The 72,089-nt window shown below is 41.1% G+C and overlaps 3 protein-coding genes and 1 long non-coding RNA gene across 6 annotated transcripts; 3 read left to right on the top strand and 1 right to left on the bottom strand.

Moving 5' to 3' along the window:
- Nucleotides 1-16,005: 16,005 nt before the first annotated feature.
- On the top strand, nt 16,006-57,956 carry LOC311020086 (ras GTPase-activating protein 2-like). 3 transcript variants are annotated; one of them, XR_014597867.1, is made up of 4 exons: nt 16,006-16,550; nt 56,745-56,777; nt 56,942-57,048; nt 57,869-57,956. XR_014597867.1 is itself a non-coding variant. In XM_084019903.1 (4 exons), the coding sequence occupies exons 1-4, from the start codon at nt 16,496-16,498 to the stop codon at nt 57,931-57,933; spliced, it is 234 nt and encodes a 77-aa protein (XP_083876029.1). In that variant the 5' UTR covers nt 16,006-16,495; the 3' UTR covers nt 57,934-57,956. The 3 variants fall into 3 exon arrangements, 1 of the variants encoding a protein (XP_083876029.1); XM_084019903.1 differs by having other exon boundaries at nt 16,006-16,524; XR_014597868.1 differs by lacking the exon at nt 16,006-16,550 and adding an exon at nt 51,941-52,012.
- LOC311020087 lies at nt 20,794-39,708 on the top strand. Its single transcript, XR_014597869.1, has 2 exons — nt 20,794-21,268; nt 39,402-39,708. It is a non-coding gene; the product is annotated as an uncharacterized lncRNA (long non-coding RNA).
- Nucleotides 25,927-31,540, bottom strand: LOC311019568 (piggyBac transposable element-derived protein 4-like). The gene is made up of 3 exons (XM_084019100.1): nt 31,501-31,540; nt 28,287-29,564; nt 25,927-28,127 (listed from the first exon to the last, which is right to left on the bottom strand). The coding sequence occupies exons 2-3, from the start codon at nt 28,998-29,000 to the stop codon at nt 27,909-27,911; spliced, it is 933 nt and encodes a 310-aa protein (XP_083875226.1). The 5' UTR covers nt 29,001-29,564; nt 31,501-31,540; the 3' UTR covers nt 25,927-27,908.
- Nucleotides 32,995-37,297, top strand: LOC311020091 (uncharacterized protein). Its single transcript, XM_084019909.1, has 2 exons — nt 32,995-33,842; nt 35,500-37,297. The coding sequence occupies exons 1-2, from the start codon at nt 33,089-33,091 to the stop codon at nt 37,008-37,010; spliced, it is 2,265 nt and encodes a 754-aa protein (XP_083876035.1). The 5' UTR covers nt 32,995-33,088; the 3' UTR covers nt 37,011-37,297.
- Nucleotides 57,957-72,089: the final 14,133 nt, after the last annotated feature.

Here is a 72,089-nt window from a genome sequence, read left to right as displayed (position 1 = left end):
TATATATCACTTTAAGTGATATGTATATGTAGTGAGAAAGAAGACTTTTTCATGTCCATTTGAAAATGAGATGGAGAGATGGGGTTTGATATGAAATGAAAGATGTTCAAAAAATAGAAATGTCCCATTTTTGTCCTTTTCAATAAAGGTTTCACAAATCAGAGACTGTGTTTTTATGAATCTTCAGGGTCTGTAGACTTTAAGTGGAAGCCAACTTCAGTCTCATAGCAGCAGTACCAAGACACATTTAAGTCCAGAAAAACACGTATACTAGCTACAGGTTAGTTTAGCAATTAGCTTGATTATGGTTGTAGGCCTACTAGAGATATTACTCTTGCACTTTCTTCCAACACATTTACTTATTGTAAGTTGCTTGGGATAAAAGTGTCTGCTAAATGCCCTAAATGTAAATGTGTGTGTCTGTCTGTGTGACATTTGTTGACTGTGATGCTCTTCCGTAACTTATATTTGTTAACTGTGAACAATAATGTGAAGCACGTTTCGACACTACTTTGTTATTTTTGAACACCAGTAGGGGGCGCCCCGGTCCTGGAGTTACTGCAATACCAGGTCGATGCACCGAACTATTCCATCTCCCTATTCCAAAAATCAATTCAATATATGGTCCCCGGGTAGGGGACGTGTCAGATATTAAACTAGTAAGAACTGAGTTTTCTTTCGAGATTTATTTATTGACACATTTTTCTTTCACACATTATTTCTCACGTCTTTAAGACATGTCATTTGTTTTTTTTAAAAAAGGATCAGACATGTTAAAAGAAGGTGTTATAATTATAAAAGTCTGTGTGTGAATTAGTGTAAATGAGAGATCCGCATCCGATGTAGACCAGAATAATATATGTGATGGTACTTACTGGTCTGATATTACCACATCATAGATGTATGATTTAAACACCTCACATCGTCCTGCTGCAGGATATACTAGATGTACAATATGGTGCAATAATAATAACTGTAGTCATAATAATAACCGTCATAATACAGAATATTCCATGTTAGACCGAGTTGATGCTGTTGCATTTCCGAACAGAATTTCTACTATAACATTAACGTTCCGCCTATAGGAATACCACACGAATTAGATGCATAGACGGATCACCTGTTATTTATCATTAAACATGAAATCAGGGGAGAGCGCGAACGCAGTCCCCCACTACCACAAATTTTGCAGTCGAGATTCCCACATTTGGGGAATTCGCAGAGTTACAGCTCAGCCGGAGTGCAATGGCTAAGCCTCGCCCTGGGTGAACCACCTTCTTGATCATGGTATCTCCCCTGCCAGGTAAGTATGAGTTGTACATGTCCGAGACCGCGGAGTGATTCACCGACAGACCCCGCTGACTGACGGTGCCGACAATAGACTCATCACCAAAACCACACACTAGAAGGGCTCTGAGGAGCTACAGCACCTTCATACAAAACAACATTTTTCTAAATGAGCCTGAAAAGGATGATTAACATTTAACTTTAGTAATAACTGTTTTATTTCCCGTCATGCAATGCGGTGGATCCGTATCAAAGGTCAACCCCAGATCGCTAGTTGTATTTAACTCCAGCAAATGAGTCACAGCTCATCACTGAATTAAACAATACATCCTACTGTAGCTTAAGTTGTTTGATCAGCATTTGAAATTCAGGGGAAATATTAAAATCACACGTTTTCTCACATTACAACCACTTCTGGTTTCTTTGTTTCCTGCTAGTGGGGATCTGGGCTACTGCCACCTAGTGGTCTGATACGTGAACAACGCTGGTTGTTTACAGTTTTTCTCAATTGCTAAAACACTAAACCCTATTGTCTGAACCAAATGCTCCGTTGTGTGAACCCACTGATTGAATCAGTCACTCTTTTGGCAAAACCATAAGCACTTTTCACCTGTTTAGACACAACTTGCCAACACATTTTCATTGTGATGCACCTGTGTTGCATAATGGTGAGCACAGGTGGCAAAAGTCAAACACAAGTAAAGCACAGGTGTCACTGGTATCACTGTGCCAATGTACTGTAGTATTGTAATGGAGGGTTAGTCTAACTGTTTCTAAGCCTAGTATTCCATGTATATTTTTGTACTTTATGTTTACGTAGGCTTTACTGTATACAAGTGCTAAATGCACAGGATTTCTGTTTGTTTTTGTACTGTACAAGTGCTACATGTAAATGCACAGGATTTCTGTTTTTGGTACTTTTATTTTTTACTATGTACAAGTGCTAAATTAACAGGTTTTTTTGTTTTGCAACATGCATTTAGGCTACAGTAAACAATAAACATTTATTTCTCCCGCTTCATGTCCTGAGCATTGTGTTTTCTATTTTTCTATGTAGTGTTTAGTGACTGCTCTGTAGTGTTTTTAATTTTGATTTACTCAGGGCAGGATTTGACAACATAGTTCAGTTTTGAGCACCGATTGAACTGTTTTTTTAGGTGAGAGTTCAGTTTTGGGCACAGATTAAACTGTTTTGAGTTGAAAGTTTGGTTTTGCAAGAAGAGTCTGAGGTTTTGTGAATGTAGCTTGAAAATTGGGTTTTGTGTTCACAGTTTAGAGAAAAGGAGAGCAGCTTTCGAGAAATGCGTCTTAGCAGTCGAGAAAAACTGTAACATGTATCAGTGGGTTACAGTTTGTCATAAATTATGCAGAATGGAATATTTAAAATACAATATTTCCACTTTTGGGGAATGAGTTAGTTGAGTGACCAGAAGCGTGCAATACCGGGAAGCGGCGCGTCCACTCGCGTTTAAAATCGCCCCTGTGGACACGCAGGCTGCCACTAGAGGATGATTGACAGGCGCTCTCCTTTAAACAACACATTTTTGCGAGCGTTGGCGAGCGTTCCCGAGGGCGAGTCGAGCCCGGCGCCTCTGATTAGCATAAAGTAGATTCGACTTCAACTTTAGGCAAATGAGGAGCGGCGCCGTCTCTCGACATTCGCCGCGACGCTACCAGAATGCATTGCACAGCTTTTCACATAGACAATGAATGGGACGCGGGGGAACACCGCTGCCTGTGGACACGTACCTTACGCGATTGTATTCGCGTCTATCGCGTCCGGTGTGAACGCCGCGCTAATGCTCTGTCATCAGACTTTGCATCTACAGTAAAGAAGAAGATTCTTAAAAACGAATGAGGATGTGATACATTATGTACATGTTCATACAGTTATCAGGGGTGTGTGTTCATTTTTTTTCTTTTAATGATCCTATTATATTTACTTTTTAAAGGGAAAGTAGTACAATGGATAGACAGTTGAGGTTGTTGCAGTACAAAAGTTTGTCAGTGGGGGACTTAGGGCTTTTAAATAGGGAGGGTTTTCAGATTTTCATCATTTAGAAAGTGGCCTAAAACAGACACTAAATGACAATTTCAACTTTAAATCCAAGTTAGAGTAAGAAATTGTTGAAATTGGAGTCATGTTCTCTTCAAAACGAAAAGGAGGTGTTTATTTTGCACATGTCTTCATGGGAGAATGTACTTTTTCTGAGATTTCCAATTACATTTCAAGACAAAGTCAAGGTTGTAAAGGAATACCACTCAATATGTCACAGCTCTTGGGTGTTAAGCTCTCTGGTACAGTTTATTTAAGAACAGTTCTCTGTCTTTTAATTATCCATATAAGGTGTTTTAAGGCAACATTTATGTATTTTTCCAACAAGAATGGTACACGCTCATTGCTTTGTTTTTTTTTATGTTTAACATATTTTTCCAAAATGTCTGTAATAGCACATCACTGGGAGTTTGGGGGCTTTAGTTTGAACAATTTTTCCTGGACTGTCTTTTTTTCCAATGTTTGGATGTCTCAACCTGGACTCAAACATGCCTGTTTGGGAATCTCAGGGATAAAATCATCTCATGCATCACTTGATTGTCTGTGTTTAAATCTAGCATTTAGAGACTCTTGCACTACCGGTATATATGTATTGTAACATATCGTCACACTGTGGAAAGATGTCCTCCTTACATTATTGTATGTTTAAGAACTTTTATGCCATTTTTTCATAGCGGTGTATAATTTCTTAACATGTTGATGTTAGAAACTGATGCTGGTCATGCTGGTGGTTGAGAGGTGATGGCTGTTTACTAGTTCACTTGTAGGATTGTCTGTTGTTTTAGAAATACATATTACTGGTGAGTAGGATGAGGTCTGATTACTGTATGTGGGTTAAAGACTGATAGTTTTATAATGCAGCAGCAAGAGGAAGTAGATTGATTGGTTATCAATCTTAAACTTCACACAGTATACACTGATCAGTAAATGCTTCTTTCTCTCCCACTTTCAGAGTTGTCAGCATTTTAAAACTGAAAGATAAGCCCAGCCTTAGTACGGCTCAGGAACTTCATTTATGATGAACACACTAGCAAAGTGGAGTAGCAGCAATATCCATGTTACAGTTTTTCTCCATTGGTTTGGCTCATTTCTTGAAACAGAAATGACATTCTCAAAACTCTAAGATCATTTGGCAAAACAGTCTTACAGTTCAGCACAACACCATAGTTCACTTGCAAAAGCTCATATCTCTCCCAAAACTGTTCACTTATGCTTCAAAACTAAATTCCTTTCCCATATAAATAGTCAGTGCCCCCAAAAGACAAAAGATCCTTCTCAATTGCTTTGGCTCATTTCTCGAAACAGACCGGACGTTCTCAACACTCTTGGTGCTTTTGCCAAAATAACCTGGATGGTTCAGCACAACACCATGGTTCACCTGCAAAAGCTCATATCTCTCCCAAAACAGTTCGCTCATGTGTCAAATCTAAATTCCTTTCTCATATAAATAGTCAGTGCCCCCAAAATGCATCATCCCTTTGGCATTGTGTAAGCACTGCAAGTCAAAATGTTTAGATGTTTTGTCACTATGGCAGAGGACAATTGAAATATCCCTCATGTCCACCACTAAGTCTTAGCCCAGTCCTTCATTGACAATGGTTACTGTACTCGTTTTTTTGTCTAGCTAACAGAATACAATTGTGTGTAAAACTGAAGAAAAAAATAGGATTTTACGGTAAGAGTAGCCACCCGTGCCAGGTTGTCGTTCAAACATAGAATTCAAAGGACAACACTCCATTCATAACATATGTCTTACGTATTTCTTACAGAATGAGTTACCAATGAAATTGTATTGTTGCTTTACTTTTTACCACTATTCTAATGCATCACTGAACAGTGACTGGAATACTACTGTATCCCATTGAGGTACATTACTGCAGGGCTATAACACACACACACACACACACGCACACTAAATGAATAGGTAAATGCACATTTCTTGCTTTATGCACAGTGTCGAGTCCTACAGTATACAACATATAATTAAATTATTGACTGATATGAGTACATACCTGTTTTCCCTGTGAAAGTTTTGGATGATGAGGAGACTGTAGAGCGAGGCACATTAGGCTGCACTCTGCGACCTGCCTCCACCATTGTGAGACGGTGGTTGACAACATGGTCTATAATTGTGGCCCGAATTCCATCCGGGACAACATGGTGTCTTCGTGCTCCTCGGCCTCTTCCCCCTATTCCACCACCACGCACCCTTACTCCTCTTCCTCTTCTTCTTCATGGAGCATTCTTCATGCCCTTGTTCATTTGCTTGGCCAGGTGCCTCCATGTTCAGAAATGGTACTGGTCCTGGTCAACCTTTTACTGTATATGTTTGGCAGCATTCACAATCATAGACAGCACCTGTCAGGTAACTAAACATACGGTTTGATTGGTCATCTGAGATGAGTGAAACTCCTCCTTCGTTAGTCAAGTTCTAGTTTCACCTGACTGTCAATTACTGTACTCAATTTATCAAATGTTCCAAGAGATTCATATATGGTATTCATGGTATTATGTTCTTGACTAATTATGACAATTGATCAGACTATTGTGCAAGTGATGACTTACACAATGAAATGATGCTGACATGTTTTGAAGAGAACAACCATTAGACTGAGAATCGACAATCAGTTTAGATCAACAAGATCTATTCACTTGGTACTAAGACAATTGCAATTTGATTAATGAATGAGAAATGCAATTCTGTTGTGGACAATTGCCAAGTGGTTTGGAGATTTGTCCATGTTGTTTAGAGAATGTAATTTCTGTTTCAAGAAAAGAGCCAAATCAATGGAGAAAAACTGTAAAACTGGAAAATAAGTCAAAGTAAACGTAATGAAAAACTATGTTCATTAAAAAATATTTGAAGGCAAGTAGGCACCACAATGTATTGATCAAACCGTTGCGGTAAGTTTATATTGAACACCGGTAGGGGGTGCACCGTTCCTGGAGGTACTGCAATACCAGGTCGATGCGTGGAGTGGACGGAGCAAGCCCCTATTCCATCTCCCTATTCCAAAAATCAATTTAATATATGGTCCCCGGGTAGGGGACGTATCAGATATTAAACTGATAAGAACAGATACTACACTTGATCTTAGCCAAAAGGCCGAGAAGCGATGCCCACATATGGTCGGAGGTAGAGACCTGATCTGCCGCCCAGTCCCTCTCACTGACGGGTCTGGTGCTAAATGATGTGTTTACGTGACACTCGGTAAATCTGACAATAAATTCACTGATGTTACCAGCGAATAAATACGACCGCACAAACGCATCAAATAAGTAGAATTATAAGAAACGAGGGATTCAGAATGCGGCTAGTGGGCGTGTCCTTGGTCACGTGACTCGCTCGGGTCCAGAGTCGGTGTAAATATCAGGAACAAAGTTACAGCCACGTTACAAACACAGACGCAACAGACAACGAGAATACATTTCGGAACACGTTGAACATGTTGACATGAAGAAGAAAGCGTGTTTACGGTCCGGTCACGAGCGCCACAGTAGCACTCCGACTTCCGGTCGTCTGGAGTGGAAAAGAGCTGCAGGATTCAACCATGAACTGATGGTTTAACCCAAAACGGACCGGACGATATATTCAGAAGATTACAAAACCCACGTGTAGAGAAAACCCTGCAAACTGAAAGTAAAGAGTTGTTCTTCTCTACTTCCGTCCTCTGAACGAAGCCCTGCTGTGATTTCACCTTCATTAGAAGGAGATCCGCAGACGATGTTTACAAGAATAATGTGATGAAGTCATGATACTAAATGTGTTATTACAGCCACATCATAGAATATATGTTATACTGTCCTACTGCATGATATATTAGATTTACAACATGGTCCAATGTCTTAATAAGAATAATAAAACAGCATATAACACGTTACTCGGTGTTGTTATTGTTACATTTTCACCATATAGTATATTTATGTCCCATACTCGTTCGTGATGTTCCCGTACTTAAAAACAGTAATAAACAATTTATAGATGTTGACAGTATTTGGACTATTTACTGAACGAAGTTTAACTCTGCATCTGCTGTCATACATGTTGTTCCAGTGGGGATTTATATTGTACATGAGATCAGGGGAGAGCGCGAACGCAGTCCCCCACTACCAGAAATTATGCAGTCGAGATTCCCACATTTGGGGAATTCGCAGAGTTACAGCTCAGCCGGAGTGCAATGGCTAAGCCTCGCCCTGGGTGAACCACCTTCTTGATCATGGTATCTCCCCTGCCAGGTAAGTATGAGTTGTACACGTCCGATGCAGCCTCCTCATTCCCGGACAGACCCCTCTGACTGACGGTGCCGACAATAGAGACGATAAAACATCGACCAACCTCAGAGACTACCAGGGCACTCAGGACATACAGCAATGTGATGCAGAACAAATATGTTCGTAATAATTATGACAAATACTATTTATATTTTACTTTAGACGTATGTGTTACATTTCCCATCATGCATTGCTGTACGTTCACATCAAGAGCCAACCTGAAATCACCAGTTGTGTCTAATTTCTCTAATAAATCAGTAACAGCCCGACACCAAGTTCAAACGACACGAAGAGAATTCACTTTAATCAAAAGTCGTTTGATCCAAATTTGAATTTCAGAGGAAAAAATAGAATAACAGGGTTTCTCACGTTAAAACTTCCGGTTTCTTTGTTGACTGCAGACTCGCGAATGACACGATGCCACCTAGTGGTCTGGAAGGTAAAGGACAGAAGGCGGTTTTTTTCCAAACTTTATTTCAAATCACAATGTCTGTACAAAAACTCATTTGAGGAAAAAACATTTGCTTGCATTTGAAACAGTACAAGCTTACAACCCGTAACAAGATCAAATAAAATAATCACAGGGGTTGACATTTCAACAAAGGTGTTTTAAGCGTGTTAAAGAGCAAGAGACTTTTACATTGTTTCATATAATTCGTTAATAGACTGGTTTTCTTCCGATGAAGGACAGAAGGCTTATATGCACCAGAGTGTGAAGCCTCTACAAATAAGGGCACAGACACCACTTTTTATCAAGCACCATAGGGGTATCTAGCCCCGTTTTGGGGTGCTTTAGCAAAATTAAGTCCCAGCACCCCTAAAAAATTGCATAGATAGATAGACTTTATTATTATTAGACTCAAGGTCCATTAAAAAACAAACAAACACACGAATTTACAAATTTAAAAGAGACAGTCATAGTTTTTCCACATGGCTGACTGGTATCTCACAACACTGAGTCCAGGATTGATCAACAGCATTAATACAATATTTTGTGTGTCATTCAGTCGAGAGATGAATTTGTACATCAATTTCCGCAACAGAGCATGAAAAGTATTTACACACACTTGACAGAATAACTCACTTGCACTGCACCACCTGGGTTTTCCCATCAAAATTCGTAGGCAATCGTTATAGGCAACCTGAAGTTTGCGAATGCTTGCCTTTTTGAACTTAACCCACAAGGGGGCAGTGTAAAGGGGGGTACAGTATGCTCTGAAGAGACTAATTTTAACATCATTAGAACACCAGAAAAATTTACGTTTCAGCACATTGGCTTGTGTATATAAAATACGCCGTTGCCTGTACATATCCTCATCATCACACAAATCATCAGTGATGATGTGTCCCAAATACTTAGCAGTATGACAAAAAGGTAACACATTTCCTGACAAATTAAATAATGGGAACACCAGTTCCTTATCACCTTTAGTTCGACAGATCATAACAGAGCTCTTTTTGGCATTATAACTAACATTAAATTCTACCCCATATTCTGAACATATGTTGAGCAGCTCCTGAAACCCAGCACTAGAGGGAGAAATGATTGCCAGATCATCCGCATACATAAGATGATTAACAATGGTATTTCCTATCACGCATCCTGTTTTACATCTTCTCAACTGGTCTGATAGATCATCCATATAAACATTAAACAGGCAAGGTGACAGTAGCCCACCCTGACGGACTCCGTTACTCACCCCAAATGGAGCAGAGACTACATTCCCCCATTTTATTTGCATGCACTGATTGGCATACCAATAAACCAAAATCCTTAGGACACTGTCAGGCACGCCCCTGTGACTCAATTTTGAAAACAATTTATGATGGTTTATACGATCAAATGCCTTAGATGCATCTATAAAACCAATTAAAACTGAAGAATTCTGTCTTTTATATCTATCAGCAATTTCCTTTAAAGCATAAATACATAAATCAGTTCCATGTTTAGCCTTAAATCCAAACTGGTTATCAGAGGTGTGTACATAAACAGACACTCTATTTAATAATATGCTCTCCAAGACTTTGGACAGCACACTGGCTAAAGCAATTGGTCGGTAGTTGTCCAGGCTGCCCACCTTGCCGGCTTTATTCTTAATGACAGGGACCAGAGTTACCGATAACATAGAGTCTGGTAGCACTCCATGGGTCATAAAACTAGTAAAACAAATAGCTAGAAGAATTGCTGCTCTTGGGCTAGCATATTTAAGATGTTCTGCTGAAATTTTATCTGACCCACATGCCTTGTTATCAGCTAACTGTGCAATAGCTTGTAGTACTTCGTTGACTGTGATTTGCACAGTATCACCACTGGAAATCTTGCCTAAGAGGGGTCACTTTTAACACAATTAAAAAGCTCTGAGTAGTGTTGCCTCCACAGTTCAGCTATGTTGCCACCACCAGAAACCCCCTCTATGGTACAAGGTAATGATGTATTGTCCCTGTTAATAGCTTTTACCTCTTTCCAAAACCCAGTGACATCGTTACCAAGGAGCTTTTCAGCCATGGAATCTGCTCTCATTTCTTGCTCATTTTTATTAACATAACAAACTGCATATTTATATCTAGCAGTTTGTAATCAAGAACAGGTCCTTCTCTTGGTCTGCCTGCCTGTACCCAAGCCCTACATGCACTCTTGGCTTCTGCATGATGGTGAGACACATGTTTGTTCCACCCTGGCTTAATAGTGTGTCTTCTCTCAGAGTTGTTACAGTACGTTCTGCTGGCCTCATATACAGATCCCACAGTACAATCATACAAGGCACAGAGATCCTCACAATGAGATTTTAGGTTACAATTTACATCATTGCACAGGACAGCATCTTTGGGCAGACAGAGACTACTCAAGAGAACATCAGTGTTTCCATAGTATGAAAGCCTATCCTCATTTGTGAGTTTAGACCAGTCAATTTTGTTATTAGAGGAATTTTTCCCCTGCTGTGTCAGCTCAGGGAGACTATCACAGTCCAATGTCATGACAAAAGGAATATGATCAGAGGTGGATGCCTCATAGACAATCTCTATAGTTCTTATAATATCATGTGCATCGGCAGTGCTAATGCAATGGTCAAGCCATGATGTAGTATGCCAGGCCTCACTTATGTAAGAGAAACTGTCTGCAGGCAAAAACATTTGAGTGGATACGGTTAGATTATGTTCATCACAGAACTGTAACATATGGTTTGCAAACAAAGAGCTTTTATATGATATATCAGCATTGATATCACCCACTACAAATACACTTGTGGCTTGGTTCTCAGAGATAAAATAATTTATAAAAGCAAGTCGATTTAGATATTCATCCTCATTTGCCAATGCTTCATATGGTGTATATACGTTGAGGATGCTAAATTCCTTGTTATTAATTTTTTACGAGGACAGCATAGATAAATGCAATATAAAAATAACAGTCATGTTGTTTTTTAAACGCAAGTCCGTGTTTGACACGCTTAAACATGGTCAGAAAACATAGACAGTATATGTTTTAGTTAAAACTTTATATTTTATCAACGAAAATACAACATACCGCCGGTGGTGGGGGGCGGTATGTTGTATTTTCGTTGGGGGTGGCCCCCCCAGCCCCGCCATTGTTTGGTATGACCCACTCTTCTCTCTCCCTTCTGCCCCGCTCGTCTCGGTCGCTCTAGTAAGTATATTTACATTTACATTTAGTGCATTTGGCAGACGCTTTTTGTCCAAAGCGACTTACGTACTACTACTTAAGTAGCTCAAACAACGATGTGTTACACATTTGTATACTTTTACCACTCGATACCAACCCATTTTACTCATCACCTGTACTCATGTTTGCTGCCCTGGATCACAGATAACACGTGAGTTAGCTAGCGGACGGTTTTTTCTAGCTAGCTAATGTTAGCTTGTCAATCAACCACCGTTCACCGTTTTTAGTTGGAGTAAGATAATCCAGCTGTTGATATGAAAGCCAAGGCGCCCCTGTCTGTATGTGTACCATCACCGACTAGCTAACTAACTGGAAGGCAGAAAAACCCATTAACGTTATAGAATGATAGAATATATGATGAGATAGGTAATGGATGCCCAACTCCTACGGTAAATATATTGTCCTATGTGGAGGGATTTGTGAGTTAAAAATAATATCTAAAAAATGTTTAATGACCATCTGATCTGCTGAAAATATGTTTAAAATGACTTAACACATCTGTCACCTTTGCGTAATAGTTTGTGTCATTATACCCTGTGAATCTGTAAATGGTCTTCATGATAATAATATTCTAACAACAGAATATTAGAATTAGTGTCTGATTTGAATCTCATCTGGTTGCCCAGAGCAGCCCAATATTCAATTAGAAAAACGTTAAAAAAAAGTAATATTAATCCATTTATATCTCTCTTATTAGCTTAAAAAAATACTCATTGTTTGTTTGGTTGTTATATTTGCCATTTGGTTGACAGCACAAACAGGGAGAGGGAGAGAGAGCAGGATGGAGAGCAAGAACCAGTTGAGAAAGTGAACAGCTAACATTAGTCAAGACCACATACCGTAGTTAGAATGCCATGGCAGCTTCTGTTTTCCTGCGGCAGTGGAGTCCACAATGATTTCACAAAACTAATACTGTTATCAAATGTGGATTCTCCCCTACTCCAAAAGTCTGATTTTCTTCATTCACAAATGTGGGAATGATAGTTCAAAATAACGTTAAATTGTGTTTTTTTTTGTAAAAAATAAATAAATAAAGGGAACATGTTTTTGGATCATTGGGTTCTAAACACCCCTAAAGCCCTGATCCTAGAATCACCCCTGCCAAATACTTAACCCTCAGGCATCGCTTTAATTTACAGGACAAAAATGTCCACTTCACAAAAACTGCTATATATTTAGATTTATATTATTAGATTTATATATTTTTTCTGCTTTTGTTTTTGCATAAATCTCTTAAACAACTTCAGCCCTGCTAAAAAAACAAAAAAAAAACATTCAATAATCTTGAGGATTTTAACCCTTTAAATGCCAGTTTGATTGGCCCACTTGATGTTGTTGTTTTTTATGAAAAAACGTTATTTTCCATAAAACTAATTTTGGGTGGCTGGGGATTTTTTCTAAATCAGTCCTGGATAGGTGAAAGATTAGCCAAAATATTGACTTTGATGTACTTTTTGTGTAGCATCAGATTTAAAATGTACTTCCCTCTTGAGACACTTGAGGACATTGAGTCCCATTAAAACCAATTTTTTAAATCTGATAGCCAACAAATAATCATGCATTCTGTAATATTAGGGTTTCATTCTTGAGAAAAATAGTAAAATTTGTCATTTTTAGTGTTCACCACTAAAATAAGCCATTTCCCCATTGTAGACCTATGTGTTTGTCATTTTAGGCATATTTTACAGTAATAAAGTGTGTGTGTGTGTGTGTGTGTGTGTGAGTGAGTGTGTGTGTGTGTGTGTGTGTGTGTGTGTGTGTGTGTGTGCTGTTTCATGTGTCTTTGAAGTAGACAGATTTACCTTAGCTTGACCTTATTGTAGAACTTGTCTGATAAATTTACTTTAGTATATAGGTCACTGTGGAGTAAACAACTATCTGCTCATTTCTTTCCTGGGACAACCAAGGAGCAAGAAGAAGAGGTGCTTCTCTGTGGAAGAGGCTCTGGATGAAATCATGCCGCCTGAAAGTCCCAGAGAGATGCAGGAAAGCAAATCACCCACTTCCTCAGAGGGAGAGTCTGATGTGGACTATGTGATGGAGTCAGAACATTCAGATTCCTCGTCTTCCTGTAGTGACCCTTCCACTGAGCATGGAGAGGACACAACAGATCCTGCCATGGAATGGACTTCAAAAAGTGGGCAAGTCTGGTTCCCTAACAATGCAGAGACTACCCACTATATTCCTGCTTCCAGGGGTTTGCGTCCGGGGCCGACACGGTACGCTGTCACCAGGATTTGCGACATTAAATCCTCTTTTGATTTATTTTTCACTCAAGACATCATCAACATTCTTGTCAACATGACAAACCTCAATGGAAAACGTGTAGTGCGAAACTGGCATGATGTTGATGACACCGATATGAGAGCATACATTGGACTCCTGATTTTGGCTGGCGTGTACCGATCCAAGGGGGAATCCACCTGCAGTCTCTGGAATGACCACAGTGGACGTGCAATCTTCCGGGCCACCATGAATCACAACAAATTCAGGGTAATCAACTCCAACATCCGGTTTGATGACAAGCTGAACAGACCTGCCCGTCTCAAAGAGGACAAGCTCGCCCCCATCCGCTCACTCTGGGATATGTGGACAGGTCGCCTCCCGATGCTTTTTAATCCTGGGAGTGATGTGTGTGTCGACGAGCAGCTTGTCCCTTTCAGAGGCCGGTGCAGATTTCGCCAGTATATACCTAACAAGCCGGCAAAGTATGGATTGAAAATCTGGGTCACTGCTGATGTTGCCACTTCCTATGCCTGGAAGTGCCAGATTTATACAGGAAAGGCTGCTGGTGGTGCTAGGGAGGTCGGCCAGGGAAAACGTGTCGTCCTGGACATGACAGAGGACCTCCAAGGGGGCACTGTCACGTGATAATTTTTTCACAGGAACTTCTGAAGAGGAAAATGGCCATGGTTGGAACCATTAGAAAAAATAAGCCTGAGCTTCCATCCAAACTGCTGCAGCTGAGGGGGAGACCTGTCCTGTCCTCTGTTTTTGCCTTCACAAAGAACATCACAGCGGTGAGCTACATTCCCACACAGGGGAGAAATGTGCTCCTTATCAGCAGCAAACATCGAGAAGCAGCTGTCAATCAGGATCCCAAAAGGAAACCTGTGATCATCACAGATTATAACCACTGCAAGGGAGGTGTTGACAACTTGGACAAGGTTTGAACCTTTACACATTTATTACTGCATGCATCTATTCCAAACTTAACCTACTTATTCTTACTGAAACAATGGGCTTGTCTGAGATATACTGTATTCTGTGATTTTATTTTATTTTTAGTATTCAGTGGGCTGATTTGTTATTTTGGTCTTTTGTAGGTTGTCGGAACCTATAGCTGCAGAAGAAAGACCTGTCAATGGCCAAAGGTTCTTTTCTGCAACATGATTGATGTGTCTGCCTACAACGCCTTCGTGCTTTTTACTGCTGTGGATCGCACCTGGAACCATAGAAAGTCACACAAGAGGAGGCTTTTCTTGGAGGAGTTGGGGAAAGACCTGGTGTCTGCAGAAATGATGAGAAGAAGTCGCCTCCCCCGTACACCTTCTGCTGCTTCTATGGTGCAGAAATCACAGGCCTCAGCAGCTGCTCCCGCAGCGGTCGACGCCAGCTGCTCCACAAAGAAGAGGGGACTGTGCTGGATATGCACAGGAAAAAAGAAAAAAATTGACACCTCTTGCATCAGGTGTGGCAACTTCACCTGCAAAGATCACAAAATCCCATGCTGCAAGTCCTGCTGGGTGGGATGAACAGGAAGTTGAGTGCACATGTGCGCACACACACACACACACAAAACCACACACACACACACACACACACACACACACACAAAACCACCCACACACACACACACACACACACACACACAAAACCACACACACACACACACACACACACACACATTGGTTTAATAAATTGTGGACGTATGTACTTCGATTAAACTGATGCTGATTAAAGTCATTGGAAATTGTATCACCGCAGTGTTTTTATACAATATACAATGGGGGAATGGCTTATTTTAGTGGTGAACACTAAAAATGACACATTTTACTATTTTTCTGAAGAATGAAACCCTAATATTACAGAATGCATGATTATATGGGACATTTTTGTCCTCAAGTGACTCAAGAGGGTAGTAAATGTTAAATCTGATGCTACACAAAAACTAATAATGCATCAAAGTCAATATTTTGGATAATCTTTGACCTATCCAAGACTGATTTAAAAATAAATCCCCCAGCCACGCAAAAATACTTTTATGGAAAATAACTATTTTTCTTTTTCATAAAAAACAACTGGAATATAAAGGGTTCAAATGTTTAAAATGATTGAATACTTGGTAGTTTTGAGCAGGGCTAAAGTTGTTTAAGAGATTTATGCAACATTTTATAGCAGTTTTTGTGAAGTGGATATTTTTGTCCTTAATGACTCAGAATCAGAATATCTTTATTTGTCATTGTAACAGGTACAAGTAGCAATAAATAAGTAAAAAGTCACTATGGACATAAAGTGCATAAAAAAACCTCACACCCCTACACATATCCCACACATCCACATCCACATTCATCCCCCTTGGAGATGAGTCCACCTACTGTGGTGTCATCTGCAAATTTGACTAAGGTGTTGCTGAGGTGAGCAGGGGTGCAGTCGTGGTTATAGAGGGTGTAGAGCAGGGGTCACAGCACACAGTCCTGCGGGGAGCCAGTCCTGAGGCTGAGGGCCGTAGAGGTGTGGTGGCCTACTCGTACTCTCTGAATGCGGTCTGTCAGAAAGTCCTTAATCCAAAGGAGTGTGGTAGTCGAGGTCTGACAGCTCGTCCACCAGTCTGTGGGGCAGGATGGTGTTAAAAGCCGAGCTATAATCTGTCCTCCTAAACGCAGCATGGAGAGCTGTGGCTACGGCGTCCTCAGTAGACCTATTAGCCCTATACGCAAACTGGTGTGAGTCAAAGGTGGGGGGATGAATGACATGATGTGCTTCCGAACCAGTTTTTCAAAGCACTTCATCAGCACAGGTGAGTGCTACTGGCCGGTAGTCATTAAGGGTGGAGATATTTGTTTTTTTTGGGCAGAGGGACTATGGTGGAGGACTTCAGACAGGATGGGACGGTGGACTGGGAGAGTGACCGGTTGAAGATCTTGGTTAAGACCCCCGCCAGCTGGTCTGCACAGTCCTGAAGAACTCGCCCACAGATGCCGTCGGGACCAGCTGCCTCAGGAGGGTAGTAAATTAAAGAGATGCCTGAGGGTTAAGTATCTGTACTTGGTCTGATAAAAAGTGGTGTCTGTGCATCCTTATTTGTAGAGGCTTCACATTCTGGTGCATATGCGCCTTCTGTCCTTCACCTTCCAGACCACTAGGTGGCAGTGTGTCATTCGCGAGTCTGCAGTCAACAAAGAAACCGGAAGTTTTAACGTGAGAAACCCTGTTATTCTATTTTTTCCTCTGAAATTCAAATTTGGATCAAACGACTTTAGATTAAAGTGAATACTCTTCGTGTCGTTTGAACTTGGTGTCGGGCTGTTACTGATTTATTAGAGAAATTAGACACAACTGGTGATTTCAGGTTGGCTCTTGATGTGAACGTACAGCAATGCATGATGGGAAATGTAACACATACGTCTAAAGTAAAATATAAATATTATTTGTCATAATTATTACGAACATATTTGTTCTGCATCACATTGCTGTATGTCCTGAGTGCCCTGGTAGTCTCTGAGGTTGGTCGATGTTTTATCGTCTCTATTGTCGGCACCGTCAGTCAGAGGGGTCTGTCCGGGAATGAGGAGGCTGTATCGGACGTGTACAACTCATACTTACCTGGCAGGGGAGATACCATGATCAAGAAGGTGGTTCACCCAGGGCGAGGCTTAGCCATTGCACTCCGGCTGAGCTGTAACTCTGCGAATTCCCCAAATGTGGGAATCTCGACTGCATAATTTCTGGTAGTGGGGGACTGCGTTCGCGCTCTCCCCTGATCTCATGTACAATATAAAAATTCCACTGGAACAACATGTATGACAGTGGACGCAGAGTTAAACTTCATTGAGTAAATAGTCCAAATACTGGCAACATCTATAAATTGTTTATTACTCTTTTTAAGTACGGGAACATCACTTAACGAGTGTGGGACATAAAATATACTATATGGTGACAATGTAACAATAACAACACCGAATAACGTGTTATATGCTGTTTTATTATTCTTATTAAGACATTGGACCATGTTGTAAATCTAGTATATCATGCAGTAGGACAGTATAACATATATTCTTTGATGTGGCTGTAATAACACATTAAGTATCATGACTTCATCACATTATTCTTGTAAACATCGTCTGCGGATCTCCTTCTAATGAAGGTGAAATCACAGCAGGGCTTCGTTCAGAGGACGGAAGTAGAGAAGAACAACTCTTTACTTTCAGTTTGCAGGGTTTTCTCTACACGTGGGTTTTGTAATCTTCTGAATATATCGTCCGGTCCGTTTTGGGTTAAACCATCAGTTCATGGTTGAATCCTGCAGCTCTTTTCCACTCCAGACGACCGGAAGTCGGAGTGCTACTGTGGCGCTCGTGACCGGACCGTAAACACGCTTTCTTCTTCATGTCAACATGTTCAACGTGTTCCGAAATGTATTCTCGTTGTCTGTTGCGTCTGTGTTTGTAACGTGGCTGTAACTTTGTTCCTGATATTTACACCGACTCTGGACCCGAGCGAGTCACGTGACCAAGGACACGCCCACTAGCCGCATTCTGAATCCCTCGTTTCTTATAATTCTTCTTATTTGATGCGTTTGTGCGGTCGTATTTATTCGCTGGTAACATCAGTGAATTTATTGTCAGATTTACCGAGTGTCACGTAAACACATCATTTAGCACCAGACCCGTCAGTGAGAGGGACTGTGCGGCGGATCAGGTCTCTACCTCCGACCATTTGTGGGCATCGCTTCTCGGCCTTTTGGCTAAGATCAAGTGTAGTATCTGTTCTTATCAGTTTAATATCTGATACGTCCCCTACCCGGGGACCATATATTAAATTGATTTTTGGAATAGGGAGATGGAATAGGGGCTTGCTCCGTCCACTCCACGCATCGACCTGGTATTGCAGTACCTCCAGGAACGGTGCACCCCCTACTGGTGTTTAATATAAACTTACCTCAACGGTTTGATCAATACATTGTGGTGCCTACATGCCTTCAATTTTTATTTAATGAACATAGTTTTTCATTACGTTTACTTTGACTTATTTTCCTGTTTACAGTTTTTCTCCATTGGTTTGGCTCTTTTCTTGAAACAGAAATTACATTCTCTAAACAACATGGACAAATCTCCAAACCACTTGGCAATTGTCCACAACAGAATTGCATTTCTCATTCATTAATCAAATTGCAATTGTCTTAGTACATGTCTCAATATCTCATTACATCTTTGCCAATGATTAAGTACAGGTAGCCTACATTTAGCACAATTTCCAAGTGAATAGATCTTGTTGATCTAAACTGATTGTCGATTCTCAGTCTAATGGTTGTTCTCTTCAAAACAAGTCAGCATCATTTCATTGTGTAAGTCATCACTTGCACAATAGTCTGATCAATTGTCATAATTAGTCAAGAACATAATACCATGAATACCATATATGAATCTCTTGGAACATTTGATAAATTGAGTACAGTAATTGACAGTCAGGTGAAACTAGAACTTGACTAACGAAGGAGGAGTTTCACTCATCTCAGATGACCAATCAAACCGTATGTTTAGTTACCTGACAGGTGCTGTCTATGATTGTGAATGCTGCCAAACATACAGTAAAAGGTTGACCAGGACCAGTACCATTTCTGAACATGGAGGCACCTGGCCAAGCAAATCAACAAGGGCAACTGCCTGCTCCATGAAGAAGAAGAGGAAGAGGAGTAAGGGTGTGTGGTGGTGGAATAGGGGGAAGAGGCCGAGGAGCACGAAGACACCATGTTGTCCCGGATGAAATTCGGGCCACAATTATAGACCATGTTGTCAACCACCGTCTCACAATGGTGGAGGCAGGTCGCAGAGTGCAGCCTAATGTGCCTCGCTCTACAGTCTCCTCCATCATCCAAACCTTTCGCAGGGAAAACACGTATGTACTCATATCAGTCAATAATTTAATTATATGTTGTATACTGTAGGACTGGACACTGTGCATAAAGCAAGAAATGGGCATTTACCTATTCATTTAGTGTGTGTGTGTGTGTGTGTGTGTGTGTGTGTGTGTGTGTGTGTGTGTGTGTGTGTGTGTGTGTGTGTGTGTGTGTTATAGCCCTGCAGTAATGTACCTCAATGGGATACAGTAGTATTCCAGTCACTGCTCAGTGATGCATTAGAATAGTGGTAAAAAGTAAAGCAACAATACAATTTCATTGGTAACTCATTCTGTAAGAAATACATAAGACATACATTACGAATGGAGTGTTGTCCTTTGAATTCTATGTTTGAACGACAACCTGGCACGGGTGGCTACTCTTACCGTAAAATCCAATTTTTTTTTCAGTTTTACACACAATTGTATTCTGTTAGCTAGACAAAAAAACGAGTACAGTAACCATTGTCAATGAAGGACTGGGCTAAGACTTAGTGGTGGACATGAGGGATATTTCAATTGTCCTCTGCCATAGTGACAAAACATCTAAACATTTTGACTTGCAGTGCTTACACTATGCCAAAGGGATGATGCATTTTGGGGGCACTGACTATTTATATGAGAAAGGAATTTAGATTTGACACATGAGCGAACTGTTTTGGGAGAGATATGAGCTTTTGCAGGTGAACCATGGTGTTGTGCTGAACCATCCAGGTTATTTTGGCAAAAGCACCAAGAGTGTTGAGAACATCCGGTCTGTTTCGAGAAATGAGCCAAAGCAATTGAGAAGGATCTTTTGTCTTTTGGGGGCACTGACTATTTATATGGGAAAGGAATTTAGTTTTGAAGCATAAGTGAACAGTTTTGGGAGAGATATGAGCTTTTGCAAGTGAGCTATGGTGTTGTGCTGAACTGTAAGACTGTTTTGCCAAATGATCTTAGAGTTTTGAGAATGTAATTTCTGTTTCAAGAAATGAGCCAAACCAATGGAGAAAAACTGTAACATGGATATTGCTGCTACTCCACTTTGCTACTTTGTTCATCATAAATGAAGTTCCTGAGCCGTACTAAGGCTGGGCTTATCTTTCAGTTTTAAAATGCTGACAACTCTGAAAGTGGGAGAGAAAGAAGCATTTACTGATCAGTGTATACTGTGTGAAGTTTAAGATTGATAACCAATCAATCTGCTTCCTCTTGCTGCTGCATTATAAAACTATCAGTCTTTACCCCACATACAGTAATCAGACCTCATCCTACTCACCAGTAATATGTATTTCTAAAACAACAGACAATCCTACAAGTGAACTAGTAAACAGCCATCACCTCTCAACCACCAGCATCAGTTTCAAACATCGTGTTAAGAAATTATACACCGCTATGAAAAAAATGGCATAAAAGTTCTTAAACATACAATAATGTAAGGAGGACATCTTTCCACAGTGTGACGATATGTTACAATACATATATACCGGTAGTGCAAGAGGCTCTAAATGCTAGATTTAAACACAGACAATCAAGTGATGCATGAGATGATTTTATCCCTGAGATTCCCAAACAGGCATGTTTGAGTCCAGGTTGAGACATCCAAACATTGGAAAAAAAGACAGTCTAGGAAAAATTGTTCAAACTAAAGTCCCCAAACTCCCAGTGATGTGCTATTACAGACATTTTGGAAAAATATGTTAAACATTGAGCAATGAGCGTGTACCGTTTTTGTTGGAAAAATACATAAATGTTGCCTTAAAACACCGTATATGGATAATAAAAAGACAGAGAACTGTTCTTAAATAAACTGTACCAGAGAGCTTAACACCCAAGACCGTGCTGTGACATATTGAGTGGTATTCCCCTTTGTCTTGAAATGTAATTGGAAATCTCAGAAAAAGTACATTCTCCCATGAAGACAGTGCAAAATAAACACCTCCTTTTCGTTTTGAAGAGAACATGACTCCAATTTCAACAATTTAATCTAACTTGGATTTAAAGTTGAAATTGTCATTTAGTGTCTGTTTTAGGTCACTTTAATGATGAAAATCTGAAAACCCCTCCCAATTTAAAAGCCCTAAATACCCCACTGACAAACTTTTGTACTGCAACAACCTCAGCTGTATATCCATTGTACCACTTTCACTTTAAAAAGTAAATATAACCGGATCATTAAATGAACACACACCCCTGATAACTGTATGAACATGTACATAAATATCTCATTAATTTTTAAGAATCTTCTTCTTCACTGTAGATGCAAAGTCTGATGACATCACATCCATTATTGATAGGGCAGAACTGTTGCATCTTTGTTTACATTTGAGTACTGTAGTGTTTTATCCTTTGCTCAAAAATATATTTGGATGCACCACGAGATGGCGATAGGCACGGAAACCCCTTCTAGCTCTCCATCGCCGTGGCAGCAGCCGATCAGACCGCTCGCTGCCGGAGAGTCTCCCCCGCGCTGCTTTTGCTGCCCGTTACGTCGCTGTATCAATAACCCCAAAGTAACATTGGGAAACATCTGACTAAACAGTGAAGCTGGATCCGAATAAGAAGTAAAAGAAAAATTGGAAAGGGTCGTTTTTTAGCACCCAACAGATTTATGCTTCTAAAACAGAAGTCGATGGTTGGATTCTCTGCCACTGTTTGTTGCCTGCTTGCTTCAGAATTTGGGTTGAGAGATTGACCGATAAAATCAGAAAGTCTTTTGTGGCCCCCTGCCTACACTTGACATTACTTTCTGGGGCCCCCATCCTTTGGCATGGCTTTTAACAGCAGAAATGCCGATGTTGCTAACGTCCATGTTTAATGAATATCTTGCAGTATGCCTGGCGTACGTCACTTGCCACATCTCCTATCCATCCCTTAACTCTGTATCGCTCATCCGTTCTTCTTGAAGCTTACACGACCTTGACGTGTTGCCCTTTGTCACTCACTGTAATTAGAAATGAATACTCTGAATCAACCATCATGATATCATATTTTATACTGCATTTCTATTGCATATTTGCCACAGCAATAGAAGTTCAAAATGAAATTAAATGCTAAAATCCGAATTTGAGGGAAAATATATTGAATCAGTACACAAAGTTTAAACCTACATGTACACATATCAGAGCTACATCCAGTCTTAAATCCTCAGAATCAGAATCAGCTTTATTGGCCAAGTAAGTGTAAACACATACAAGGGATTTGACTCTCAATATACACACACATTAATGGACATACAACTAAACAAGGATAACAAACTGAATAAAGGGAAGCATAAACATTTGAACTCCTATGTACAGATATACATTTGTTTTTTTTAAATATAAGGCAAATCAACCAGCGTTGTTGACTTTCCAGACCACTAGGTGGCAGTGTGTCCTTAGCGTCAGCAGTAAACAAAGGAACCGGAAGTTGTTGTAATATGAGAAAACCCAAGTTATTTGATATTTTTCCTCTGAAATTCAAATTTGGATCAAACTACTTTTGATTTAAGTGAATACTCTTCGTGTCGTTTGAACTTGGTGTCGGGCTGTTACTGATTTATTAGAGTCAAATAGATACAACTGTTGATTTTAGGTTGGCTTCTGATGTGAACATACAGCAATGCATGATGGGACATTTAACAAATAGTTCTCAAGTAAAATGTAAATAATCTTTAACTGGCTTATTACAGACGAGTTAGTTCTGTGTTATACTCGTGTGTCTCCTCGGAGCCCCGGTGGTCCCGCGTATGGTCGATCTTGTAGCGTCTCTATTGTCGGCACCGTCAGTCAGCGGGGTCTGTCGGTGAATCACTCCGCGGTCTCGGACGTGTACAACTCATACTTACCTGGCAGGGGAGATACCATGATCAAGAAGGTGGTTCACCCAGGGCGAGGCTTAGCCATTGCACTCCGGCTGAGCTGTAACTCTGCGAATTCCCCAAATGTGGGAATCTCGACTGCATAATTTGTGGTAGTGGGGGACTGCGTTCGCGCTCTCCCCTGATCAAATGTTTAATGATAATCGAACTGTATTCTAATTTTCCGAGTTTTAGAATTAAGGGTTTTCATAAACCGCCAGCCATTTCGTTCAGAATTATAACAAATAAAGGCTTGGAATATCTCACTTTACATGTAATGAGTCTACATAATATATTAATTTGACCTTTTAAGTTGAATTACTGAAATAAATGAACTTTTGCACAATATTCTAATTTTTTCGTGTATCACCTGTATTATTATTACAATGATTGATTGATTGAAATTGTATTTCGAACATATAAAAAAATAGAAAACAGAAATTGTCACAGAAAAAAAAACGATGTTTTACAAAATTTGTATTTGTATTTTGTATTTTATTTTTAAAAGAAACAAACAGGGACAATGCATATTAATAATAACATTTTCATGTAAATTATGCTAGATTATAGCCAGTGGCTAATTTGCATCTTTAGTCCCTGGGGCAGGTTGATGTAAAACACAGTTCCAGACACACATGCATTATATACAGTCCAGGAGATGATCACACACTTTACAGCAATAAAATACACTAAGATATAATATGAGTGCAGGCTTGATTCTCTAGAAGCCATGTTTTTAATTGTTTACTGAAGGAGGTGAGGGTGGGTATGTCTCGTATGACATTTGGTGCTGTATTCCATGTATGAGATGCTCGGTATGAAAACACTGACTGTCCAAAAGCACTTTTTCTGACCAAGTTCAAACGACACGAAGATTATTCACTTTAATCAAAAGTCGTTTGATCCAAATTTGAATTTCAGGGGAAAAAATAGAATAACAGGGTTTCTCACATTAAAACTTCCGGTTTCTTTGTTTACTGCAGACTCGCGAATGACACACTGCCACCTAGTGGTCTGGAAGGTGAAGGACAGAAGGCGCATATGCACCAGAATGTGAAGCCTCTACAAATAAGGATGCACAGACACCACTTTTTATCAGACCAAGTACAGATACTTAACCCTCAGGCATCTCTTTAATTTACTACCCTCCTGAGGCAGCTGGTCCCGACGGCATCTGTGGGCGAGTTCTTCAGGACTGTGCAGACCAGCTGGCGGGGGTCTTAACCAAGATCTTCAACCGGTCACTCTCCCAGTCCACCGTCCCATCCTGTCTGAAGTCCTCCACCATAGTCCCTCTGCCCAAAAAAAACAAATATCTCCACCCTTAATGACTACCGGCCAGTAGCACTCACCTGTGCTGATGAAGTGCTTTGAAAAACTGGTTCGGAAGCACATCATGTCATTCATCCCCCCACCTTTGACTCACACCAGTTTGCGTATAGGGCTAATAGGTCTACTGAGGACGCCGTAGCCACAGCTCTCCATGCTGCGTTTAGGAGGACAGATTATAGCTCGGCTTTTAACACCATTCTGCCCCACAGACTGGTGGACGAGCTGTCAGACCTCGACTACCACACTCCTTTGGATTAAGGACTTTCTGACAGACCGCATTCAGAGAGTACGAGTAGGCCACCACACCTCTACGGCCCTCAGCCTCAGGACTGGCTCCCCGCAGGACTGTGTGCTGTGACCCCTGCTCTACACCCTCTATAACCACGACTGCACCCCTGCTCACCTCAGCAACACCTTAGTCAAATTTGCAGATGACACCACAGTAGGTGGACTCATCTCCAAGGGGGATGAATGTGGATGTGGATGTGTGGGATATGTGTAGGGGTGTGAGGTTTTTTTATGCACTTTATGTCCATAGTGACTTTTTACTTATTTATTGCTACTTGTACCTGTTACAATGACAAATAAAGATATTCTGATTCTGAGTCATTAAGGACAAAAATATCCACTTCACAAAAACTGCTATAAAATGTTGCATAAATCTCTTAAACAACTTTAGCCCTGCTCAAAACTACCAAGTATTCAATCATTTTAAACATTTGAACCCTTTATATTCCAGTTGTTTTTTATGAAAAAGAAAAATAGTTATTTTCCATAAAAGTATTTTTGCGTGGCTGGGGGATTTATTTTTAAATCAGTCTTGGATAGGTCAAAGATTATCCAAAATATTGACTTTGATGCATTATTAGTTTTTGTGTAGCATCAGATTTAACATTTACTACCCTCTTGAGTCACTTGAGGACAAAAATGTCCCATATAATCATGCATTCTGTAATATTAGGGTTTCATTCTTCAGAAAAATAGTAAAATGTGTCATTTTTAGTGTTCACCACTAAAATAAGCCATTCCCCCATTGTATATTGTATAAAAACACTGCGGTGATACATTTCCAATGACTTTAATCAGCATCAGTTTAATCGAAGTACATACGTCCACAATTTATTAAACCAATGTGTGTGTGTGTGTGTGTGTGGTTTTGTGTGTGTGTGTGTGTGTGTGTGTGTGTGTGTGTGTGTGCGCACATGTGCACTCAACTTCCTGTTCATCCCACCCAGCAGGACTTGCAGCATGGGATTTTGTGATCTTTGCAGGTGAAGTTGCCACACCTGATGCAAGAGGTGTCAATTTTTTTCTTTTTTCCTGTGCATATCCAGCACAGTCCCCTCTTCTTTGTGGAGCAGCTGGCGTCGACCGCTGCGGGAGCTGCTGCGGGAGCTGCTGCGGGAGCTGCTGCGGGAGCTGCTGCGGGAGCTGCTGCGGGAGCTGCTGCGGGAGCAGCTGCTGAGGCCTGTGATTTCTGCACCATAGAAGCAGCAGAAGGTGTACGGGGGAGGCGACTTCTTCTCATCATTTCTGCAGACACCAGGGGCCTCATGTATCAATGTTGCGTACGCACAAAAACATGGCGTACGTAATTTTCCACACCAACGTTCAGATGTATCAAAAGTGAAATGAGCGTGGAAATGTGCGGTGTCCCACGGCAGCTTCATGGCTGGCGTACGCACGTTTCTACAGCTATTGTTCCTTTGGCGACACTCTGAGGTGATGCTGGGAAACTGTTAATTATGTGAAAACAATTAGTCCTCAGAGTAATGTGCACATCAGAGACACATTAATGGACAATTAACACACACGTGTTTGCAATCATATGGATGGATATAAAAGCATGCGCAAAGTGATGAAAAAATGGCATTAACAATGGCAGCATGGCCTTGTTAGAAGACATCGCAAACGGTAACATCAGACGTGAGAGGGTGTGTATAAAACGGGAGGATATGTTAGCAAATGACGACAACTGGCTCATGAGTCGTTTTAGGTTGCCGAGGCCAGTGTTACTGGAGCTGTGCGCAGAGCTGCGGTCGGCCCTAGAAAGAAACACAGCCAGGAGCCAGGGGTTGTCTGTGCCCACACAGGTGCTGACCACTCTGGGGTTTCTGGCAACAGGAGCCTTCCAGAGGGAACTGGCCGACCGGTCAGGAGTGTGCCAGTCCACTCTGAGCCGAGCCATGCCAGCGGTGTGGGACGGGATCATAAGAATGTCATCCAGGTACATCAAATTCCCATACAATGCTGTTGAACAGGCCAACATTAAAGCGCAATTTGCAGCAAGAGCCGGTTTCCCTAATGTAATCGGAGCTATTGACTGCACACATGTTGCTATAAAAGCGCCATCACAGGATGAATTTGTTTTTGTCAACAGGAAACATTTTCATTCAATAAATGTTCAAATAATATGTGATGCACAAATGCAGCTCACCAACATCGTGGCAAGGTGGCCTGGTTCAACGCATGACTCGTTCATTCTTACTAATAGCATGGTTGGTAACAGGCTGGAGGCTGGCACGGTGCGCGATGGGTGGCTTCTCGGTGAGTAAATGTATCCGTTTAATTGCGCCCGGAGTGTAAATCAGCACAATGCCCATTTGGGCACGTGCATTCAAATATGTGCATTTGTTTTTCCCTGGTGAAAATAGAGTGGCAGAGCTATCTAACAAGCCCTTTATTGTCTCCTTGTGTTCAGTATTTGTGTCGATAAATGCGTGCGTAAAGTTGGAAATGTCACACTGCAGTAGCTACGGCGCACTTCTGCAGTCATTAATATATATGATAATATAATATATAATATATTAATATCCTCCTGTCCCCCCGCCCGTTGCGGTCACGCTTCGGCGGTGGGCCGAAATCCTCCTCTTCACCTCCACTTTCACGTCGGACCATTTCTTTTTTATTTCAGGGAGTGTGCGCTGCTCCGACCCCACAGCGTTCACTGCCTCACACACACGCTCCCACTCACATTTCTTTTTTTTTGTGTTTATGCCTGATGAGAGGCTACCAAATAATACTGGTCTTCGAGTCTCGACTTCGTTTAAGAGCGTTTCGAGCTCAGACTCGGTGAAGTTGCGCTTCTTCCCTTTTTCAATTTGTAGATCTGATGGTGCAGAGAGGGGAATCCCCGGTGCAGGCCCTATTTAAATTCATTTGCATATTTAAATGGAGGCGTGGACAGGGAGGGGTTTAGCACTTCCACATGTGCCTTAATTCCACGTTGATTGGGATGTACAAAGGAAAAGTGCTTGGATCCATGCGTACGCACACTTTGATACATCTGATTTTTTTTGTGCGTAGGACAGTTTCTGGATTCTAGCGTACGCCATGTTTCAGTAGGAAATCCACGCAATTCTTAGTACATGAGGCCCCAGGTCTTTCCCCAACTCCTCCAAGAAAAGCCTCCTCTTGTGTGACTTTCTATGGTTCCAGGTGCGATCCACAGCAGTAAAAAGCACGAAGGCGTTGTAGGCAGACACATCAATCATGTTGCAGAAAAGAACCTTTGGCCATTGACAGGTCTTTCTTCTGCAGCTATAGGTTCCGACAACCTACAAAAGACCAAAATAACAAATCAGCCCACTGAATACTAAAAATAAAATAAAATCACAGAATACAGTATATCTCAGACAAGCCCATTGTTTCAGTAAGAATAAGTAGGTTAAGTTTGGAATAGATGCATGCAGTAATAAATGTGTAAAGGTTCAAACCTTGTCCAAGTTGTCAACACCTCCCTTGCAGTGGTTATAATCTGTGATGATCACAGGTTTCCTTTTGGGATCCTGATTGACAGCTGCTTCTCGATGTTTGCTGCTGATAAGGAGCACATTTCTCCCCTGTGTGGGAATGTAGCTCACCGCTGTGATGTTCTTTGTGAAGGCAAAAACAGAGGACAGGACAGGTCTCCCCCTCAGCTGCAGCAGTTTGGGTGGAAGCTCAGGCTTATTTTTTCTAATGGTTCCAACCATGGCCATTTTCCTCTTCAGAAGTTCCTGCGCCAGTGAATATGTTGTGAAAAAATTATCACATGTGACAGTGCCCCCTTGGAGGTCCTCTGTCATGTCCAGGACGACACGTTTTCCCTGGCCGACCTCCCTAGCACCACCAGCAGCCTTTCCTGTATAAATCTGGCACTTCCAGGCATAGGAAGTGGCAACATCAGCAGTGACCCAGATTTTCAATCCATACTTTGCCGGCTTGTTAGGTATATACTGGCGAAATCTGCACCGGCCTCTGAAAGGGACAAGCTGCTCGTCGACACACACATCACTCCCAGGATTAAAAAGCATCGGGAGGCGACCTGTCCACATATCCCAGAGTGAGCGGATGGGGGCGAGCTTGTCCTCTTTGAGACGGGCAGGTCTGTTCAGCTTGTCATCAAACCGGATGTTGGAGTTGATTACCCTGAATTTGTTGTGATTCATGGTGGCCCGGAAGATTGCACGTCCACTGTGGTCATTCCAGAGACTGCAGGTGGATTCCCCTTGGATCGGTACACGCCAGCCAAAATCAGGAGTCCAATGTATGCTCTCATATCGGTGTCATCAACATCATGCCAGTTTCGCACTACACGTTTTCCATTGAGGTTTGTCATGTTGACAAGAATGTTGATGATGTCTTGAGTGAAAAATAAATCAAAAGAGGATTTAATGTCGCAAATCCTGGTGACAGCGTACCGTGTCGGCCCCGGACGCAAACCCCTGGAAGCAGGAATATAGTGGGTAGTCTCTGCATTGTTAGGGAACCAGACTTGCCCACTTTTTGAAGTCCATTCCATGGCAGGATCTGTTGTGTCCTCTCCATGCTCAGTGGAAGGGTCACTACAGGAAGACGAGGAATCTGAATGTTCTGACTCCATCACATAGTCCACATCAGACTCTCCCTCTGAGGAAGTGGGTGATTTGCTTTCCTGCATCTCTCTGGGACTTTCAGGCGGCATGATTTCATCCAGAGCCTCTTCCACAGAGAAGCACCTCTTCTTCTTGCTCCTTGGTTGTCCCAGGAAAGAAATGAGCAGATAGTTGTTTACTCCACAGTGACCTATATACTAAAGTAAATTTATCAGACAAGTTCTACAATAAGGTCAAGCTAAGGTAAATCTGTCTACTTCAAAGACACATGAAACAGCACACACACACACACACACACACACACACACACACACACACACACACACACACACACACACACACACACTTTATTACTGTAAAATATGCCTAAAATGACAAACACATAGGTCTACAATGGGGAAATGGCTTATTTTAGTGGTGAACACTAAAAATGACAAATTTTACTATTTTTCTCAAGAATTATACCGTAATATTACAGAATGCATGATTATTTGTTGGCTGTCAGATTTTCAAAAAATGGTTTTAATGAGACTCAATGTCCTCAAGTGTCTCAAGAGGGAAGTACATTTTAAATCTGATGCTACACAAAAAGTACATCAAAGTCAATATTTTGGCTAATCTTTCACCTATCCAGGACTGATTTAGAAAAAATCCCCAGCCACCCAAAATTAGTTTTATGGAAAATAACGTTTTTTCATAAAAAACAACAACATCAAGTGGGCCAATCAAACTGGCATTTAAAGGGTTAAAATCCTCAAGATTATTGAATGTTTTTTGGGGTTTTTTTTTTAGCAGGGCTGAAGTTGTTTAAGAGATTTATGCAAAAACAAAAGGAGAAAAAATATATAAATCTAATAATATAAATCTAAATACATAGCAGTTTTTGTGAAGTGGACATTTTTGTCCTGTAAATTAAAGCGATGCCTGAGGGTTAAGTATTTGGCAGGGGTGATTCTAGGATCAGGGCTTTAGGGGTGTTTAGAACCCAATGATCCAAAAACATGTTCCCTTTATTTATTTATTTTTTACAAAAAAAAAACACAATTTAAAGTTATTTTGAACTATCATTCCCACATTTGTGAATGAAGAACATCAGACTTTTGGAGTAGGGGAGAATCCACATTTGATAACAGGATTAGTTTTGTGAAATCATTGTGAACTCCACTGCCGCAGGAAAACAGAAGCTGCCATGGCATTCTAACTATGTGGTCTTGACTAATGTTAGCTGTTCACTTTCTCAACTGGTTCTTGCTCTCCATCCTGCTCTCTCTCCCTCTCCCTGTTTGTGCTGTCAACCAAATGGCAAATATAACAACCAAACAAACAATGAGTATTTTTTTAAGCTAATAAGAGAGATATAAATGGATAAATATTACTTTTTTAACGTTTTTCTAATTGAATATTGGGCTGCTCTGGGCAACCAGATGAGATTCAAATCAGACACTAATTCTAATATTCTGTTGTTAGAATATTATTATCATGAAGACCATTTACAGATTCACAGGGTATAATGACACAAACTATTAAGCAAAGGTGACAGATGTGTTAAGTCATTTTAAACATATTTTCAGCAGATCAGATGGTCATTAAACATTTTTTAGATATTATTTTTAACTCACAAATCCCTCCACATAGGACAATATATTTACCGTAGGAGTTGGGCATCCATTACCTATCTCATCATATATTCTATCATTCTATAACGTTAATGGGTTTTTCTGCCTTCCAGTTAGTTAGCTAGTCGGTGATGGTACACATACAGACAGGGGCGCCTTGGCTTTCATATCAACAGCTGGATTATCTTACTCCAACTAAAAACGGTGAACGGTGGTTGATTGACAAGCTAACATTAGCTAGCTAGAAAAAACCGTCCGCTAGCTAACTCACGTGTTATCTGTGATCCAGGGCAGCAAACATGAGTACAGGTGATGAGTAAAATGGGTTGGTATCGAGTGGTAAAAGTATACAAATGTGTAACACATCGTTGTTTGAGCTACTTAAGTAGTAGTACGTAAGTCGCTTTGGACAAAAAGCGTCTGCCAAATGCACTAAATGTAAATGTAAATATACTTACTAGAGCGACCGAGACGAGCGGGGCAGAAGGGAGAGAGAAGAGTGGGTCACACCAAACAATGGCGGGGCTGGGGGGGCACCCCCAACGAAAATACAACATACCGCCCCCCACCACCGGCGGTATGTTGTATTTTCGTTGATAAAATATAAAGTTTTAACTAAAACATATACTGTCTATGTTTTCTGACCATGTTTAAGCGTGTCAAACACGGACTTGCGTTTAAAAAACAACATGACTTATTTGTATATTGCATTTATTTATGCAGTTTTTTTAGGGGTGCTGGACTCAATTTTGCTAAAGCCCTTCATGTCGGGCTAGATACCCCTATGGTACTTGGTCTGATAAAAAGTGGTGTCTGTGCCCTTATTTGTAGAGGCTTCACACTCTGGTGCATAAGCCTTCTGTCCTTCATCGGAAGAAAACCAGTCTATTAACGAATTATATGAAACAATGTCAAAGTCTCTTGCTCTTTAACACGCTTAAAGCACCTTTGTTGAAATGTCAACCCCTGTGATTATTTTTATTTGATCTTGTTATGGGTTGTAAGCTTGTACTGTTTCAAATGCAAGCAAATGTTTTTTCCTCAAATGAGTTTTTGTACGGACATTGTGATTTGAAATAAAGTTTGGAAGAAAACGCCTTCTGTCCTTTACCTTCCAGACCACTAGGTGGCAGTGTGTCATTCGCGAGTCTGCAGTCAACAAAGAAACCGGAAGTTTTAACGTGAGAAACCCTGTTATTCTATTTTTTCCTCTGAAATTCAAATTTGGATCAAACGACTTTAGATTAAAGTGAATACTCTTCGTGTCGTTTGAACTTGGTGTCGGGCTGTTACTGATTTATTAGAGAAATTAGACACAACTGGTGATTTCAGGTTGGCTCTTGATGTGAACGTACAGCAATGCATGATGGGAAATGTAACACATCCTTCTAAAGTAAAATATAAATAGTATTTGTCATAATTATTACGAACATATTTGATCTGCATCACATTGCTGTATGTCCTGAGTGCCCTGGTAGTCTCTGAGGTTGGTCGATGTTTTATCGTCTCTATTGTCGGCACCGTCAGTCAGAGGGGTCTGTCCGGGAATGAGGAGGCTGTATCGGACGTGTACAACTCATACTTACCTGGCAGGGGAGATACCATGATCAAGAAGGTGGTTCACCCAGGGCGAGGCTTAGCCATTGCACTCCGGCTGAGCTGTAACTCTGCGAATTCCCCAAATGTGGGAATCTCGACTGCATAATTTCTGGTAGTGGGGGACTGCGTTCGCGCTCTCCCCTGATCTCATGTACAATATAAATCCCCAGTGGAACAGCATGTATGACAGTAGACGCAGATTTAAACTTCATTCAGTAAATTGTCCAAATACTGGCTGTGCTGATAGTAAGGTGTCATTGCTATCTGTAACCAGTAGAGGGGGGCCTCGGTCCTGCCCCACGTTGGGCACTCGGGATGAGGGGCACAGAAGAATAATAAAGGGACGAGCGGGTTAGCTCGTGAAAGACAAAACGTCTGGTTCATTAAAGAATGATGAACAAAACATGGTACCAGGAGTGAAAGGCAGCTAATGAAGGTCGACTCGAGATGGAGACGCTGAGGCCACCGGAGGGACTGAAACTAGTGGGGAATGTCGACAGCAATTGGCGAAGCTTCAAGCAGCAATTCGAGCTGTACGTGGCGGCAATTGGACTCGACTCGAAGCCCGACGCCAGGAAGATTGCGTTGCTGCTCACGGTAGCGGGTCCCCAAGCCATCGAAGTCTTCAACACCTTCGAGTTCGACGAGCGTGACGACAGCGGTAAATACGACAAAGTTCTTGAAAAGTTCGAGGCACATTGCTCGCCGAGAAAAAACACAGTATATGAGAGGTACGTGTTCCGTTCCCGGATGCAGCAGCCGGAAGAGACTTTTGATTGCTTTGTGACGGATTTAAAACTGAAGGAGCAGTCGTGTGATTTCGGGCAGCTGAAAGATTCCATGATCCGTGATCAAATTGTGTATGGGATCCATGATAAACGGACGAGGGAACGGCTGCTGCGGGATCCTCAGCTGACACTAGAGGTGGCAGAGAGACAGTGCCATGCAAGTGAGTTAGCATTACAGCATGCAAAGACATTCAGTGAAACAGGTATCACTGCTGGAAATGACAATGCAAACGTGGCTGTGGTTAAACACAAAATGAAAAGAGGCTCGCCACAAAAGAATTGCGAAGACGACGCAAGCTACTCCTGCAAACGCTGTGGTGGACGGCACGAACCCCGGCAGTGTCCTGCATATGGCAAGAAGTGTGCAAAATGCAATGGAAAAAATCATTTTGCAAAACAGTGTCTTTCCAAAGGTAAACCAAAATCAGTGAGAATAGTGGAAGAAACTGACTTGAATGAGACTTTCTTTGTCGGGATGGTGTCATGTGATGGTGCACCAAAGCAACAGGAGGACACTGAGAAAAATGAAAAGTGCTCAGATAAAGGAGACACTTGGTTGGTGTCACTCCAAGTAAACAGAGCAGTAGTACCACTAAGAATTGATACAGGTGCACAGGCAAATCTAATCAGCTTGACAGAAATCAGAGCTATGGGCTAAAGCCCAAAATAATGAAGAGGAAAGTGACGCTAAAGGACTACAATGGGAAAGACATGGAAGCATGGGACAGTGCAGACTCAAAGTAAAAGTGAAAAATAAAACATACAATGTACTGTTTTCAGTTGTACCTGAGGGCCGTGAGTCACTGCTGGGCGGGACTGCATCAAAGACATTGAACCTGGTGAGGAGAGTCTATAACATTAATTGCTCAGAAGCAATAAGTGCATGCTCAGGCACAGTGGACTCTCTAGTTCACCATTTTGATGATGTCTTCAAAGGAATGGGATGTCTGCCATACACATAGAATTCAACTAAAAGAAGGTGCAAACCCAGTGATTCACGCACCACGAAGAGTTCCAGCTCCACTTCGAGAGCGGCTCAAAAAGGAACTGGACAGGATGTCCCAGCTGCACGTCATCACTAAAGTGGAGGAACCTACAGAGTGGGTAAACTCGATGGTGCGCGTGGATAAAAAGAACAAAAACAAAGAGCTGAGGATATGCATGGATCCTGGAGATTTGAACAAGAACATAAAACGTGAGCACTACCAGATACCAAAGCGTGAGGAGATTGCAAGTGAAATGGCAGGAGCCAAATACTTCTCAAAACTTGATGCAGCGCAGGGATTCTGGCAGATCAAGTTGGATGAAGAAAGCTCAAGATACTGCACGTTTAACACACCTTATGGACGGTACAGGTTTCTCAGAATGCCATTTGGCATAATCTCAGCATCTGAGATTTTTCACCGTGCCATGGACACCATGTTGGAGGGCCTAAAAGGGGTTCGTTGTTATGTCGATGATGTAGTCGTCTGGGGGTCCACCCTTCAAGAACATAATGAGAGACTGATCAAAGTGCTCCAGAGAGTCCGTGAGAATGGGCTGAAGCTAAACCGTGCCAAGTGCCAGTTTGGTGTGCAGGAAATCACATTTTTGGGCGACAAACTATCTGCACAGGGCATTGAGCCTGATGAAAAGAAGATAAAAGCCATTCTAGACATGCCACGACCAACTGACAAGAAAGGTGTGCTTAGGGTCATGGGCATGATAAACTTCATTGGAAAGTTTATTCCAAACTTGTCGGTCAGAACATCAGCGTTGAGACAGCTCCTTCGTGATTCAACAGAGTTGAGAGAGAGTGGAAGGCTTTAAAGACCACACTGACAACTGTTCCTGTCCTCACTTATTATGACTCAACCAAAAAACTGAAAATTTCCACGGATGCTTCAAAAGATGGGCTTGGTGCTGTTTTGCTGCAAGCAGAAGGAGAAAGCTGGAAGCCAGTAGCATATGCCTCCAGATCCATGACAAAGACGGAAAGCAAATATGCACAAATTGAAAAAGAGTGTCTTGGACTGACTTATGGACTCGAAATCTTTCATTGTTATGTTTATGGACTTCCCATCTTCACAGTTGAAACGGATCATCGTCCTCTTGTGTCAATCATCAAGAAAAGCCTGAATGAGATGTCGCCGAGGATTCAGCGCCTCATCATGAAGATGCAAAGGTATGATTTCGAGTTGATATACACACCTGGCAAGCATCTCGTGTTAGCCGATGCACTATCACGTGCTCCAGTGTTGAGTCCTGTGAGCTCCACTGAGAAAGAAGTAGAGAACCATGTGAACATGGTAGTTGAGTCTCTGCCAGTGTCAGATGCCAAGATAAAGCAAATAAGTGAGCAGATTGCTACAGACAAGGAGCTACAGACTGTGATAGAACACCTCCAAACCGGCTGGCCCAGAGGTTCATGTCCAAAATATTATCACATCAGATCTGAGCTAAGTGTGGCGAATGGACTGTTATTGAGAGACAAACGGATTGTCATTCCACACAGCCTGAGAATGGAAATACTAGAGAAACTGCATGAGGGACACTTGGGCATTGAAAAATGCAAAAGGAGATCCAGAGACTCTGTATACTGGCCTGGAATAAATAAAGACATTGAAAATTTGATTGGAAAATGTGAGACATGCAAAAGGCACCAGAGTAAACAGGCCAAGGAACCCATGTTGATTCCTGATCTTCCCACTGAACCCTGGAAGAAAGTAGGAACAGATTTGTTTCATTGCAATGGAAGAGATTATGTGTTGGTAATTGATTATTATTCCAACTTTCCAGAAATTGCTCTGCTCGCAAATGCAACTGCTAACAGTGTTATTACACATGTCAAGTCCATGTTTGCCAGGCATGGAATACCAGAGACTGTAGTCAGTGACAATGGTCCGTGTTATAACTGCAATGAGTGGCGGCAGTTTGCAAGACAATATGGTTTCCATCATGTCACTTCCAGTCCCCAGCATGCGCAGGCAAATGGCAAAGCGGAGAAGGGAGTGCATATCATTAAGCAGCTTCTGAAAAAGGCCACAGACAGCAAGTCGGATCCATACTTGGCTCTACTGAGCTACAGGTCTTCTCCCCTTGACTGTGGTCTCTCCCCAGCGGAACTTTTGATGAATCGCAAGCGCACTACTCTGCCCCGCTACACGGAGAACAAACAGAAATCAGAGATCCAGTTGAAAATGGAGAACTTAAAATGGAAACAAAAACAGCGTTTTGACAAGTCAACAAGATCTCTGAGACCACTTGCACAGGATGATGTGGTGAGGATCCAAGACCAGGATGCATGGAACAAGAAAGCGACGGTTCTTCAAGAAATAGGGCCTCGGTCCTATGCAGTGAGAACTGAGGATGGACATGTGTTCAGAAGGAACCGGCGTCACCTTCTAAAAACCAAAGAGACTGTTCAAAAGACGCTAACTGATGATGCAGATGGAGAAGATGCTGTGTCACAGGCTGACACAGTGCCTGAGCTGACATCAGATGGACACGTACAGGTGGACACAAGCAATGTTGCCACAGAGTTACCTGTACTGAGGCGATCTGACCGTCAGATCAAAAGACCGGTTAGACTTGACCTATAAATCAGTATGATAGATGCTGAAGTTCTACTGTTAAAAAAAAAAAGAAAAGTTAGCAAGAAGTTAATGCAGAGCTGAATATGTTGTAATTGTGATTTTCAATAATTGTGATTTATCGTCTTGGCATCATATGAATGTGTTCATGCATATGTTTCTTATGCTCACAGTTCATTACTTCAAAGAAGGGAGGATGTGCTGATAGTAAGGTGTCATTGCTATCTGTAACCAGTAGAGGGGGGCCTCGGTCCTGCCCCACGTTGGGCACTCGGGATGAGGGGCACAGAAGAATAATAAAGGGACGAGCGGGTTAGCTCGTGAAAGACAAAACGTCTGGTTCATTAAAGAATGATGAACAAAATACTGGCAACATCTATAAATTGTTTATTACTGTTTTTAAGTACGGGAACATCACGAACGAGTATGGGACATAAATATACTATATGGTGAAAATGTAACAATAACAACACCGAATAACGTGTCATGTGCTGTTTTATCATTCTTATTAAGACATTGGACCATGTTGTAAATCTAGTATATCATGCAGTAGGACAGTATAACATATATTCTATGATGTGGCTGTAATAACACATTAAGTATCATGACTTCATCACATTATTCTTGTAAACATCGTCTGCGGATCTCCTTCTAATGAAGGTGAAATCACAGCAGGGCTTCGCTCAGAGGACGGAAGTAGAGAAGAACAACTCTTTACTTTCAGTTTGCAGGGTTTTCTCTACACGTGGGTTTTGTAATCTTCTGAATATATCGTCCGGTCCGTTTTGGGTTAAACCATCAGTTCATGGTTGAATCCTGCAGCTCTTTTCCACTCCAGACGACCGGAAGTCGGAGTGCTACTGTGGCGCTCGTGACCGGACCGTAAACACGCTTTCTTCTTCATGTCAACATGTTCAACGTGTTCCGAAATGTATTCTCGTTGTCTGTTGCGTCTGTGTTTGTAACGTGGCTGTAACTTTGTTCCTGATATTTACACCGACTCTGGACCCGAGCGTGTCACGTGACCGAGGACACGCCCACTAGCCGCATTCTGAATCCCTCGTTTCTTATAATTCTACTTATTTGATGCGTTTGTGTGGTCGTATTTATTCGCTGGTAACATCAGTGAATTTATTGTCAGATTTACCGAGTGTCACGTAAACACATCATTTAGCACCAGACCCGTCAGTGAGAGGGACTGTGCGGCAGATCAGGTCTCTACCTCCGACCATTTGTGGGCATCGCTTCTCGGCCTTTTGGCTAAGATCAAGTGTAGTATCTGTTCTTATCAGTTTAATATCTGATACGTCCCCTACCCGGGGACCATATATTAAATTGATTTTTGGAGTAGGGAGATGGAATAGGGGCTTGCTCCGTCCACTCCACGCATCGTCCTGGTATTGCAGTACCTCCAGGAACGGTGCACCCCCTACCGGTGTTCAATATAAAGTAAACTAGACAGTATGACCAATGCATTGTGAAGCCCGCTTATTATTAATTTATATCTAATGAACATAGTTATTTCTCTACGTTTACTTTGACTTGTTTTCCTGTATTAACATGGATATTGGTGCTACTCCACTTTGCTAGTGTGTTCATCATAAATGAAGTTCCTGAGCCGTACTAAGGCTGGGCTTATCTTTCAGTTTTAAAATGCTGACAACTCTGAAAGTGGGAGAGAAAGAAGCATTTACTGATCAGTGTATACTGTGTGAAGTTTAGGATTGATAACCAATCAATCTGCTTCCTCTTGCTGCTGCATTATAAAACTATCAGTCTTTACCCCACATACAGTAATCAGACCTCATCCTACTCACCAGTAATATGTATTTCTAAAACAACAGACAATCCTACAAGTGAACTAGTAAACAGCCATCACCTCTCAACCACCAGCATGACCAGCATCAGTTTAAGTTCGGCGTGTTAAGAAATTATACACCGCTATGAAAAAATGGCATAAAAGTTCTTAAACATACAATAATGTAAGGACATCTTTCCAACCGTGACGATATGTTACAATACATATATACCGGTAGTGCAAGAGGCTCTAAATGCTAGATTTAAACACAGACAATCAAGTGATGCATGAGATGATTTTATCCCTGAGATTCCCAAACAGGCATGTTTGAGTCCAGGTTGAGACATCCAAACATTGGAAAAAAAGACAGTCTAGGAAAAATTGTTCATACTAAAGCCCCCAAACTCCCAGTGATGTGCTATTACAGACATTTTGGAAAAATATGTTAAACATTGACCAATGAGCGTGTACCATTTTTGTTGGAAAAATACATAAATGTAGCATTAAAACACCTTATATGGATAATAAAAAGACAGAGAACTGTTCTTAAATAAACTGTACCAGAGAGCTTAACACCCAAGACCGTGCTGTGACATATTGAGTGGTATTCCCCTTTGTCTTGAAATGTAATTGGAAATCTCAGAAAAAGTACATTCTCCCATGAAGACAGTGCAAAATAAACACCTCCTTTTCGTTTTGAAGAGAACATGACTCCAATTTCAACAATTTAATCTAACTTGGATTTAAAGTTGAAATTGTCATTTAGTGTCTGTTTTAGGTCACTTTCTAAATGATGAAAATCTGAAAACCCTCCCAATTTAAAAGCCCTAAATACCGCACTGACAAACTTTTGTACTGCAACAACCTCAGCTGTATATCCATTGTACCACTTTCACTTTAAAAAGTAAATATAACAGGATCATTAAATGGACACACACCCCTGATAACTGTATGAACATGTACATAATGCATCACATCCTCATTCGTTTTTAAGAATCTTCTTCTTCACTGTAGATGCAAAGTCTGATGACATCACATCCATTATTGATAAGGCAGAACCATTGCATCTTTGTTTACATTTTAGTACTGTAGTGTTTTATCCTTTGCTCAAAAATATATTTGGATGCACCACGAGATGGCGATAGGCACGGAAACCCCTTTTAGCTCTCCTTCGCCGTGGCAGCAGCCGATCAGACCCCTCGCTGCCGGAGAGTCTCCCCCGCACTGCTTTTGCTGCCCGTTACGTCGCTGTATCAATAACCCCAAAGTAACATTGGGAAACATCTGACTAAACAGTGAAGCTGGATCCGAATAAGAAGTAAAAGAAAAATGGGAAAGGGTCGTTTTTTAGCACCCAACATATTTATGCTTCTAAAACAGAAGTTGATGGTTGGATTCTCTGCCATTGTTTGCTGCCTGCTTGCTTCAGAATTTGGGTGGAGAGATTGACCGATAAAATCAGAAAGTCTTTTGTGGCCCCCTGCCTACACTTGACATTACTTTCTGGGGCCCCCATCCTTTGACATTACTTTTAACAGCAGAAATGCCGATGTTGCTAACGTCCATGTTTAATGCATATCTTGCAGTATGCCTGGCGTACGTCACTTGCCACATCTCCTATCCATCCCTTAACTCTGGGTCGATCATCCGTTCTTCTTGAAGCTTACACGACCTTGACGTGTTGCCCTTTGTCTCTCACTGTAATTAGAAATGAATACTCTGAATCAACCATCATGATATCATATTTTATACTGCATTTCTATTGCATATTTGTCACAGCAATAGAAGTTCAAAATGAAATGAAATGCTAAAATCCAAATTTGAGGGAAAATATATTGATTCAATACACAAAGTTTAAACCTACATGTACACATATCAGAGCTACATCCAGTCATAAATCCTCAGAATCAGCTTTATTGGCCAAGTAAGTGTAAACACATACAAGGAATTTGACTCTGAATATACACACACATTAATGGACATACAACTAAACAAGGATAACAAACTGAATAAAGGGAAGCAGAAACATTTGAACTCCTATGTACAGATATCATTTTTTTTTTTAAATATAAGGCAAATCAACCAGCGTTGTTGACCTTCCAGACCACTAGGTGGCAGTGTGGCTTTAGTGTCAGCAGTAAACAAAGAAACCGTAAATTGTTGTAATATGAGAAAACCCAAGTTATTTGATATTTTTCCTCTGAAATTCAAATTTGGATCAAACTACTTTTGATTTAGGTGAATTCTCTTCGTGTCGTTTGAACTTGGTGTCGGGCTGTTACTGATTTATTAGAGTCAAATAGATACAACTGGTGATTTTAGGTTGGCTTCTGATGTGAACATACAGCAATGCATGATGGGAAATGTAACAAATAGTTCTCAAGTAAAATGTAAATAATCTTTAACTGGCTTATTACAGGCGTGTTAGTTCTGTGTTATACTCGTGTGTCTCCTCGGAGCCCCGGTGGTCCAGCGTATGGTCGATCTTGTAGCGTCTCTATTGTCGGCACCGTCAGTCAGCGGGGTCTGTCGGTGAATCAGTCCGCGGTCTCGGACGTGTACAACTCATACTTACCTGGCAGGGGAGATACCATGATCAAGAAGGTGGTTCACCCAGGGCGAGGCTTAGCCATTGCACTCCGGCTGAGCTGTAACTCTGCGAATTCCCCAAATGTGGGAATCTCGACTGCATAATTTGTGGTAGTGGGGGACTGCGTTCGCGCTCTCCCCTGATAAAATGTTGAATGATAATCGAACTGTATTCTAATTTTCCGAGTTTTAGAATTAAGGGTTTTCATAAACTGCCAGCCATTTATTTCAGAATTATAACAAATAAAGGCTTGGAACATCTCACTTTACGTAATGAGTCTACATAATATATTAGTTTGACCTTTTAAGTTGAATTACTGAAATAAATGAACTTTTGCACAATATTCTAATTTTTTCGTGTATCACCTGTATTATTATTACAATGATTGATTGATTGATTTAAATTTTATTTCGAACATATAAAAAAAAGAAAACAGAAATTGTCACAGAAAAAAACGATGTTTTACAAAATTTGAATTTGTATTTTGTATTTTATTTTTAAAAGAAACAAACAGGGACAATGCATATTAATAATAACATTTTTATGTAAATTATGCTAGATTATAGCCAGTGGCTAATTTGCATCTTTAGTCCCTGGGGCAGGTTGATGTAAAACACAGTTCCAGACACATGCATTATATACAGTCCAGGAGATGATCACACACTTAACAGCAATAAAATACACTAAGATATAATATGAGTGCAGGCTTGATTCTCTAGAAGCCATGTTTTTAATTGTTTACTGAAGGAGGTGAGGGTGGGTATGTCTCGTATGACATTTGGTACTGTGTTCCATGTATGAGATGCTCGGTATGAAAACACTGACTGTCCAAAAGCACTTTTTCTGAATGGGACTATACAGTGACCTCTAGATCCTTCTCTGGTTGACCTGTTTATGTTTTTCTTTATAAATACATTTAATGGAGGTGGAGCCAGACCATGGAAGATTTTATATACAAGGATACAGTCTGAATATTTAATTTTATTGTCCCAGCTCAAGAGTTCATATTTCTTCAGGATTGCACAATGGTGGTGCGTGTTGGACTTTTTATCTAGAATTTTCAAAGACTGTTTGTATGCAATCTCAATAGGCTTTAGTGTGGATTTACATGCCATTGCCCAGCATGTTATACAGTAGGTGATATGTGGTACTATCATCAGGGGCGCCGCTAGGGATTTTGGGCCCCATGAAAAGAATCTTTACAGGGCCCACCAACACAGCAGCAACATTTTTTGATGCTATTTTACATACAATCTGTGGCGCTGTGTGACACCGCCGGCGGGCTACCTGCAGCTGATCCAGTGGACTGAACCATTTTACGTAAATAGAGGGGGGGAAGGGGGGGCCCTGCAGGCGTTGATGTTTCCAAAACAAATAAAGTTATTGTTACCAGAACATGGAAAATAAAACATTTGTGATTATATGTTAGTTAATAACTTAGTGTCATTATTTTTTCTGTATTATAATTTCATCATCATTAGGGGTCTCTCTGGGCCCCCCTCAATCATGGGCCCCTAGAATCCATCTCCTTTACCCCCCCTTTTCGGCGCCCCTGACTATCATTGCATTAAGGAACAGTTTGGATGAATCAACAGTTAGATTATTTCTAATGTATCTAAAGTTGGAGAGATTAAATTTGATATGATTCATAGATCTTTTTATTTGTTGTTTGAAGCGTAACTGTGAGTCTATCATGATTCCCAGATATTTGAACTCCTGTATAACCTCAAGTCTTGTTCCCTGTACAAATACATCAGGAGTTATATCAGCACTTACCCTATTTGAAAAAAACATACAGACAGTCTTTGATACATTCAGGTGTAAATCAGAATGTTGCAGCCAGTTTGACACATTAGACATGGCAGCTGATAAATATTGTACAGCTTGATGTTTTGTTTTTGCATGTACATAGACAACTGCATCATCAGCATACATTTGGCAAGTAACATTTGATGGACAGTTATTTGGTAGGTAATTTATGTATAGACTGAATAACAGTGGTCCCAAGACTGAACCTTGAGGTACACCAAGATAATTTTCTAAAATTGCAGATGTAGTGTTGTGTACTTTAACACACTGTTTTCTCTATGTAATGTATGACTTCTTAAGACCACAGATAATTGTATCAACCTCTAATTGTGTCACTTCTTTCAGATTAAAAACTGCAGCAGCAGTATTCAGAGTCCTATTTGGTTGTGTTAAATAAATAACTTTCTGAGTCAGGTTCTTTACAGAATCTATGAAGTATGAATTTAGGGCTGTTGCAATCTCATTTGAATCTTGAGTTATACTTTCATTTAGCTGCAGCTCCTTAATGTTCTTATTTCCAGCATTCTGTCCCGTTAGTTTCTTTATGTTTGTCCAAATCTCCTTTGCATTGCCTCTTGCATTACTTATTGCATTAATGAAAAACTTTGCCTTTGACTTTGTTTCTGAGAGAAGTGAATATTTGTCTGTTATGTGTTGTTTTTGTCTTTAGGGCAATCTTAAGTGCATGATCCCGTTGTTTCATCAGTGACCATATTTCACTATTTAGGCCATGGGAGGTGATTTCTTTTTCTTGGTTTCAATTTAATCTTTCTCATGAAACCGTTCATAGTTTGTTGAACTACTGTCATAAATGTATTACAGTTGTCGTCAACATGTTCATGAGTAAGATGATCAGACCAATTTATTCGATTTATGGCATTTTCTAAGTTGTTCATTTCACTCTTAGGTATCCTTATTCGTTCTGTTTTTTTACAAGTGGGATTATTGAACCTATTTTTGGACAGTTTTCTTGAGAAGAGTATTAGGTTATGATCAGATAGATACGCAGTCGAGTCCACCACATTGAGAATAATGAAAAATGCTCTAGATATTTTTTTAGGAAATTAGCTAGGCCAAAAAACTTGATAGAGGGATTAGAGGATAAAGATGGACAAGAAAATACAGAATTGCATGAGATACTCAGCTGTGTACACTCTTTCTACTCTGATCTCTACAAAAGTGAAGATTTAGATAAGGCAGCCTTAGAAAACCTTTTATCTAAAGTAAATACAAATGTTAATGAATTTAAAGGAAAACTTGATAGTAAAATATCTCTGCATGAGCTCACAAAAGCAGTAGAAAGCATGCAAAACAACAAGGCCCCTGGGGCAGATGGTTTGCCAAAAGAATTTTATACTACCTTCTGGGCAGAGTTAAAGGAGCCTCTCTTGGAGATGTACAATGAGAGCCTCCAATTGGGGTCACTACCACCATCCTTAAAGGAAGGCACCATCTCCCTCCTATTTAAAAAAGGTGGGAAGAAAGATCTTAAAAACTGGCGCCCCCTTACACTCCTTGGGGTTGACCGTAAGATTATAGCCAAAGCTATCTTTCTTCGCATACAAGAGGTGATAGAGAGTTTGGTTGGGGTGGAGCAGACCTGTGTGGTCCCTGGTCGCTCCATGTGTGATAATCTTGCCTTAATAAGAGATTCATACTTGTATGCCATCGACCGCAATGTACCCCTCTGTATCGCTGGCCTGGATTTAGAAAAGGCCTTTGATAGAATAAGCCACCAGTATCTAAAGCAAGCACTGGTTAGATTTGGGTTCGGTCCACAGTTGAGGGCATGGATTGATTTATTGTACTTTGATTGCTCTAGTAGAGTCAATATCAATGGCCATTTCACTGAACCTATTAAGATTCAATCAGGGGTCAGACAGGGATGCCCGCTATCTGTCAGCCTCTTTGTCCTAGCCATGGAGCCTTTAGCCTGTGGGATAAAACATGACACTGATATTCATGGCCTTCTTGTCCCTGGTAGTAATGGGAGGGAGGCCAAAATGTCATTGTATATGGATGACATGACAATCCTTTGTACCAGCAATAACTCAATGGTTAAAGCTCTCCAGTGGTGTGAGCAATTTTCCCAAGCATCGGGGGCCAAAATGAACCGGGCCAAGAGTGAGATCCTCTACCTTAATTGGCCAGAAAGCAAACCTGATACAGGTTTAATACAAAAAGAAGAGAGGGTAAAAATTTTGGGAGTGGAAATTGGAAAGGGTATGGAAACTCTAAATTGGGAAACAAGACTACCAGCTATCAAAGGAAAATTGCTTCAGTGGGAGGAGAGGGAACTAACATTCACTGGCAAAATTCTGGTGATTAAGGCTGAGGTTCTGGCCTCCTTGACTTTTTTGGCGGCCACCCTGCCAGCACCCAAGACTTTTCTCATGGCATTGAGACGCATCATGTTCCAATTCATTTGGAGCTCTCAGCAAGAACATGTCAAAAGAGACATCATGTACAAACCTCTGATTAAAGGAGGGAAAGCTGTACCAGAATTAGGAGCCATACTTGACTCGCTTTTTTTAACACCAATTCTGAATGCTGTTGTTACGGAGAGTAATACCAGTCTCTGGTTTCATTTTGCCAAGTTTTGGGTGGGTCACATGATGTATAGAGGCATGGGTAAAAGGGTTTCTCTTTGTACACCTTATGCTGAAAGTAGACCAGCAATATAGCTCTAATACTCTTTAAAGCTGCAAAGCTAGATTGGTCCAAGGGAGGTACAATAGATAGGGTTGATGTGGAGGGTAGCCTCTCTCCCCTTACCTCTTGGCTTGTTCCAGTAGGTGTCCTACCAGAAAGCCAATGCATCAGAGTATGGAAAAATGTAAATTCACAGTTTTTGTTAAATGTACATAAAGATCTGGCCTGGAAAATAGTCCAAAGTTGTGTCCCCACAAGAGCCTTCTTGTTAAGACGGCGATGTACACACAGTGCCAAATGTCCAATGAGTAATTGTAATAATGATGAGGATGTGGCCCACAGGTTTTGGTCATGTCGTGTTTCAAAGGCTGTGTGGGAAATAGTAAAACCATGGTTAACAGACCTTTTTAGAGCCCCTAATGAAATGGATGTTTTATATGGAAACACTGACACGGATGAAAGGGACAAAAATGAAAGGTGGTGGGCAGTTATCAACTGTGTCAAAGAAGGTATCTGGAAATGCAGAAACCTAACTACCTTTAAAAAGCTCTCTATTTCACCAGAATCTGTGGCAAAGGTTGGCATTACAAGTGTCAGGGATTATATCATCAGAGATAGACTTAAGTATAATGATCAAGAAATGGAAAACTGGTGGGAAACAGAGAAAATTCCAATTGCTTTGATGGATGTTTTTTTTAAATGATAAAAAATGAACAAGATGTACACTATATGGAACGTCTATTTCGTGTAATGTCAATGGAATGTGCCTTGGCTGAAATGTAAATGTAATTTATCGAATATAAGTTTTTATTGTTGATGGGATATTGTCATTATGTGATTGATGTATGTCTGTAATTAATTGGACTGAAATTAATAGGCTTCTAAAAAGTGAAAAGTGGTTCACCCAGGGCGAGGCTTAGCCATTGCACTCCGGCTGAGCTGTAACTCTGCGAATTCCCCAAATGTGGGAATCTCGACTGCATAATTTCTGGTAGTGGGGGACTGCGTTCGCGCTCTCACCTGATATCTTGTTGAATGATAATCAAACAAACATACTAATACTCAAATGGTTTCGAATGCGTTTTAATCTAATAAGTGTTATATCAGCTGTAAGAAAAAACATAGGGGGATAGAAGAGCAACAACACGGCCCAACGTGGAATATTATTATCATTATCATCATCGTCATGATTATCATTAAAGGTGAAACTCAAAAAATTAGAATATCGTGCAAAAGTTCATTTATTTCAGTAATTCAAACTAAAAGGTCAAACGAATACATTATGTAGACTCATTACGTGCAAAGTGAGATATTTCAGGCCTTTATTTGTTATAATTTTGAAGATTATGGCTTACAGTTTATGAAAACCCTAAATTCAAAATCTCAGAAAATTAGAATATTGTGAAAAGGTTCCATATTTGTAGGCTCAAAGTGTCACATTCTAATCAGCTAATTAATCCAACACACCTGAAAATAGTTCCTGAGCCTTTAAATCTCAGGTCTCTCAGTCTGCTTCATTCACAATCATGGGGAAGACTGCTGACTTAACAGTTGTGCAGAAAACCATCATTGACACTCTCCACAAGGAGGGAAAGCCTCAGGAGGTAATTGCAAAAGAAGTTGGATGTTCACAAAGTGCTGTATCAAAGCACATAAATAAAAAGTTAAGTGGAAGGGCAAAATGTGGAAGAAAAAGGTGCACAAGCAGCAGGGATGACCGCAGCCTGGAGAGGATTGTGTGCAAAAGGCCTTTCAAAAGTGTTGGTGAGCTTCACAAGGACTGGACTGAGGCTGGGGTGAGTGCATCAAGAGCCACCACACACAGACGGATACGTGACATGGGCTTTAAATGTCATATTCCTCTTGTCAAGCCACTCCTGAACAAAAAACAACGTCAAAAGCGTCTTACCTGGGCTAGAGAAAAAAAGAACTGGTCTGTTGCTCAGTGGTCCAAAGTCCTCTTTTCGGATGAGAGAAAATTTTGCATCTCATTTGGAAGAATGGAGAGGCACAGATGCTTGAAGTCCAGCGTGAAGTTTCCACAGTCTGTGTTGATTTGGGGAGCCATGTCATCTGCTGGTGTTGGTCCACTGTGCTTTATAAGGATCAGAGTCAACGCAGCCGTCTACCAGGACATTTTAGAGCATTTCATGCTTTCATCAGTGGACAATCTTTTTGGGGATGCTGACTTCATTTTCCAGCAGGACTTGGCACCTGCCCACACTGCCAAATCTACCAAAACCTGGTTCAATGACCATGGGATTACTGTCCTTGATTGGCCAGCAAACCCGCCTGACCTGAACCCCATAGAGAACCTATGGGGCATTGCTAAGAGAAAGATGAGAGACATGAGACCGAACAATGCCAAAGAGTTGAAGGCCGCTATTGAAGCATCCTTGTCATCCATAACACCTGAGCAGTGCCACAGGCTGATAGCATCCATGCCACACCGCATTAAGGCAGTAATTCATGCACAAGGGGCCCAAACCAAGTACTGAGTACATATGCATGATTATACTTTTCATAGGGCCATCATTTCTTTATCTAAAATCCTTTTTTTAGTGATTTCATGTAATATTCTAATTTTCTGAGATTTTGAATTTGGGCTTTTCATAAACTGTAAACCATAATCTTCAAAATTATAACAAATAAAGGCCTGAAATATCTCACTTTGCATGTAATGAGTCTACATAATGTATTAGTTTGACCTTTTAAGTTGCACAATATTCTAATTTTTTCGAGTATCACCCGTATTATTCTTACATTGCAATATATTGAATATCCTGTAGTAGGACAGTTTGACGTGTTAACATCATACATGTCTATGATGTGGCTGTAAGAACAGACCACTAAGTAGCATCACATCGCATCATATACAGTGGGGCAAAAAAGTATTTAGTCAGCTGCCGATTGTGCAAGTTCTCCCACTTAAAATGATGACAGAGGTCTGTAATTTTCATCATAGGTACTTCAACTGTGTGAGACAGAATGTGGAAAAAAAATCCTGGAAATCACATTGTAGGATTTTTAAAGACTTTATTTGTAAATTATGGTGGAAAACAAGTATTTGGTCAATAACAAAAGTTCAACTCAATACTTTGTAATACAACCTTTGTTGGCAATGACAGAGGTCAAACGTTTAATGTAGGTCTTCACATGGTTTGCACACACTGTAGCTGGTATTTTGGCCCATTCCTCCATGCAGATCTCCTCTAGAGCAATGATGTTTTGGGGCTGTCGCCGGGCAACACGGACTTTAAACTCCCTCCACAGATTGTCTATGGGGTTGAGGTCTGGAGACTGGCTAGGCCACTCCAGGACTTTGAAATGCTTCTTACGGAGCCACTCCTTCATTGCCCGGGCGGTGTGTTTGGGATCTTTGTCATGCTGGAAGACCCAGCCACGTTTCATCTTCATGCTCTCACTGATGGAAGGAGGTTTTGGCTCAAAATCTCACGATACATGGCCCTATTCATTCTTTCCTTAACACGGATCAGTCGTCCTGTCCCCTTTGCAGAAAAACAGCCCCAAAGCATGTTTCCACCCCCATGCTTCACAGTAGGTATCGTGTTCTTGGGATGCAACTCAGCATTCTTCTTGCTCCAAACACGACGAGTTGAGTTTGCACCCAAAAGTTCGATTTTGGTTTCATCTGACCACATGACATTCTCCCAATCCTCTTCTGGATCATCCATATGCTCTCTGGCAAACTTCAGACGGGCCTGGGCATGTACTGGCTTAAGCAGGGGGACTCGTCTGGCACTGGAGGATTTGATTCCCTGTCGGCGTAGTGTGTTACTGATGGTAACCTTTGTTACTTTGGTCCCAGCTCTCTGCAGGTCATTCACCATGTCCCCCCGTGTAGTTCTGGGATTTTTGCTCACCGTTCTCATGATCATTTTGACCCCACGGGATGAGATCTTGCGTGGAGCCCCAGATCGAGGGAGATTATGAATGGTTTTGTATGTTTCTTTTATACAGATAACGAGTTCAAACAGGTACCATTAAAGGGATAGTTCAGAATTTTTGACATAAGACCTATTTTCCAAGTGAGTCGGTGTGTTCGAGACGTCTGGAGACGTTTTCAAGAAATTTAATTCAGTTCTTCTAGTTGCCGAGTTCGCTTGTGCTATGGCTAGCGCAAGTCAATGGTTCTAGCTAGACAGGCGTTTAAAAACAGTCTTGCCCACTCCACAGTGCACCTGAGGCAAATCCATTGTAACGGCAGACTATCGATGTACATATGTGTTGATAGAATGTTTGAAATAAAACCAACCTTGCATTTTTAAGGATTGATGTCTCAGCAGCAGCAGCAGCGTGTCATACTTCCTATGGTAGCGGCGGAGTGATATCACCTAGCACTTATAAGTTACCGGTTCTATAATAGTTTGTTTACCTGCTGTCATTGCTACAAACGCAGAGTAGCCTGCAGTGCTAGTTTCTTCAATCTCACAGAAATGGACACTTTTGGAGAATATAGTGAAACTTTTGAAGACAATGATGAGGAGTTTTTTTCCCACCCAAACCCAACCGTACCTGTACGAGCCTGAATATACAGAGGAAGAATTGCGCGAGAGGGATGCTCAAAGGGCAGAACGTGAACCAGCGTCTGTGGAGACCGAGATAGCCCCCGCTGGAGCTGAGAACCGGGACCGAACAAACGGAGACTCGTGGTGCCAGGAGGGAATCCCCCGTAACGTGTCCGAGGGTTTACGGGTCTACGGACGGAGCAGAGGTCTGGGTTCGCGGTGCGTAATTGTGGGTTCGCGTGGCCGTGGGCTGCCCGGTGTTTGCGTGAGGTCCAAGCGCTTTTCATCCAGGTCTGAGGGCATGAGTCCCCACAATTCGTCCCGGTTCGATTGCCTATTTACGAGCAGTATTTCGGGCTGCGGGTCTTAAGAGTTTTGAGTCCGACGGAGCAAAGTAAAGTTCCGCTGCTGCTGAGAAACTAGTTCCTCAAAAAATTGATGATTCATGTGATGCGAGGTTAGTTTTGTTTCAAATATTATTCTATCAACACACATATGTACATCGACAGTATAGTGTTTTAATGGATTTGCCTCGGGTGCACTGTGGAGTGGGCAAGACTGTTTTTAATGCCTGTCTAGCTAAGAACCATTGACTTGCGCTAGCTATAGAAGAAGCGAACTCGGCAACTAGAAGAACTGAATGAAATTTCTTGAAAACGTCTCCAGACGTCTCCAACACACCGGCTCACTTGGAAAATAGGTCTTATGTCCAAAATTCCGAACTATCCCTTTAATACAGGTAACCAGTGGAGGACAGAAGAGCTTCTTAAAGAAGAAGTTACAGGTCTGTGAGAGCCAGAGATCTTGCTTGTTTGTAGGTTACCAAATACTTTTATACTTTTCCACCATAATTTACAAATAAATTCTTTAAAAATCCTACAATGTGATTTCACATTCTGTCTCTCACAGTTGAAGTGTACCTATAAGGAAAATTACAGACCTCTGTCATCATTTTAAGTGGGAGAACTTGCACAATCGGTGGCTGACTAAATACTTTTTTGCCCCACTGCTCTTCATTGGATGCGGATCTCCTTCTAATGAAGGTGAGATCCAAGCGGGTTTTCGTTAACAAGACGGCAGTAAACGATCAGTGAAGAAGACAAGACCAACTGTTTACTTTCAGCATTTCAGGATTTTCTCTACACGTGTGTTTTGTAATCTTCTGAATATATTGTCCGGTCCGTTCAGGGTTGAATCCTGCAGGGGGCTGTTCTCCACTGATACGACCGGAAGTCGTTGAGCTGCTGTGGAGCACGTGACCGGACCGTAAAAATACGTTCTTCTTCGTGGAAAATGTTCAACGTGTTCCGACATTTATTCTCGGTGTTTTTTTGCGGTGACTGTGTTTGTGACTTGGTTGTAAACGAGATCAGCACGACTCATTCTCACCAGCGACGATATTTACGTCGACCCGAGCGAGTCACGTGACCTAGGACACGCCCACGCGCCGCATTCCGAATCCCTCGTTTCTGATAAATCTACCTATTTGGTGCGTTTGTGAGGTCGGATTAATTCACGGGTAACACCAGTAAACATGTTCTCAGATTTACCGAGTGTCGGTCACATCATTTAGCACCAGAACCGTCAGTGAGAGGGACTGTGCGGCGGATCAGGTCTCTACCTCCGACCATTTGTGGGCATCGCTTCTCGGCCTTTTGGCTAAGATCAAGTGTAGTATCTGTTCTTATCAGTTTAATATCTGATACGTCCCCTACCCGGGGACCATATATTAAATTGATTTTTGGAATAGGGAGATGGAATAGGGGCTTGCTCCGTCCACTCCACGCATCGACCTGGTATTGCAGTATCTCCAGGAACGGTGCACCCCCTACCGGTGTTCAATATAAAGTTAACTAGACAGTATGACCAATGCATTGTGAAGCCCGCTTATTATTAATTTATATCTAATGAATATAGTTATTTCTCTACGTTAACTTTGACTTGTTTTCCTGTATTAACATGGATATTGCTGCTGCTCCACTTTGCTAGTGTGTTCATCATAAATGAAGTTCCTGAGCCGTACTAAGGCTGGGCTTATCTTTCAGTTTTAAAATGCTGAAAGTTTTAAACTCTGAAAGTGGGAGAGAAAGAAGCATTTACTGATCAGTGTATACTGTGTGAAGTTTAAGATTGATAACCAATCAATCTGCTTCCTCTTGCTGCTGCATTATAAAACTATCAGTCTTTACCCCACATACAGTAATCAGACCTCATCCTACTCACCAGTAATATGTATTTCTAAAACAACAGACAATCCTACAAGTGAACTAGTAAACAGCCATCACCTCTCAACCACCAGCATGACCAGCATCAGTTTCAAACATCAACATGTTAAGAAATTATACACCGCTATGAAAAAAATGGCATAAAAGTTCTTAAACATACAATAATGTAAGGAGGACATCTTTCCACAGTGTGACGATATGTTACAATACATATATACCGGTAGTGCAAGAGTCTCTAAATGCTAGATTTAAACACAGACAATCAAGTGATGCATGAGATGATTTTATCCCTGAGATTCCCAAACAGGCATGTTTGAGTCCAGGTTGAGACATCCAAACATTGGAAAAACACAGTCCAGGAAAATTTGTTCATACTAAAGCCCCCAAACTCCCAGTGATGTGCTATTACAGACATTTTGGAAAAATATGTTAAACATTGAGCAATGAGCGTGTACCATTTTTGTTGGAAAAATACATAAATGTAGCATTAAAACACCTTATATGGATAATAAAAAGACAGAGAACTGTTCTTAAATAAACTGTACCAGAGAGCTTAACACCCAAGACCGTGCTGTGACATATTGAGTGGTATTCCCCTTTGTCTTGAAATGTAATTGGAAATCTCAGAAAAAGTACATTCTCCCATGAAGAAGCAAAATAAACACCTCCTTTTCGTTTTGAAGAGAACATGACTCCAATTTCAACAATTTAATCTAACTTGGATTTAAAGTTGAAATTGTCATTTAGTGTCTGTTTTAGGTCACTTTAATGATGAAAATCTGAAAACCCTCCCAATTTAAAAGTCCTAAATACCGCACTGACAAACTTTTGTACTGCAACAACCTCAACTGTATATCCATTGTTCCACTTTCACTTTAAAAAGTCAAAGAAAATATAACAGGATCATTAAATGAACACACACCCCTGATAACTGTATGAACATGTACATAATGTATCACATCCTCATTCGTTTTTAAGAATCTTCTTCTTCACTGTAGATGCAAAGTCTGATGACATCACATCCATTATTGATAAGGCAGAACCACTGCATCTTTGTTTACATTTGAGTACTGTAGTGTTTTATCCTTTGCTCAAAAATACATTTGGATGCACCACGAGATGGCGATAGGCACGGAAACCCCTTCTAGCTCTCCATCGCCGTGGCAGCAGCCGATCACACCCCTCGCTGTCGGAGAGTCTCCCCCGCACTGCTTTTGCTGCCCGTTACGTCGCTGTATCAATAGTCCCAAAGTAACATTGGGAAACATCTGACTAAACAGTGAAGCTGGATCTGAATAAGAAGTACAAGAAAAATTGGAAAGGGTCGTTTTTTAGCACCCAACAGATTTCTGCTTCTAAAACAGAAGTTGATGGTTGGATTCTCTGCCATTGTTTGTTGCCTGCTTGCCTCAGAATTTGGGTGGAGAGATTGACCGATAAAATCAGAAAGTCTTTTGTGGCCCCCTGCCTACACTTGACATTACTTTCTGGGGCCCCCATCCTTTGGCATGGCTTTTAACAGCAGAAATGCCGATGTTGCTAACGTCCATGTTTAATGCATATCTTGCAGTATGCCTGGCGTACGTCACTTGCCACATCTCCTATCCATCCCTTAACTCTGTATCGCTCATCCGTTCTTCTTGAAGCTTACACGACCTTGACGTGTTGCCCTTTGTCACTCACTGTAATTAGAAATGAATACTCTGAATCAACCATCATGATATCATATTTTATACTGCATTTCTATTGCATATTTGCCACAGCAATAGAAGTTCAAAATGAAATGAAATGCTAAAATCCAAATTTGAGGGAAAATATATTGATTCAATACACAAAGTTTAAACCTACATGTACACATATCAGAGCTACATCCAGTCATAAATCCTCAGAATCAGAATCAGCTTTATTGGCCAAGTAAGTGTAAACACATACAAGGAATTTGACTCTCAATATACACACACATTAATGGACATACAACTAAACAAGGATAACAAACTGAATAAAGGGAAGCATAAACATTTGAACTCCTATGTACAGATATCATTTTTTTTTTTTTTTAATACAAGGCAAATCAACCAGCGTTGTTGACCTTCCAGACCACTAGGTGGCAGTGTGGCTTTAGTGTCAGCAGTAAACAAAGAAACCGTAAATTGTTGTAATATGAGAAAACCCAAGTTATTTGATATTTTTCCTCTGAAATTCAAATTTGGATCAAACTACTTTTGATTTAAGTGAATTCTCTTCTGTCGTTTGAACTTGGTGTCGGGCTGTTACTGATTTATTAGAGTCAAATAGATACAACTGTTTGGCTTCTGATGTGAACATACAGCAATGCATGATGGGAAATGTAACAAATAGTTCTCAAGTAAAATGTAAATAATCTTTAACTGCACTATTACAGACGAGTTAGTTCTGTGTTAAACTCGTGTGTCTCCTCGGAGCCCCGGTGGTCCCGCGTATGGTCGATCTTGTAGCGTCTCTATTGTCGGCACCGTCAGTCAGCGGGGTCTGTCGGTGAATCACTCCGCGGTCTCGGACGTGTACAACTCATACTTACCTGGCAGGGGAGATACCATGATCAAGAAGGTGGTTCACCCAGGGCGAGGCTTAGCCATTGCACTCCGGCTGAGCTGTAACTCTGCGAATTCCCCAAATGTGGGAATCTCGACTGCATAATTTCTGGTAGTGGGGGACTGCGTTCGCGCTCTCCCCTGATCAAATGTACAATATAAATCCCCACTGGAACAACATGTATGACAGTAGACGCCGATTTAAACTTCATTGAGTAAATAGTCCAAATACTGGCAACATCTATAAATTGTTTATTACTGTTTTTAAGTACGGGAACATCACGAACGAGTATGGGACATAAAATATACTATATGGTGAAAATGTAACAATAACAACACCGAATAACGTGTTATATGCTGTTTTATCATTCTTATTAAGACATTGGACCATGTTGTAAATGTAGTATATCATGCAGTAGGACAGTATAACATATATTCTTTGATGTGGCTGTAATAACACATTAAGTATCATGACTTCATCACATTATTCTTGTAAACATCGTCTGCGGATCTCCTTCTAATGAAGGTGAAATCACAGCAGGGCTTCGTTCAGAGGACGGAAGTAGAGAAGAACAACTCTTTACTTTCAGTTTGCAGGGTTTTCTCTACACGTGGGTTTTGTAATCGTCTGAATATATCGTCCGGTCCGTTTTGGGTTAAACCATCAGTTCATGGTTGAATCCTGCAGCTCTTTTCCACTCCAGACGACCGGAAGTCGGAGTGCTACTGTGGCGCTCGTGACCGGACCGTAAACACGCTTTCTTCTTCATGTCAACATGTTCAACGTGTTCCGAAATGTATTCTCGTTGTCTGTTGCGTCTGTGTTTGTAACGTGGCTGTAACTTTGTTCCTGATATTTACACCGACTCTGGACCCGAGCGAGTCACGTGACCGAGGACACGCCCACTAGCCGCATTCTGAATCCCTCGTTTCTTATAATTCTACTTATTTGATGCGTTTGTGCGGTCGTATTTATTCGCTGGTAACATCAGTTAATTTATTGTCAGATTTACCGAGTGTCACGTAAACACATCATTTAGCACCAGACCCGTCAGTGAGAGGGACTGTGCGGCGGATCAGGTCTCTACCTCCGACCATTCTTGGGCATCGCTTCTCGGCCTTTTGGCTAAGATCAAGTGTAGTATCTGTTCTTATCAGTTTAATATCTGATACGTCCCCTACCCGGGGACCATATATTAAATTGATTTTTGGAATAGGGAGATGGAATAGGGGCTTGCTCCGTCCACTCCACGCATCGACCTGGTATTGCAGTACCTCCAGGAACGGTGCACCCCCTCTTTCTGTCTAATAAAAAGCGTTGGTGGAGTCAGTTGGAAGCTGAAGAAACACGGCAATACAGTATTCAATTTAGTCAGTAAGATAATGCTATTTTAAATCATGCACGTAAGGGAATGCTGATGATGTCTCATTTAAGTATTTGTAGTCTAGTTTCAAAGAAACCTGCGTGTACCACGTCCTCAAAGCATTGTTGTACCCAAAAGGTCTGTAGAATGTGATTGCTATTCACGTATCATTTCAAATGAAATTGTCGTCAATTTTTCTTTTCCAGTGGGCTGGAGGACGCAGTGGTTCTCAATGAGGGGTAAGTGTTCACGTCAGGTTTATGTAAAATCAAAACCATGTTTTTTTTTTTTTAAATCCAACTGGACAGTTTAATTCAAAACGAAATGAATACTGAAACGTGTTCACCCTCAGTAAAACACGGGTTAGTGTTTGAACCTCTTTCTTGTGTGTGTCCCCTTACAGGGAAGTACAGAAACGTGCACATGGGAGAAAACGCCTTGGCAAGAAAAACTTTAAACAGAGATGGCTCAGATTGACCAACAGAGAGCTCTCCTACCACAAACATAAAGGTGAGACCCGTTTCTATCAACTCAAACTCGAGTCACATATATTTTCATCCAGAACTCACAGTATCACATAAGGCCACCAGGTGGCACCAAAGCGACGACCTTTCCAATTCTGCACATAGTGGAGATTTATTTATTTATGGAAAGCCAGCATAAGAAGAAAAAAGAAAAATGACAAAGTAGTTAATTGTGATTAAATAGCATAACATATTGCCTAGCTCTGCATGTTTAATTTACTTTAACTGATACTATTAGCTCATTACCACACACATTACCTTATACTATGGATGTTCGAAGGAAAGGATCAAGAATGCCACTGTGAAGTGATCATAAATTAGAGTGATTGCCTTTTGACTAACACCCTGTGGTATCGACATGCATCACGCTGAACTTCTAGAAGAGAAAGAATTTATATAGATCATTTGAAATCTGTTTGTGTGGTAGTAATGATCCCCCAGATTACAGCTGATCAGGAAGAAGCCTGAGAACCAGTTCCCAACCACATAAAACAGAAATATTTACTGGAAGAAGCAAATGCCTTCACAATGGAAAAAATATGCTTCCTTTAAAAATTATGGAAAAGAAAAATCTTCCTAAGCCAATTTTATTTTTCAAGCAAGGCATCATGTGCTTTCTCAATTGTTCAACTCTCATATATCAGCATGCCGACTCACACACAGTGGTTGGCGGACATCCTGTCCTGTTTATAAACTTGAGTAAATACGATAGGCTACTTACTACAATATTCAAATGGTAATTCCAGGAGGCATGGGTGCCTTTTTAAAATGTGTATCTTGACACATATTTGACTTCTGATTTCCAGGGAAAGAGGCCCTCTGCATCTTCAATGTTAAAAATGTCCAGGCGGTGCATGGAGAAATTCAATGAAAGTGCCCTTTAACCGCAAAAATGTAAGCCGCTTTCCCTCTGGCACGCATTTATTATTTCATAAACATGGCCCCTTTTGAAATGGACACCAGCCAGTTCCAAAATTAAATTATTGTTATGGTAGTCTCATGAGCAATTGTTGACCCTAAAAAATGTTTTTAAAGTGTTATAGGCAGTAAAAAAACAACTTGCTTCTACTCCTCTGTGCCACAGAGACATTGAACACTTGCTGCCTGAAGCAGATTCCATTACTATTGTAGTAATGGAACTGAAACATTTAACCAAAATCTTCTGAAAATTGTGAACTTTGAATGTGAAAGAAAGATAATCTCAGGTTGTTAGAAGTGAAATGTAATGGGCAAGGCAAAGCAATTGTATTTGTATAGCACCTCTTAGCAACAGGGCAATTCAAAGTACTTCACATAAAACATTAACAGCATTGGAGAAAAAACATTAAAACAAACCAATAAAATAAAATAAACATTTTAACAAGAATATCAAGGAATATAAATTACAGTGCAGTATAAGAAGTTCATCGATAGTATTGTTTGCTGAAAGGCAGCGGCAAACAGAAAAGTCTTCAGTCTTGACCTGAAAGAGCTGAGATTTGCAGCAGACCTGCAGCTTTCTGGAAATTAGTTCCAGATATGTGGTGAGTAAACAGTGAAGGCTGCCCCTCCATGTTTGGTTCTGACTCTGGGGACACAGACCTGGGGACGCAGACCTGTCCCAGACCATCTGAGAGGTCTGGTTCATGAGCAGAAGATCAGAAATGTATTTAGGCCCTAAACCATTCAGTGCTTTGTAATCAACACTAGTATTTTGAAATCAATTATTTGACAGACAGGAAGTCAGTGTAAAGATCTGAGAAAATATATAAATATAATATCTGAGTATATATATATATATATATATATATTATATAGCCTGCTGAAGATAAAAGCATGGACAAGTTTTTCCAAATCCTGCTGAGACATCAGTCATTTAATCCTTGATATATTCTTAACTTCGTAACTGCTTTAATGTGGCTGTTGAAGTTCAGGTCTCAGTCCATGACTACACCTAATTTTCTGGCTTGGTTTGTGGTTTTTAGCATTACCGCTTGAAGCTGGGTGCTAACTTTGACTGTTCTTCCTTGCCTCCAAAAGCAAGTATTACAGTTTTATGTTGGTTTAATTGGAGAAAATTCTTCTCCATCCAATTATTGATTTGCTCAATGCATCTAATCAGTTCTGGTATTGGACTATAGTCCCCTGGTGATTTTTATGTAAAGTTGTATGTCGTCGGCGTAGTTATGGTAACATATTTTGTTGTTTTTCATGATCTGAGCCAGTGGAAGCATGTAGTTATTGAACAGAAGAGTCCCCAGAATGGAGCCTTTGGGAACTTTGTGTATAAGTTTTGCCCGCTCAGATGTGTAATTATCTATAGACACAAAGTAATCCCTGTCCTTCAAGTAGGATTCAAACCATTTCAATACTGTGCCAAAAAGTCCCACCCAGTTTTCCAGACGGTCTAGGAGTATGTTGTGATCGACTGTGTCGATTGCAGCACTGACATCCAGTAATATTAAGACTGAAATCCTACCATTGTCCGTGTTTAATTGGATGTCATTGAAGACCTTAACAAGAGCCGTCTCGGTGCTGTGGTGTGGTCGAAATCCTGACTGGAAAACATCAAAACAGTTGTTCATTAGCATGAAGTCGTTCAGCTGTTTAAAAACTGCTTTTACGATGATTTGACTCAGAAATGCGAGGTTTGACATTGGCCTATAATTATTCATTAGGGAAGTGTCTAAATTGTTCTTTTTTTAAGAGAGGCTTGTTAACAGCAGTTTTCAAGGCCTGTGGGAAGACACCTGACGGAAGAGACTAGTTTACAATCTGTAAAAGATCTGGGGTCATGCAGTTTGGTGCATTTTTTGAAAAGGCCTGTTGGCAGAATATCAAGGCAGCAGGGGGAGGATTTCAGATGCTGCATGATGTCCTCCAAGGAGTTATGGTTCATCACATGAAATTGTGCCATGGTTTTTGAATTGATTTTGAGTGGACACATGGACAACACATGTCCTGCACCTGATGTGGAGGTGCTGACTGCTTGCCTAATTTTCTGAATTTTGTCAGTGAAGAAGGAGACAAAGTCATGCAGGCCCGGGGGGAAAGCAGTTCAGGGGCTACTGACACAGGCTACTTTCACCTTCCATCCTTCAAATTACACCAGTGGAGCCTTGCAGTATAGAATCATACCACACTGGGCTGTAGGCCATGCACAACATGGACATGTGTTACAGATCATAATAAACACAAAGCAATCAAACTGTTCACCACTGTTTTGAAACCCTACCCCTGCTGGTGGTATTTGGACCAATGATGTCAATCATACGGCCGAAGTCCAGAACAGGCCTGCCAAGCGCTCCAACTTGGCCAACTGGATGAATTTGCAAAATATTAAAAATAAAAAGTAATAAATAGTAGTAAATAAAAGTCATTAAGTCCAAATACAATGCACTACTATCCCTATTTGTCCATAGATGTCCGAATAGGAGCAGCAGGCCCTTTGCAGAATTAGCTATTATAGATCCCACATGCCTACCTACAGGCTGAGTGATGCAGCACTGGCAGGCGTGGATGGTGCTGGGTGTATCACAGCACCTTTCACTGCTCATGGAATATAATATTCAGCACCAAATGAAGCTGGATTTCTGTTTTCATTCTAAACAAATAAAAATGTGACACCATTCTCTCTGCTATTCCCTCCCGGCTGGGATCTCCTCCTGCTTGTCCTCTCTCCTGTTTCACCACCGTGCTGGCCAACCTGCAGCTGGACAGTGACTGGGAAACGGAGAGAATCTTCTCCCTGCTCTCCTTGAATGATACCAAGCTCCAGAACATGGAGGGTCAGTGTTTGTTCATGCATTTATTAAAGTGAGCAGGATATGATCATATCAGTGGCTGATGGACTTCATGGTTTGTGAGCGCTGGTTTGAAATGTGTTACTCTGTGACTTTGAGTTGAGAGTAATAACAAAATTGGTCACAGGCAGGCAGCACTCACCTGCTCAAGCAGCCAGGAAAAGTCTGCGTCATAAGTAAAAAGAAAAGGATTCAGTGATAATGACTTACATTATCGTTCTCTCAACGTGAGTCATCACCACAGTCATATGTTGCAGAAGTAGGGCTTCATCTGATTAATACAGTAAAAATGTCCAAATTAATTTTAAATGTTCATCACAAGTTATCAAAGGCTAACTTGAGGTCTTAAGGAATTTTTCACATTGGTCAAACAATTCAGTTCATTACATGAAACTGATACTAGCAATCAAATTCTAAACAGCTTAACTTCGAACCAGCACGTTGTTGTTGTTTTTTTTGTGTGTGTGTTATTTGTTTTTCTGTCTCATTTGTTAATCAACAACTCATTTTTACACTGGAGAAAATGAACGAACATTCGGACTGTGCTTCAATCCTGGTTTTGTCTGTTTTCCAACATTATATCCATTTGAGCAACAACGTTTTGAAAAGATGCAAACTTGAATTCATTTTAACAACAAAAGAACATTTAATGCTAAAAAATACAGGAATAACCGTGAATTAAAAAAATGTGTTTGTGGAAATAAGTTGTTTTGTCTTTAGTCTGTCATATTTCCAACATGCATTGCATGTGTATTTAACAATATATTTTTAGAGAAAATCCTTCTTTGAGGATTTTGTTTGTGTCTACGAGTTACTTTACTGACTGTATGTGGTCGTAGCTGCTGCCAAGCCTCCCCTTGCTTAACACAGTGTTATGGAAGTGGCTATTGTGTGAAACATTCCCACAGAGCTGCAGCTGGCACCAACTACATCCACATGCAGGGTGGAATCAACTGCTTAATTGGAGTCAAAATATGACTGTAAAACCATACATTTAACTTTACCTATGCTTGTGAAAAGTTTTCAAACTGAAAAGTACATGCTTTGAGCTATCTGTTTAATAAAGTCAATCAAGGTAGCTGACTACTTTATTTACAGAAATGTGGAAAAAGTCCAGGTTTTAGGAGAAACAAAAAAATGATTTCAGGGTCTGTAAATCAAGTTTACTTTCAACAGCACGCCAAAAAATCTGAATCTGAAATTCCAATTACAGGAGTGAATTTGCAAAAAAGAAATCCTGCCAACCGAGTTCTTTTTGCACAAGTACAATAAAGAATCTGTTTGAAGAGTTCATGGGATAGTTTTACAGTCACGTTTCCAACTAATTTCTTCTAACTTCTGTCTCCATACTGCTTTGGTACAATGTCTCTTCTTGTTAAACAACATTTATTTTACATACATGGTCTTTTTTGTGTCCAATTTAAAAGATTTACAATAAATTATTTTCTTCTCAATTTTTTGGAGTATATCAAGAATGAACTCTAAATAAAAGCTGCCTTCTGAAAAGCATGCAGCTCAAGAGTGATGGATCTTCGTAAGCATGTAGTTAGTTTCTGTTTAGGGATCCAGAAATGATCTCTCAGGTAAACTGATCACCTCATTCTTCAAGTTAAAAGAAAACCAAGACATTTATTCTGCATTAGGAGAGATTGAATTACTGGGTTTGGAAAGCAACTATACACCTCAAAGAGCTGCATATAATTATTTAATCATGCTTATATGAAATTCAAATTTTCTGTCACAGCCTGCGGTGTTTTCTACACCGGGTTTTGCTTTTGCTCACATTGATCTCTTGCGTCCCTGTTTAATTCCTAAAAGCAGCTCTAAATGCATCCATCATAAACACACAGTTAAGGAGAGAGTTTCACTGACCCCATTAAAACATATATGATTAAATATGGAGAAATGTATTTTTGACAGCAACCCAGCTGCTTTTAAAGAAACCACTTCAAAGCAAAAAGTGGTGCGTACTGTATCTCGACATGGAGGAATGTTTTTATCGAGCGTGTATATATCACACATAAACTAAGCTCTGTTCTGAATAAAATTTTATTTAATACTATGATTAACTATAATTCTTATATGTAGTGTTTGGAGTAAAAACTTCCCCATACCTGATGCCGCATACCTTAGTTCCATAATCTGCAGGTTGGACAACAGTTGGTTTATTGAAAGCATATATATGTTAAGAACATAAATGGTCTTATAGTTGGTTCTGGTTGACAAACAAACAGGCAATTACTACAGGGTTTTTGTCTCAAGACACACCAACACTAGTCTTAATGGAAATAAATGGGGGAAGGGAAGTACAGGGCTTTCAAACCCAGATATTGGTGGGGGATAAACATTTGATAGGTGCTTTGAGACATGCTATGAACCCAATAGTACCATTAACCCTTGAAATATGGAGCACTGCTGTAAGAAAATACAAACTTAAGAGGGACATATGCACTCTGTGGTGATTTGCGTATGATTTAAAGTTTAAGTCAGGGACGTACGATCCAGCATTTAAAGAATGGGCACAAAAAGGTGTGACAGCAATATGTACAGTATCAGAAGGTGGACAGTTTCCAAGTTTCCAAGAGCTAAAGACAAAGTACAACCTCGAAAACAAAGACTTTTATAGATATTTGCAGTTGAGAGATAATTTCACAAAAGAGATATGGTCTAATGAAACCATAAATAAGGTGATTGGAGTTATTATCGATTCATACAAACAGAAGGGGTCTCGGCCCATCTCTGCTTTCTATCAAGCTCTGGGTGACAGCAGGAAGGAATCAACGCTTTATATAAAAGCAAAATGGGAAGCAGAACTAAAAATCCAAATACAAGAGGAGGAGGGTTACCACATGTGTGAGACACAATGTACACCAAAGATGAAATCAAGGCAACTCGCTATAGAACAAGACTGTTGGAGATTATGTGGGAGTGTTGAGGCAGACCATGCACACATCTTCTGGAAGTGTATAAAAATGAGGATATACTGGCAAAATGTTAACTCAGTTGTAAACAATGTTTTGGGGTATGAAATCCCAAATACTTGTCCAGTGATGTATCTTGGGAATATTGAGAAGGTTAGATTGTTACCAGTCCTTGAAGAAGGGTTGGTTGTTCCTCTGAAGAGAGGTTGCTGTCTTCAGGTTCCTGTGAAGGAAAGTTGCTGTCCTTGGAGTTGTGGATGGAGGAATTTCTAGTGAGATGCGTCTCGACTAGGAATTCTTGTCTTTCTTGCAGAAGCAGGCTCCAACAGCCAGCTTGTTGGCTGTTTTGAGGGCGCTGCTTGGGGACTTGAGGTCTGTGGACCAAATCCCAGGAGAAAGAGGAGACCTCTGTTCAGGTCGAGGTCACAGGAGGAAGAGCGGACCTCTGTTCAGGTTGAGGTCCCAGTAGGAAGAGAGACGAGACCGGTGGTCAGGTGGACATCTCGGTAGAAAGAGAGAGATTCCAACCTGGTCTGCTTGGTTGGAAGCCAACTTCCACTGCAGTTGACCAATCAGAATTAAATCTGGAGTTCACCTGTATCTGTCACTTTCAGTGACACAGGCCTGCAGGCAGATGGGGGGAGGGGGGAAGACCCCCTGTGGAGGTGCGTGGCTGTGTTTCCACACAGAGGACACTCCAATCTGAATGTTCAGAAACAATTCAATCCATGAATTGTTTCATAGACACAAACCCTGAGGTCCCAACAGTGGCACAGTAACAGGAACGCTCATTCCTAAGCACATTCTGAAATTCTAAAACATGCTTTCTGCAAGTTCCACACTAGACACATCGTTCAAAACCAAAAGTGCTGTTTGCTAAACACTTCCATTAAAATACCACAATCACTAATCTATCACCTGCATGCAGAATGTACAACCAATGAGATCACTTAGAAATCGGAGCTTGAACACTACTACTAATACAACAATTGAAGAGTTAGAGGACTGTAGTTGCAATAGTCTAATATACATCAACTATGTTTGTGTCGTCTTCAGTTAAAGTTATTGTGCTGATACTGAAATTGATATATATCGAAAAAGTATCGAAAATGTAAAAATTTATTTTGTACTAATTCAAATTAAAACGTTTTAAAAAATGTTTGCAGAAAATGAAGATGCCAAAGTCTCTAGATAATATTGTTTTATTCTTTGCAAATCAGTGTGCAGTTAATGATCTATGTGGTGTTTGTGTAAAGTTGTGGAGTACAAACACTATACTTAAATATATACATATATATAGTTTTGAAGAGTTTTGAAGAGGTCCCTCGTTTCAGAGGTTGTGAAATTAATGAAATTGTGTTCAGCAAGGAGTATGACCATAATAAGGCAACAGATTTTTTTATTCTTTGTACCCACAAATGTTTTTGCTGCGTTTATGTCCCATGTTCTATTCTGTTCAGATTTAAACACTAAATGCAACCTTTGGAAATGCATGTATGTATTGACTGATGATTACATGTGCAGAGAAATATCAGTGTGCAGTGCCGGTGTTGTATGTATATTTGATTAATAGTATATTGTATGCATGTACTTACGCCAACAATAAAAAAAATTCACACCCGGATTAAATCATTAGAAAAGAGGAAATGCTTCAAACTGAGCACAGCTGTGTGTAGCTAAGCCATGTGTGTGCCACAAGGTGACACAATGATGTTATGAATGTGCGATTGTGTTAACTGTGTGGGGTGTTTTGTTAAAATGAGCCCTGCTTTTTTTTTAAATCGTAAAAAAGCTCTGATTGTGTTGTATCAGAAACACATCATAAACTGCAAACACCCTGTGGGATAACAGTTCAGTTCAGGAAACTTTATTGGCATGAGTGTTGCATATTAATCAGCCAAAAAGTGGAAAATAACTGAAAGCAACGTGTTTGTGAAAGTCTATGGAAGTTTGTGTTGGTGTCGTTACAGTCTGTGGGCCCTAGTTTCGTGGCGCAGCGCAGGGCGGCGCAGGGTGGCGGAGCCGGCGCAATGCAAGTTTCGACCCGTGCAGCCTTGCGCACGGTCAGTTTGGCAGTTTGGTGGATCGCCTGCGCCAAGATGGGTGTGGCGGCGCAGCAGGGGTAGGCGTCACAGATTCAGCTTGGTGTAGCTGAAGTTTCGTGGCAAAAAGCCTCGCCGAGACTGCGCTGAAAGCTCGCCAGCTCCAACCTGGTCTACTTTCGGCGCAAGGCGCAAGGCGTAAATAAAGTCCATTCATTCAATGCGAATCACAGCTGGCGGAGTGGAAGTTTGGCTGACGGCGCGCAGTGCGCACACGTCACCGAGACCTCACAGGCAGGTTTCCACAGTTCCAGGCACATTTAAATGCAATAAATAATCACAACAAACACTATTTAATGCAACTAATTGAATCAACACGTGAATTTATATCTATATAGATTGTCCCGTCACATCTGACGTCAGATCAAAGGCGGATGGCACGCGTAACGGAAACTCAGCCTCTCGGACCAAAACATCTCCCTCTCTCTCTCCTGTTTTTTATAATATCGGCATTGTTATTATTATGATACGCGCGCACAGCGCGTGATGAGCGTGGTGGGAGCTGCGGCGCTGCTTCTGTCATCGGGTTGTCAAGTGACGGAACTTGCACTGAACCTCCCCTAACGCATTAAAGGAGAGGAGAGGAGCTCATTTGATTGGTGAAGATCTGAATCGGCTGTATTAATCCCAGTCCACGCCTCGTCTCCTCCTCGTCTCCCACTCACGCCTTCTTCTCCTCCCTCTTTCCCACTTGCGCCGGTGGGCGAGACGGGAGGCGTGCCTGCGCGAGTGCGCGAGCCTGCGCGAGCCTGCGCGAGCCTGCGCGAGCCTGCGCGGTGCACGAAACTTGCAAAATCCAGGCGGACACAACCCGTCGGCGCGGCGCAGGTGCGCTGAAAGCTGACTGCGCCTGGTCTACGAAACTAGGGCCCTGTATGTTTGTCTGTCTGCTCTATAAGACGTCTTAAACCAGTGATTTACATACATATATGTAATGTTTTTACTAACTTGTCCTGTGAAGTGTATAATGTGTACAACAAATGTTGAACTTGTGTGGTCTGGTTAATGTGCAAAAGTAAATCAATCAAGTTAACCTCATAATAACAGCATTAGGCTGCTGACTTGTGCTGCCACTAAACTGAAATGAGGACAGGGTAACTAAAATTCATTTTTATTTTATATTATTTGTCACATTTAGAAATTCTGTATGAGCCAATCAGTAGCTCACGTTGCACTGCATTTTGATGCAATGCTACGTTAACACATGTGCCATCTCTCTAAGTAACACAAACCATTATTATACAGAACATCTTTATACAACTCTGGAGACGTCGGGCCCTAGTTTCGTAGACCAGGCGCAGTCAGCTTTCAGCGCACCTGCGCCGCGCCGACGGGGTGTGTCCGCCTGGACTTTGCAAGTTTCGTGCACCGCGCAGGCTCGCGCAGGCACGCCTTCCGTCTCGCCCACCGGCGCAAGTGGGAAAGAGGGAGGAGAAGAAGGCGTGAGTGGGAGACGAGGAGGAGACGAAGCGTGGACTGGGATTAATACAGCCGATTCAGATCTCCACCAATCAAATGAGCTCCTCTCCTCTCCTTTAATGCGTTAGGGGAGGTTCAGTGCAAGTTCCGTCATTTGACAACCCGATGACAGAAGCAGCGCCGCCGCTCCCACCACGCGCATCACGCGCTGTGCGCGCGTATCATAATAATAACAATGCGATATTATAAAAAACAGGAGAGAGAGAGGGAGATGTTTTGGTCCGAGAGGCTGAGTTTCCGTTATGCGTGCCATCCGCCTTTGATCTGACGTCAGATGTGACGGGACAATCTATATAGATATAAATTCACGTGTTGATTCAATTAGTTGCATTAAATAGTGTTTGTTGTGATTATTTATTGCATTTAAATGTGCCTGGAACTGTGGAAACCTGCCTGTGAGGTCTCGGTGACGTGTGCGCACTGCGCGCCGTCAGCCAAACTTCCACTCCGCCAGCTGTGATTCGCCTTGAATCAATGGACTTTATTTACGCCTTGCGCCGAAAGTAGACCAGGTTGGAGCTGGCGGGCTTTCGGCGAAGTCTCGGCGAGGCTTTTTGCCACGAAACTTCCGCTACGCCAAGCTGAATCTGTGACGCCTCCCCCTGCTGCGCCGCCACACCCATCTTGGCGCAGGCGATCCACCAAACTGCCAAACTGACGGTGCGCAAGGCTGCGCGGGTCAAAACTTGCATTGCGCCGGCTCCGCCACCCTGCGCCGCCCTGCGCTGCGCCACGAAACTAGGGCCCAAAATATGTGGTTCATGTTGGAAGGACATGAGGCAGAAAATGGTGCATGGCAAATTCTGAGTAATGTGAGGGTCTGGCATCAAGATGTTGAGTAAAACGAGTGACACAAAAACCTACACAAAATTTGTCTTTATTCTGTAAATAAGTAGTACAATGAACCCACATTGTAAGCAAACTGTAACAGAGCCAGAGAACGACAACAAAAGCCACACAATTAAATTGTGGTTTTGGTGTGATAATTGACCACAACAAAGAGACTGCATATTTGTAAGTCCCTCATTCATACTTGCTGTTATTTACTTTTTCCTAATTCATTTTTGGCTGAATGTCCTGACTCGTTTATTGGAGGGTGCAGATCACCTGCAGGCTGTGGTGACTCCTCATAAAGAATTGAAAGAAGCTTGGTGCATTTCCAGAGTGTGACGACTCTCTCTCTCTCTCTCTCTCTCGTTAGGTTTTCAGGCTTCTTCCTGATCTGCTGAAATCTGGAGAATCAGTGCCGCCAGATAATTGGCAACCATGCAGGGACATGTCACACAAAACATAAGCTTATAAATAAAGAGATTTATTGTTGTGTCCCAGCCTTTGAAGTCTATTTAGCAACTGCATTTATTAAGTGGATATCTGAGAATCTGGACAGTAATTTATGTGGAAATCAAGACATTACAATAACCACATTTGAGCCCTTTTTATGCACCAGGGTTCTGCCCTCAGTCTCAGCATGGTCAAAACAGACAGTCTCTTCCATCTAAAGCACAATGGCATGTCTTCATTGCCTGCCGTTCCTCTTGCTACTGTCTCTTCTTAAACATGTTATTCTCACTTCTCAGCCCTCAAGCCCTATGTTCTCTCAACCCTGCATCCCCTCAGCCCTATGTTCTCTCAAGCCTATGTTCTGAATTTGTTTGACCAGATAGCACCAGACAATAAGGGTTAGGTTTAGGGTTAGGGTTGGGGTTATGGTTAGGGCAGGGGCGCAACTACCAGAGGGGTATGCAGCAACAATTTTACAAATAGAAGGACTTAGTATATATATATATATATATATATATATATATATATATATATATATATATATATATATATATATATATACTAGCAAATTTGCTAGTTTTAAAGTGGCAAATTTGCGACTTTAAAACTAGCAAATTTGCTAGTTTATTAAGAAACTGGCATTTCTGCTAGCTAACTTCCCATGAATGTCGCTTTTATTTTCCTAATTAATCCAATCCAACGTGCAACACTTTGCTAAGGTCCTTAAGGTGATGGCTGTTGATGGTTATTGTTGGTTAATTTTATATGGGCCAAATTGTCATCTTATGGGTGTTTGTTGATCGGGTGGTTTGGCTAAGCTAGCGGTAGGTGAAACAAGTGAAAGCTACCGCTAGCTTAGCCAATACACCAGATCAATAAACACACATAAGATGACAATTTGGCATTGTTTGGCACGTTGTGATGTATTAATAAGAAAGATAAAAGTGACATTCCTGGGACGTTGGCTGTTGCCGGTTGTTGGCATCATAACCTACATTCATGGGAAGTTAGCTAGCATAAATGCCGGTTGTTAGCATCTTAATAAACAATCGCAAATTTTCTAGTTTTAAAGTCGCAAATTTGCCACCTTAAAACTAACAAATGGGCCACTTTAAAATAGCAAATTTGCGATTTTTAATCTCAGAATATTGCCCACCTCTCTCAGCTCCGTTTTCCCCCCCGACAGTGGCCCTAATACGCCGTTGTATATATATATATATATGTTTTTTTTTTTTTTGCATCTGGAATATGTTTTCTTTTTTCACTGTGAAACATAAGAATCAAATCTCATATGTATATACATTCTACCGCCACACATCATCAACATTCATCTCAACCGACTTCCGGTACAAGATGAAAGAGGACAATACACACCTTATAGTCAAATTTCAACAGAGAAATTCAGAGAGAATGAAGTCTCTGCTGAGACTCTGCAGACTTGCACAACAGTCCATAAAGATGAAAGGATCAGACACTATGGAAATCCAAACATGCTTGTGGTTTCCCTGTGAATGTTAACCAACCACTGTGAAAATTATGTCAGAGCATCAACAGGTCAGCACTGAGGTTAAGATAAATCCCATCTCTGCAAATTGTATATAAGAGACACAGACATAATCGTGAATCACCTCCATCGTTTTGAAAATTCACAGGTAGATGTCAAAACCTGCGCACATAAATATATCTGCATAACAAGCCAATTAAGAGGGAAATAGATTTGGCTGTGACTTGGTGACCCTTAAAGCCATGTCACATAGCTGCAGGGGACAGGGAACAGCAGGTTCATGAACAAGTAGTAGAAGCACATGCATCGGTACACAGTACAGGATGAAGGAAGGACGACATGCTTCAGGGACCCAAAAAGCAGCATGCTTCAGTACCATATGTATATTCTGCATTAAACTTGTACTGGACATTTAGAGCATCTGTTTTCTATCACAGACGAAGCTTTGTACTCTTGTAACATGAAGACAACTCATGCTGTGGTTTCGACCTATGCTGGAATATTGTCCTGTAACCGAGACTTTCAAAACTGTCCTCCCTGGCTAGCTGTGTCCCCCCCTTTCCAATCTTTATGCTAAGCTAAGCTAACTGGGAGCTAGCAATACAGGAATGGATCTTCTTCTTGTCAAACCCTGGTTAAGAAAATCAAAAAGCATATTTACCTGGGAATGCCACAGGAAGAAAGAATCCCAGTGTAATCCCAGTTTTGGTGAGACCTCAAATCAGGACCTTTTTTTTTAAACGGAGAAGAGACTGAAAGTCATCGCTTTAGGCATAAAATCAAGCAACATTTTTAAGAATGCAAGAGGAGGAGAACAAAATATACAATTAAATCAATTACGTTTCAAGACTCAATAAGGTTTTCATCTGTGCACTAGGTTTAATCCCTTCAATCCACAACACTCCAATGTATATAAGTCAATCCTTATGTAGGGATCCCACCATTCTGAACATGCTGTGCTGTCAAGAGTTTATGACCATCTCCTACATCAACAAACCTCACAATCTGTCCTGCGGACCACTTGTTGTCCCGATCAGTTGGAGATATAAAGGAAAAGGCTTTGAGTTAATGTAATCTCAGCAAGTCAGAAAACCACCAACATCAGCAACTCATTTTATTTTGTGAAGACAAGAAGAGACCAAAAAAAGAAAGAAAGAAAAAACCTGTCTGGGATGTGCGGAATATGTTGTGTGTTTGCTGCAGCTGTCTACATATTGCTGAGCTTATTTCCAGCCTCAAATAATGAAACAAGACCAAGAATCTGCAGTGGGATGACCAGATCAAGACAAACCAAATATGGGACAAAGAGTATGTTTGTTTGTATGTTACCATTGCTGAGAGATATAGTTTATTTGAATTCAAAAATAACTTGAACAAAGCAGAATGTGTTGTGGTGACAGGTGGACTGCACTTAATCCACATGTGCAGTTTGATTGAAGCAGTTTTGATCAGGCGCAGTACTGTCATGACAGCCTTCCCTGCTTCCTTCACAGCCAGATTTTAGAAAAACATCTGTCCTGCAGTGGTTGACATCATCTCAATATGGGGCCCAGGTCAAGTGATAACAATGCTGTGCAGTCCTGCATGAATTGTGTATTATCGCTTTACCAAGATTGTTGACTTGGTCTGTAGTTTTTAGTTTTATAGTTGGGCATTGACCTCCAACCTTGCATCTTTGGGACCAAAAACAACGACTTCTGTCTTTTCCGCATTGAGCTGGAAGAAATTCTGGCTCAGTGAACCTAAGGGACTGCAGTCATGTGGTGACTGTAATGTAGAGTTGTGTTCATCATAGGTATGGTAAGAGATGTAATAATCTGAGCTGGGAGCATGTAGATATTGCCCCAGAATGGAGCTTTGAGGAACCCTGCATATATTCTTTGTTAGCTCAGATTCATAATTACCAAATGAGACAAAGTAGTCCTGATCTATTTGAATCAAATAAGCACAGTACCACA

This window comes from Eutrigla gurnardus (assembly GCF_963514095.1).
Source record: "Eutrigla gurnardus genome assembly, chromosome: 10".
Taxonomy (NCBI): Eukaryota; Metazoa; Chordata; class Actinopteri; order Perciformes; family Triglidae; genus Eutrigla; species Eutrigla gurnardus.
The sequence above is the reverse complement of the archived record's forward strand: the minus strand, read 5'-3'. Positions and strand labels throughout refer to the sequence as shown.

What these genes read in the sequence shown, in the direction of transcription:
- LOC311020086 (XM_084019903.1), top strand. Translation starts at nt 16,496, where the DNA reads ATGCCGTCGGGACCAGCTGCCTCAGGAGG. An exon ending in GGACCAGCTGCCTCAGGAGG is followed by an intron (nt 16,525 to 56,744) that starts GTAGTAAATTAA and finishes TTTCTTTTCCAG; the next exon opens with TGGGCTGGAGGACGCAGTGG. An exon ending in GCAGTGGTTCTCAATGAGGG is followed by an intron (nt 56,778 to 56,941) that starts GTAAGTGTTCAC and finishes GTCCCCTTACAG; the next exon opens with GGAAGTACAGAAACGTGCAC.
- LOC311019568 (XM_084019100.1), bottom strand. Translation starts at nt 29,000, where the DNA reads ATGAATCACAACAAATTCAGGGTAATCAACTCCAACATCCGGTTTGAT. An exon ending in GTGTTGACAACTTGGACAAG is followed by an intron (nt 28,128 to 28,286) that starts GTTTGAACCTTT and finishes GGTCTTTTGTAG; the next exon opens with GTTGTCGGAACCTATAGCTG.
- LOC311020091 (XM_084019909.1), top strand. Translation starts at nt 33,089, where the DNA reads ATGGAGACGCTGAGGCCACCGGAGGGACTGAAACTAGTGGGGAATGTC. An exon ending in AAAACAGTGTCTTTCCAAAG is followed by an intron (nt 33,843 to 35,499) that starts GTAAACCAAAAT and finishes CCATCTTCACAG; the next exon opens with TTGAAACGGATCATCGTCCT.